The sequence below is a fragment of the Glycine soja genome, chromosome 7, assembly GCF_004193775.1.
Source record: "Glycine soja cultivar W05 chromosome 7, ASM419377v2, whole genome shotgun sequence".
Classification (NCBI taxonomy): Eukaryota; Viridiplantae; Streptophyta; class Magnoliopsida; order Fabales; family Fabaceae; genus Glycine; species Glycine soja.
The window spans coordinates 16,443,459-16,507,112 of record NC_041008.1 but is presented as its reverse complement, the minus strand read 5'-3'; the positions used below and the strand labels follow the sequence as shown (position 1 = coordinate 16,507,112).

The window sequence follows — 63,654 nt, the reverse complement described above, 5'->3', positions numbered from 1 at the left end:
TTTTCAATCAAGTACCTGAAAAAAATTTCAGTTTCATTTTACTACTTGTTGTTAGTCGCCTTCTGTTAAGTGATAACGTGACAGATGGAGTGTCACGTTATCACAGACACCTCATTGTCACGTCATCATCTTCAATGATGTCTCAGTGATTGATTGGACGTGACACTCTCTCTGTCACATCATCACTTAATAGAAGAGAATTAAGGACAGATAGTAAGATGAAATTGAAAAGTTTTTCACGTAGGTATTTGACCAAAATTTTTTAAGTAGTAATCTCAAAACTATTTATGTTTCCAAGTATAAAAACTTTTTAAGTCAATCTAAAAAATAATTTATTAGTTAACAAATGATAAGGAGGGGTTTTTATAAAAATAAATAATTTAATTTAAGATAAAATGATAAATGAAAAATTTTATTTTATTGAAAACAAAAATAAAAATGGTAATTATAAATTTAATTTATATTTAAAATTAAATAAGTCAATAAGAAAAAAATATTTCTCAAACACTTTTATTTGATCAAATATTTATACATTTGTCAAAAATTAAAAATTAATTAAAATAACTTGATGAACATATATGTAATTTACTTTTATATAGACTTAAGAAACTTTATCCTATTTATTTTTTAAAGATAATTTATCATTCAAAATAAGAAATATATTAAATTAATAATTAAGATATTTTTTATTGGTAGGAATAAAAAAAATACTATTTGAAATTTACAATAACTCATCTATTAATCTATCAGGTTTAATCAATTGAACTATATTAATAGGATAATATTGAAGGTGAAATTAACAAGTTAAGATGCATACATTTAATATCTGGAAAAAAAACTATAAGAGAACCCAACAATATCAAATGGTGAGATATATATTTTGGGTCTAGAGAATAGTGAAGGAAGAATGAGAGAAGATATAATATGTTACATGTGTACATTAATCATAGATCGCAAAACACCAATTATATATGATTTAAATAAGCTTTTCATGTCATATATTAAATAAGTTTTTCATACTTGAAAAATATGTAATTTTCAGATTACTACCTAAAAATTCATTTTTTTTTGTCAAATATCTATCTAACAAAATTTTCAATTTTATTTTATTAACTATCGTTAATTCCTTTTCATTAAGTGATGACGTGATAGACGGAGTGTCACGTCATCACGCTTAATCACTAACACGTCATTAAAGGTGATGATATGTCCACCACAAGGCGTGATGACGTGACACTCCAACTGTCACATCATCATTTAATGGAAGACGACTAATGACAAATAGTAAAATGAAAGGAAGATTTTTTCAGGTACTTAGTTGAAAAAAAAATATTAGGTAATAATATGAAAACAGTATATATTACCGGCATGAAAAACTTAATTAAGCCATTAAAAAATACATATAAAATATATTTATAATTTTTTTTGTTTAATTAGTTGGTGACATATTTTTTTTTCATTTACATAGAAAAATATAACAAGAGAAATTAAAATATTTATTATATAAATATTTAATGTACTATTAATCTTATACTACATTTGCTAATAATTTTTCGGATATATGTACTAACTTTAGTTAAAAAATAATAGCAAAGTCCGTCTTGCACTAGAAAAAGGCATTTGCTTAAATGAATAGTAACATTAGCATGAAAAACTATTTATTAAATTTTATGCTCTATATATATCCATCTAAATTGGATGTGGGGCGGATAATTGGCACAGAAGGATAACCACAATATTCTGAATTCCCACTTCCAGTCCAGATAGTCTGGATTTGAGTGGGTGGAAAAGTCATCATGTGTTCATTATATGTCCATATTTAGTTGTTTAGTTTTTGCTATAAATCGATAATTTGTTTGGCTAGAAATTGTGCTTTTATATAGCTCCATTATCTCTTTGGTACGCTAAGGAACAAAAATATACCTCTAGATGTACCAAAAGTGCATGAGAATAATTTTAGCTCAAATCCAGCTTCAATATATATATATATATTGATAATTTGTCGCATTGCCCACGAAAGATCGAGTGTATTTGTCTACTCTACAAAACTAGTTATTTGACTTTTTAAAGGAATTAAAGGATTTCCATCTTGAATTTTATTACACTCACCCTAATTAAAAAGATTGATAAAAAATATTTCAGACAAAGAAATTAAAGAAAATTAGGGTTTAATTCAGAGCTAAAATTAATAATAATAATAATAATAATAATAATAATAATAATAATAAAAATCAGAGCTAAAAAGCAAACAAATGGAAAGCAAGGTAAGGAAGAGACCTGTAATGAGAACCGGCCAAATGAAGGGTGTTCATCACTTGAATACGATTTTGTTGTTGGCAATATCTTTTGATAAGAGCAGTTACCGTAACAAAAAGAATTGATATCTTAAAACTTTTGAAGATTCGCATGATGCTAAATCGTAATGGTTGGATAAATAACCAAATTAGGAAGGTGTACGTAGGATAAAACAATTTGCATATTTGGCTAGAAACACTGAATCATACATATATCAAGTTTCAATCTTTTGTGCCTAACGTACTTAATGGCGACATCAAATTTTGGATATGACACGCTTTTTTCTTGAGATGTGATCACCTTACTCCTAATCGATAACAGTACAAATTTTAAAATTTTGGTTTGGTACAAAGGCAGGTTTGCGTCGCGCTCTGACAACAAAGCATAAAATAAAATTTTACAAAAAGAAAAGTGAAAAAAGCAAAGATACATAATTGTTGAAATATCATGGCCTTTTTGTTTATACAACATTCTTTTTTGCAGATAAACACACAACATTTTTTCTCATCAAGTGTTATGCACTTTTTTTTTTGAGGGAATAAAGACTTTACATATTTGTAGAGAACAAATTAAAATCAATTAATGCTGAGTGTTAAACACAGTAAAATGGCATTTGATAATATTTAATAAAAGTTAAATTTTATCAATATAACTATTGAATTTTGTGAGATTATCTTAATAGCTAGTGTACCTTAATGCCACTCAAATCTTTGTTATTGAAGTTATGATATTGGCCACTTCTCTCACTTTACCAAGGAAGGCCAAATCTTCTCAATTTGCTTTTCCATTTCTATCCTCTTCGAACTCAATCCTCCACAAAGGTATTATGATTAATTACTATTAATCACACTTTAATCATCACACAAATTGCATTGTTTGCCTATATAAGTCAGTACATATCTACATTATCTTTATGCAACATAGTCTAGGTATTAGTTAAATTGATATTTAAAATTCAATCACAAAATAGCAATAAATTCACTTGATTAAGATTTTTTAATTTTCTCATGATTAGACTTAATTAATTTTAAAGATAAGTTATTAGTAAATACAAATAAAGTACAGGCTGTGAGATTGTTGTTAGAGTGAGTGGATGTATATAGGTTTGGAGGTACGATGGTGATTGCAAGCTTGGTGAGTCAATGAAGGTTCAAATGGTGGTTTACCAGTGTGCTTGTTCATATTTTAACATTGGACATTCATTTCCATAATTTGTTGCTATATGCGTTAAATTTCTTTGGTTCTAAGTGTGAATGAGACTGTTGTTCACTGGCTTGAGTAGGTTGGTGCGATGACCCCTCTTTCATCAAACGAGGAATTAATGTTTCTCCAGTAGAATTGCATGTCCATGAACAAATAAGTGCAAAAAATTTGTAGTATGAACTAATGAATAGTGTGTTTGAGTATGCGTTTTAATCGGACATAACGTGAATTTTCCAAAGCAATAAATATTATCTTCTCTATCAATGCGTGACTTTGACGTGGAAAAGAAAACATACAAGCGTCGGTGCAATGTTTTTCCAAGCACAAAGGAGAACATGTATCCGAACCAAAATTAAAGCATTCCACAAACACATCACCAAATTGTTCAACACCATCCCAAGGTAAGAAAAATGTGTGAGGAAATATGGAATCTTCAATGATTTTTCCTCGAGCTGAACTTCAATGTGGTAACCTGGAGGAGCTTTGACGCTAAGACAATGCATGTAAGAAATGATGAAAAAAGTAAAACTAGAATGTTTGTACTTTGAACTTACTAGGTTTATCTGTAGTGCTGTGTTTGAGATCGAAGAGTAGTTTTCCCTACGTGATGCACGGTATATGAAGGATGACTATGTTATTGAATCCCTTGATTCATAATACTCATTCCAATACTTCAACAAGGGCTTTTTACGATGTTTTTTCATCAGTATTTGCAAAAATGATGTAATAACAAGCACTTTAGTGGCATTGTTATAATTTTTTTAAACTTGTCTACATCAGTCAATTACTTTATAACCCATGTAAATATAAATTTTTACACCGATTAATAATATAATTGACAAAGAATACGTAATTTTTACATTGATTATATAAATAATCAATGTAGAAATGTTTTTATTGTTAACTTCCCGTCTTCTTTTGAGCGTCTCATTATCGTGCCTCTGTTTCACAAACTTGCTAATCCTTTGCATTATTGCTCCCACCTTCTTCTTGTACTACCATTGTCCTAAACCGATGTAAAAATGCTAACGAAATTGACATAAAAAGTCAGTTTGTAGTATTATTTCCAATGGTTTGTGATCATAATTCAATGTTTTGCCCCCATAGGCTTATGCATAGTTAAAACAAGTGACAATAATCATTGGACTGAAATCAAGTATGGGACGATTGGGCTTGGTAACTCTTGAGTCTATTATTTACTTTATCATTGAGTCATAGTAGATCTAGTACTACCCTAAAAAATTAATGTAAAACTTTTTTTTTTTTGGAAAAAATGTAAATTATATTAAACCCAAAATGATATAATAATAAACGGAGCATACCTGCAGTTAAAGAAAATCAAAAGTTTCCCTAATACAAGGAAATCTATATCAAGATACTAAAATAAATACAACAAGTGTGTTTATCTATAACTTAATCTTACTAATAATCTCTATCACAAACATTTACATCTAGATATAAATGCTGTGAAGCCTAACAAATACAAATATGTTGAACTGTTGTGGTTGGTTGAGATATAATTTAGGTGCACAATGCAACACTGAAGTGTGGGCCCATGGAAGATAATGGGCATATATGGATATGGTTATTCCTTACAACAATGATGTTACCATATTTCCATTTTCCAAGACCTTTCATTTCAGGTCTTCACCAATTAAAGGAACGCGCGCGTTTCCTTTTAGTGTAACTTCTGTATGTTGCGTCCCCCAATATAAAAAAAAAAAACTTCTGCATTTTGCGAAGAATTTTGGCCTATCACAAATATCACATTGCATGTTAATCCAATTTGGATAAATTAAGTTATTAGATTTTATTTATAAAAATGATTTATTGCTCTCCTATAAATTAATTCAATACTTGAATTTTATTTCAATAAATTTTGTTATCAAATTTATCAGAATAAGTTAGTTGAAATGATATACAGAAATTAAAGTCATACATTTAGGATGAAAATGACATTAAATAATTATACGTCTAAGGACTTATTTGATATTTTAGGAACTTATTTTATATTTTCTTATTTTTAAAGATTAATATAACAACGTTTTTTTTTACTGTAAAAGATCAAAGTGGTTGTTTACTTTATGTAATACACTTTATTTTATTAAGCAAAGATTTAATTAAACACTATACTATATATCTAAATGTACGCGTTGTATAAATGGTGAAAATGGTGTTTTTTTTTTCCTACCAGAAGTTAAGCTTTAATTAGAGGAAATTTTACCATAAATTAAAGAGATTAATATTTTCAAATGACGTAATATAGGTGTACTATTAAAATGTTCGTTCTCTTCTAAAAAGAATAATTAAAATGTTCGTTTAATCTCAATTGATACAAATACCAACATAAAAAGATTAAAGGCCGGTTTTTTTTTTCACACCTTCATTTGTGAGGAAAGAGAAAAATTAGAAGGAAAAAAAAGAGAAAGTGATTTATAAATATATGAGTCTAAGAAATTATGGTGAAAAGAAAATCAAGAATGATATAATTAAAACTTAAAAGATATCTTTATTATGTCAACAACAGAAAAGAAAAAAGGAATAAGTTTTCAAAAAAAGAAATAAAGAAAGAAAGCAAATCCTCCTCTATAAAGAGAGGTCCTGAGGTTAAAGGTTGGTGCGTGTAAATAGATAGACACTAGCAAGAAGCAAGGCTAGAAGGGTTAGTCTTCTCTACTTGCAGTAGAATTAAAGTAGCAATACTGAAGCAACACTGCAAGATGGAGAAGAAGGTTAGTCTTGAAGTGAAACCAGAAGAGGGTGATGAGGTGAAATGGGTTCTTGATTCTTCAGTGGACCACAAAGGCAGGGTTCCACTCAGAGCTTCAACTGGTTCTTGGAAAGCTGCTCTCTTCATTATTGGTAAGGAGTTTAATTAGTTGCTTCAATACAAGTTAATTATTAATATTGCATTCCATATATACTAGCTAGCTAGTTACTGGATTTGGACATGCAGTTTAATTTGGTTTTATGTGTTGTTTTCTTTATGCTCCTTTTGGTTCTCAATAAAGTGTAGGGAAAGCTTCTAGCTCCTATTCTTTCTCAAACTTTCACCTACTACTACTACTACTCTTGAAATATTTCCTTCATGCATCTATTTTTATCACTTCTAGTTAGCTTTAATCAGTTACCAGAGTCCCTCCTTGTGTTTGCTGAAACCCTTGTTCTTGAGCTCTACATAATTTTTTGTCTTCTGCACTATTGTATATATATATAGTAATAACACAAAGATGCCTCTACTAAAATGTTTTATGAAACGAGTTTGCATAGTGTGGCTTCTCGCATGTTACATCTGAATGAAGAATATATTGACCTAAAGTTATTGGCTTAGTGATAGCTGCTAATAATGACAAATAATTGTTAAAGAGGCGCTCCTTGTTTAATGAAGAATATAGTTTTAGACAGTATGGTGTGCTCAGTTAAATAGTTTGATTAAACACTTGTTTGATAAATTTTTAACAAAAAGGATTTTATTCATAAATTTAAAACATCTTATAATAATAAGTTTTTCAGTGAAACTTATTAAAATTATGAGTTAAAAATTAATGTTTATAAAAAAGTTGTAAGTCACCGTACACTCCTTAAACATAGCGAACACAAAATAATAAATTGGGAAAGATTCATATATATATATATATATGTCTATATTTTCTTTCTGTTTTCGCTCCTTAATTATGCCCAACATTAAGCCTTCACAATCTCTTTTCATTTTCATTAGAATAAATTCCTAAAATATGCTGCATTAATCGCCCACACATGCATCTATATCATCACAATATATATTCCCTGACACAAAGCAAACAAATCTCATAAATAAGAAATGCCTCATCCAACTTATACGTACGTACATACACACATATAACATTATCTACATTTTTAATAATCCAAATCATCCGAGGAGAATAACTTTTCTTATGATTCATGAATATAGATAGAATGCATTAAAGGAGTTTATGAAACATCTATTCCATCCGAAGATATAGTCAAATCATACTCTAATACAGAAAACGATATGTTGTGAATAAGGTTCTCAAAAGCTGCATATATGCATGTCGCTTGGTTAGTGGTTTAGACAAGTAGTCGGAATAACAAGCTTCTACACTATGTTTTAGATATGCTCAGACTTATTTATTTATTTGGTTACAAAGCAATTAAGAAAATAAAAAAAATTTATAAGGACTCTAATTTTAAAATCAAACCTCTTGAAAAATGATCTAAGATCTTGTTTTGATATATGATTAAGAGTCCTTTGGAATTGATAGATTTTGAGAGTCTCTTTTCTTGAAAAAAATTCTATATTTTTAGTAGAAAATTTATAAAAATACCTTGTATCCAAACAGAACTTAATTAGAATATCATTTGAGTGGTCATTTATCAAGGTAAGAATCATATCCATATATATATGTTCAAGCGTAAGAAGAATTATTGCTCTGAACAAAAAAGGGGAAATGATTATGGTCAATTTCCCTTGTACTCCACGCTAGTTTAAGTAAAAAACAGTACGACCATGAAAAGCGGTGGATTCTCAGTCCCACATATTAATACCCACTACCCACTAATAGACATTATCATAAGACCATTAAAATTATGATATGATAAACGATATCAACCACATAAAGGCTAATGGATGCTATCACTAAGAATGTTGCTATTAGTAGTGGTGCTTCTTTTTAAGATACTGACCCTGATTTAAATCAATCGTGTTAAGTATTTAAAGGTTGAAAACGTACGTGATTATTGTACATGGACCATTGCATGAAACTTGTATAGTGTATATATAAAGTGCGGCGCTGAAGTGGCCGACCTTATATCCTTTACCACAAACTAATAACAATTTCAGGATTCCAATTGAGAATAAGCAAATTTTTCAGAAACCACGTGAATCGTGATATTCCGCTAGTTCTGAAATTCTACCTGTTGTATGCATAGTAGCATTAATTGAGTTCTAGAACACACAATTTATATATGATCATATTTCATTATAACTTAAAACAAATTCCACATATAATTAAATGCATGTGTTGTTGTTAAACTTTTAAAAGAAGTATGTAGAATAAAAAAATATAAGATTGATTTAGTAATAAATAAAGAAAAGAAAGAGAAATCTTAAGTTTGAATTTTTCTAAACACTAATAAGAAAGAAGAAGAGGAAGGAGACATTATGAGTTTGAATTTTCTCATTAATGAAAATTAACAACTAAAATTTATTGATAAAACAAAAGTTAAATGTATCATAGAATAAAATCATTTTATGTGTTTTGTATTTTTTTTCTAGGAAAGTGTATTATGATCTAGTTAAAAAATATTGAATATATTATTTGTTTTATTGATTTTAAATATACATTGTTAACATTTTTTAAAAAAAATTGCCTCAATTCACACTTAAAATCATTTTTAAAAAAATTAATTTATTTCTCCTAAAATATATTTGCATTAAAAATATGAGAAGTAGTCTAAAATTTTATCTAATTAAACATGAGTTGCAGTCAAGGGGTAATAGGCAGGAAACTAATACACTACAAGAAACCACCTTCATAGAAAAAAAATAGTAGAGGACCAATCCTGAACAAAAGGTAAAACAGCAAAATTAGGAAGAACTAATTAAAACATAGCTTGAACTTATAAGGATAGCTAGCTCATGCTTAATTTATCCGCTATGCTTGTCGGAAGGAATGAAACTAAAGAACTGACTCGAAACTCCAAAGCCAAAATCCACTATCTCCGGTGTGTACCCTGTAAATTAACATGGTTACATGGGTGTCAACATTATAAAAAGCATGTTCAATAATGAACCTTATCGTACTATATTAACTCAATCCGACTCTACAAGTGGCTGTATCTTTAATTTTATTTAAAAAGGCACATATCTTACATTATTTGGTTTAACATTCTTTCTAATATTTATATATCAACTTGTTTAAAAGACTTAATAATAAAAGACATGAGACTGGACCTTGTGTTTCTGATGTAGTGCATACATGTTGATTTGCAAACAATTCTTTGCATTATGTGGTTTTATATATATTAATTTTGTGAGGCCAAAGAGAAGACAGTCCGATTCTAGAGAAGACATTCAACGGATTGGAACCAAAAAGAAAACATCTACTTTCATTAGCAACTCGTGCAGCTCCATTATCCCAAGCTTTAAGAAATTCTTTTGCACCTACCTAGCCATGAACTTGATTTATATATAATAATAACATTTGAAGGCTGGTTTAAATTATTAAAAAAATAAATTTTGCTACCTCCAAATAAACTCAAAGGTGTATATCCAAACATAAGGTCAGATTTTCTTAACTGTATCCTAATCCTTAAACTCATGACTATGATGGCTATCTTCATCTTGGTTATGACACATCACACACTTGATTAGAATGAGACATTAATTTCCTCCTATCATATTTTGTCAGAAGAGCATTTGACATTAAATTTCTATAATAGCAAGCTAATGCGCTGTGGACCCCTCCAAGTCTATATCGTATTAAAAAGAGAGAAATACTTAATTTAAATGAATCAAAACCTGGGACCTATGGGAGTATTTATTTATTTTTTAAAAAATTTCTCCTTTTCATATACAAGACTTTGACTAAACCCATGATTCTCTTCGCGTGTCAAAATGCAAAGAATGGAATCGTACCTGTTTGCTTTCTTGTCCAATTGAGGCTTTCCAAGTACAAGATTAGGGATTTGTGGCTCTAGTAGTTTGTTCTCTTTCAAATAGTTGATCGATCCACGTTTGTACGTGGTCCTTTGAATAATATCTTCCATACACATAAGCATCAAGCAAGTAAATTAAAATCACTATATTAGTTTTATGTATCTATCAAAATGTTAATATTACCACTTGAACTTACAATATTAAATAACAAGAAGCTAACAATTTTCTTACATTTATTTAATCCAAGACTAGCATTTTTTTTTACAAATAGACTAGCAAAATTTTTGTCCGTATTTATCATGTATTCTATACTGTAGCATATCTTAATTTCTTTTTTTCTTCTTAGTTTCATGCGATTTGGGTAGCCCAAGGATCTCAATTAGAGAAGAATTGAAGAATAAATATGGAAATAATAACTTATTTATACCACTTATCTGAAAGAAATTTACTACTTCAAATTAATCTGTTACTTACCAGATGCTCTCAAGATCTTCCAATTTAGAGTACCTAAATATTAAGTAACATGTGTTTATACAATCAATCATGATTGGAGCTTACAAGTTTGAATCAAGTTGTTTATTTTCATCAAGTGCCATCAACCATAAGATTTTAATTTGATCCTTGTTTTCAGCTATTGAGACTAGCGAGAGATTGAGCTACTTCGGAATAGCAACTAGTTTGGTCCTTTACCTCACAAAGGTTATGCATCAAGAACTCAAAACAGCAGCAAGAAATGTGAACTACTGGGCTGGTGTCACAACTTTGATGCCACTGTTTGGTGGATTCATAGCTGATGCATATTTGGGCCGTTACTCCACTGTGCTGGCATCATCCATTGTTTATCTCATTGTAAGCTCAATCACTATTTCATTACAACCTAGCGCTCAAACTGATTTTACTCTCAAACATACTTTTGAACTCTTACACCGAAAATCCAAACATAGCCTTAGTATTACAAATATTATCATTTTTTTTAAAGACATATATTTTCATTATTGATTTGTACATTTCCTCTACATCTTCTAACTAAGAAAACTTGTTCTCATAAATAAAAATAAATAAAATGCAGGGTTTGGTTCTCCTTACTCTGTCTTGGTTCTTACCAAGCTTAAAGCCATGTGATGGCACAGACATGTGCACTGAACCAAGGAGAATTCATGAAGTGGTTTTCTTCCTGGCCATTTACCTTATATCTTTTGGAACTGGAGGGCACAAACCCTCCTTGGAGAGCTTTGGAGCTGACCAATTTGATGAGGATCATGATGGAGAAAGGAGACAAAAAATGTCCTTTTTCAATTGGTGGAATTGTGCTCTATGCAGTGGACTTATTGTTGGAGTGACCCTCATTGTTTACATACAAGACAACATAAACTGGGGAGCTGCTGATATTATCTTCACAGTGGTCATGGCCTTTTCACTGCTCATCTTCATAATTGGAAGGCCATTTTATCGTTATAGGGTACCAACTGGGAGTCCCTTAACTCCAATGTTGCAAGTTCTTGTCGCTGCCATTTCCAAAAGAAAGCTTCCATATCCTTCTAATCCTGATCAATTGTATGAGGTTCCCAAGTATAACAGCAACAATAGAAGATATCTGTGTCACACTAACAAACTCAAGTAAGTAGCATGACTTGCTAGTATTTGGCAAGCAAACACAACAAAATAAAACACTTTCTTTTTCTGTTCTTTTCTCCTTAGTGCAACCAAAATGTATCTCTGTTTTTAACACTGTCTCAGAGATTAATTTTGATACACTATCCATCTAAATAATTTTACAGTGCCAATTAATTAAAAATCACCTTATATATGACTTTTAAAGTAATTATTGCAAAAGTTAACAATCTTATCATATATGACACTGTAAAAACTTTTATACTACCAGTATGTTCTAAACTTCTAATTAAATTCTATGCTTAGAACAGAACTGATTATGATGTTTTGTTCCATTTTAACCTCTCTACCAAATTTATTTTTTAACATGTAATTCATCCTTGGTATAATTTGATTTCAGATTTCTTGACAAGGCAGCAATTCTTGTTGATGATGGAAGTTCAGCAGAGAAGCAGAGTCCATGGAACCTAGCAACTGTAACTAAGGTTGAAGAAATGAAGCTTATTATCAACATTATCCCCATTTGGGTATCCACCATACCATTTGGTATGTGTGTAGCACAAACAGCTACATTCTTCGTCAAACAAGGCACCCAGTTGAACAGAAAGATAGGTGAAGGGTTTGAGATTCCTCCAGCTTCAATCTTCACAGTTGCTGCATTGGGAATGGTAGTTTCTGTGGCCATATATGACAAGATTCTTGTGCCTGCGTTAAGAAGGGTAACACAAAACGAGAGAGGAATCAACATTCTTCAGAGGATTGGCTTTGGAATGCTCTTCTCTATTGCTACAATGATAGTAGCAGCTTTGGTGGAGAAAAAAAGGCTTGAGGCTGTTGAGAGGGACCCCTTGAAGGGTTCACTAACAATGAGTGTGTTCTGGTTGGCACCACAGTTTCTCATTATTGGTTTTGGTGATGGTTTTACTCTTGTGGGTTTGCAAGAGTACTTTTATGATCAAGTTCCTGACTCAATGAGAAGCCTAGGCATAGCATTTTACCTTAGTGTAATTGGTGCAGCGAGTTTCCTAAGTAGTATGCTGATAACAGTTGTTGATCACATCACTAAGAAGAGTGGGAAAAGTTGGTTTGGTAAGGACTTGAATAGTAGTCGATTGGACAAATTCTATTGGCTATTGGCAGCCATAGCCACGGTGAATTTGTTCTTGTTTGTGTTTGTTGCCCGTCGATATTCCTACAAAAATGTGCAAAAGTTAGCAGTGGCTGATTGCTATGAAGGCAAAAGTGACTGTGAGGGGGTGGAAACCAAGGTTTAGGGTCGTTCTAATTTTAATTACTAATGCCATTTAGACAACAGAGGGAAATGCACCAATTAGAACAAATATATTATCACATCTCTTGGTGTCTTATATTTATGCTTCTTATTATTCTCTGTTGTTCTCCCATCCTTAAATATGGTTTTGGGTTAGTTAATATCGAGATCCTATAAATACTAGTAAGTAGCTTAATGCACAATGCATTTTCACATACTCTCTGAAATGGTAAATCCAAACATCTTATGTCAATTTTATAACAAACCATGCCACTTAGCAACACAATGTTATCACTTACCAACCCTATAAACCATAGTCAATTTCAACTTTTTCATGTTTTCCGTCTATACCATCCTCAAATTCTTTCTGAAAATTTCCTCATTGTGTGCCACCTTATCCAACAGTCATTTTTTCTTTATCACCACCTACAAAAACAAAGCGCTGTTCGTTCTAAAATCTATAAGGAAGCACTTCTGCACTCCAATTGAACTATGCTAATTAATGAATTGTAGTTTGATGCTATTGTAATCTCAGAAATCAGAATCTTAGTTTTACCTGAGTAAGAGAAAATGCCAAAAAAACATCAGAAACATTACAACTTCAAGTTAAAAAAACAACTCTCCACTAACAAAATGGTCCTAAAATTAGTTATGCCATGACCAAAAAACAACAAAATAACTATTCCCTAAAAACAGAAACAAGAGAAACAAATAAAATACATTCACAATTCCTATTAGCAGTCTTAAACACATTTACTAACACTCCTCCCTGCTTTAGGAGTTGTAATTCGAATTTGCTAACTGATAATGAAACGGAGTAAATATCTGTTGAATTTCTGTTTTACTGTAAATCAGATAAATATCTCCATGTTTCTCTACTTCTCATAAAAAAAATAAGTTGATGTTGAAATTAATGCTTGGTTTTCCCATGAAAGAAAGGACTAGGAGAAATAGCAATAGCAACTTGGTTTTCAACAAGAATCTCCAGTCTCTTTCTATTCCAAGTTAAGATTAAATAAAATCTTCCTTGGCCACAAAGCTTGATTAACAAAAGTTGTGATTGTAAGATCAGTGAATCCAGCTTCGGTTGTAGATTTCAATTCGGGCTATTAGGCTGAGCTACTACAAGCCAGCACATTTTTGGATTGGGCTAGCTCGATCAAATTTAATGATAGGTTGGAATTTCGCTAGTAAAGTTCAGACTTTGCCTGGCCACATGAACTGGTTCATGGTAAAATGAAATTGTATTTCCGTTATTTATTTATTTTTTCACTCTAATTATATACAATGAAACCGTGATTATGATTCTGTAGTACAAGTGAACGACTCTAACCGTGTTTCCATGGAAAGAGTATTTTTGGAAATTAGTAAAAAGTTACTCACGTGAATGCTGAGAAAAACAATTTTAATTGTGTGAATAGTAGCTCCCATCAATTATTTATCAAACCCAAGCATAAAGATTAGCGTTTCTGCGGCCACCAAGAATGAGCAATGGAGTTACTCATTGATGCTAAGAATCCTAATCTATCAGTAAAAAAAATAAAAAATTCCTAATCTATCATTATTCATTAATACCAAATAAGTTAAGGCACACAAGTGCAAGCAAAAGGTTTGTTTGATTTGCGTAAAAATAAAAGAAAGTTGTACAATATAAAGTTCAGTGTTTGATTTTTGGCAAATTATATTTATATTTCTTTATTTTAGACAAATTTACTCAATACATTTTTTACCTCACATAAATCTTCTTTAATTTATATAACAAAATATCATAGTATACTTTTTCTGTTATAAATGGAGGGAAATTAAAATATTGTAAAAAAAAAACTTTTGAGAGACGTCAGTATAAGCATAAATAGAACAATATAAGTACATAAATTGATAAAAATCCTGTTTCGGCTCCTATAAAATTAAATTTATAAACTGCAATAATTTTATTATAATTTTTAATCGTTGATTTCAATCAATGATATAAGTACATTTTATCCTCTAAATTGTATTTTCTGATTTTAGAGGAATTAAATCCGATGTGATAATATCACATTAAATTTAAGAATTTCAATAAATTTGTTTAAATAACTCTAAAAAAATTAAAACAATTCGTATAATTATCTCAACTTATAAAATCAAAACTTATATACAATTAATTTTTATACAAAATCTATCACACCAATATAATAAAGAATAAATAATGATCAGAAAATAAGATTTGAGTACCATGAGCGTGATTGAGTATCACAAAATAAAAATGTTTTGAATAAATTATATTTTTAATGCTTTTATAGTTTATTTGGTGGATAGAATACGATATAATATGATATAATATCTATCTTATCCATGCTATATATCTATAATTCATTGTTTGTCTCTAAATTTTTTCTAGTTTTTCAATTTCTTTAAATTCACAATTTTTGGTTAAACTTCATCTATTGACCGTACTACACCCGCGAGAACTGCACCGAACTCGTGGAATAAATCACTGCACCGTCCCACTCCGTAAAACCCTAATTCGTTCACACCTAAACCCTTTTCCTTTTGTTGTTTTTCTTCACTTCCAAGGCTTCACTTTCTCAGAATTAAAACAAATGCTTTTCTTTTTTCTTTTTCTTTTTTGTTTTCTTATTCAGCTGTTTATTTATTCTCCTTCATCTTCACGCCCTGTTCCTTGTCGAGGAAAAGACCCATTCCATCACCCATGTATGATGTAACAACAACAATCCATCATCCTCTCCTGGGAACTAGCATTTGAGGTTTCCGAGGTTAATCGGGTACTCCGAGTAAAAAAAAAACAGAGAAGAAGAAGAACAAGGGTCTTTTTATTTATTTATTTTTCTGTTAAAAATTGAATTTTTGGGTGTTGGGTATGGAAGCAGCACGAATGGGTGTGACGGTTGAAGGTGGGCATGGAAACAAATCAAAAACAATGTGAGAATGTTGCAGCAGCAGCAAATGGGAACGGTGTCTCAGCTTCTAGCGGTTGGATTAGCCGGTGCTTTTGCCAAGACCTGCACTGCTCCACTTGCACGCCTCACCATCCTTTTTCAGGTTTCTTTTTGATTTATTTAGAAAAAGTATTTGTTATGAATGTGTTAGAGATTTAGAGATTCCACATCGACTATGGAATGGCCAAATCATGGTTTTAAATAGCGTTCCGCAACCGCAATTGTGGCCGCAATGTCAAGGTATTTTGATTCACCGTCACCGCAATGGCTGCATCAGCCGCATTTTCTTGCAATATAAAGGTTTTCTGACTTATCGCAACGCGACCACGACTGCAATTTAAAACCATGGGCCAAATTAAAGTATATAAGTGGTGCAACCCTCATCATACAAGCTGGTTTTGTAAGGTAAAGTTAGACCCATGACACACATTCTAAGATTTTGAATTTTGGGTTGCCTAGCATGTCATGGATGTGGATTTTGAGGTTTTGGCTTCTGGTTTAGTTAGTTGGTTGGTTGGTTTCAGTGGTAGATTCAATTCGAATCTCATTTGTCAACTAATTGAAATGAAATTCATAGTACATAAGGTTTTCTAGTATGTGTGCCACAGAAAGAAATATCATGGAATATTTTGAGTTTAATTTTTATACAATGTAAGGCAATTTTTATATTCTTGTCTTGTTTACTTAGGGAATGTATTGGATTAAGATTTTAAAATACTATTTTAAAAAACTTTGTAAGGATGGAATAATGACTTTTAAGATTTTTTAAAAAGATTTTTACAATTAGAATTTTGTAATTCGAATTTTAATGGATTTATAAAATATGAAATCATAAGATTTAAAATGACTCCATGAATTTTTTAAAAACATTCAAAATTATTGATAAAGATCCATGAATTTTTCTCACCTAACACTTTATCGCTTTCAACAAAAAGACAAGGGATTATAAACGATGGGGAAGAAATACATGTCAATTGGTAAAAAAGAAAGAAAGCAAGAAAGTCTTATGAAATCTTAAGGGTTTGGGTGAGATTGTTTGATGTGTATTTTCTACTAAATTTTTTTTATTAAATCTATTAAAATTCATCCTGAAAAAAAATTCATCAAATTTTGTATACTTTTGAATGACAAAAGACTTTTTTTAAGTTATAAGCAATATTAATTGAATATCAACGGAGTTTATAGAATTCCTTAAAAAATCCTAGTCTTGATGGAATATTACATTACTTATTTCTATTATTTAAAAATCTTGATTGAATACCTCAAGACTTTTTTACTAAAAGAAAATCATTTAAAATTCTTTGAAATCCTAATTGAATACACCCCCTTAGTTTCATTTGTTGTCTCCATTTCAACTTTAAATTTTCAAGCTTCAAAGTCAAATTGTGATAATTGTTTGATGAATCATTCTTCTGCTGGTAATCATTATTGCATGGTTGTAACTATTTGTTTTTTTACCTTCAATGACATTTAATAATCTCAGAACGTAAGTTAATTGATTTCATTGAAAAGGATAGAGTGTATATCCATCATTCTCCTCGTTAAATTCAAATTCAGTCCTTTCAAGTAATGTTTTTCTGACTATTTTACATGCGTTGGCTTTATCAGGTGCATGGTATGCATTTTGATTTGGCAGCATTGAGCAAGCCTAGCATTTGGGGTGAGGCTTCACGTATTGTCAATGAAGAAGGATTTAGAGCATTTGGTGACCATAGCTCATCGTCTCCCTTATTCTTCAGTCAACTTCTATGCATATGAATGCTACAAGAATGTAACGTCTGATGCTCTTCACATAATATGTATATGGTTCAGAAGTTGCTGTTTATGTTTCTAAAGTTTGAAACAATTTCATTGTCTCTTTATTGTGTTACAGCTATTACGTTTGCTTCTGGGGGAGAAGCATAGAGGAAATACAGGTGCAGATCTCTTTGTACACTTTGTAGCTGGTGGTTTGTCTGGCATAACAGCTGCTGCAGCTACATATCCTTTGGATTTAGTGAGAACACGATTTGCAGCACAGGTATTTACCAATTGTTGTGAGTTGAGAAATTTTCGGAGCTCAGTTTTTGCATTAGTGACTTGATTATATTTTAATTGGCATTTAGTGTTCCATTGAATTTGATCCAATTTGTAATGACTTTATGTTTGAGATTTTATTTTTACTGAGTTGAGACTAACATGCTATGTTTCTTTGCAGAGAAGTTCCACATACTACAGGGGCATCTCACATGCTTTTACTACCATTTGCAGAGACGAAGGGTTCTTGGGTCTCTACAAAGGACTTGGAGCTACATTGTTGGTATGCTCATGATGTATTTTCAATACCTTTTAGCTTCTTTATGTTGATGATCCTGCTATGTTTTACAAATGACATAACTGCTTATCTTGTGCGGTACAGGGTGTTGGTCCCGATATAGCTATAAGCTTTTCAGTTTATGAGAGCCTACGTTCTTTTTGGCAGTCCCGAAGGTGAATATCTGTATTTGCATTGAATTGAGAGTACATTATGAAGGGGGTTACCTCCTCATGATTGGTGTATATATTTGTAAATATTCAGTCTATTTCTTTAAAATTTAGGCCAGATGATTCTACTGTCATGATCAGTCTTGCTTGTGGCAGTCTTTCAGGAGTTGCATCGTCAACAGGTAAGGTGCTTATGGAATGTTGCTATCTCCAATATCATTTTTTTTCAATTCTTGAGTGTTTCTTTTAAATATAATTTTAGATAATAGATTACATATCCTGTTCCAGATATGATACATGCCTTTTTCTTTGAGCAAATAATGTTAATTAATGATATGATTGAATAAATTTGTTTAGGTCTATTGGGTATGATTGTAGTTTTCAGTTTTCAGATTTTTAATGCCAAATATCTTGTGTCAACTGGTGTAAGCTGACTTTCATCTCATGAACGATGAACAAGTGCCCTCGTTTGAAACACACAATGCCTTAGCGCCTTTAAAATGAATCAGTTACGTAGTGTAGTTAACTTATTTTTTTGTAAGAATATATAATTTTGTCAGTTATTGTCAATATAAGCTTTCCCAAGAAGTCATATGATAGAAGCTAGTTATCTTAAGATAGGAGCAATTTTCTCATTTGGGAACTTTTGTGTTTAATTGATGTCTCTTGCAACATGCAGCAACATTCCCCTTGGATCTTGTAAGGCGTAGGAAGCAGTTGGAGGGTGCTGGTGGTCGAGCACGTGTCTACAATACCAGTTTGTTTGGGACATTCAAGCACATAATTTAGAATGAAGGGGTACGAGGCTTGTATAGAGGCATTTTGCCTGAGTACTACAAGGTTGTTCCTAGCGTGGGCATTATCTTTATGACATATGAGACATTGAAGATGCTTCTATCAAGCATTCCAAGAGATTAACATTAGCATAAAGGGTGTTGCTAGGTGCATCCAGTGTTATTGGTGGTGCACCCAGCACCCCTGTGAAAAGACAAAAATATTTCCGTGTATTTTTTAAAAAAAATTTGTGCACAAGGTCATTGAGGTTGATCCGTGTATTGGTTTTGGTTGATTCGCAGAAGAAAAATTTGATCCATATGTGACCTAGATGATCCGCGAGTCATTTGCGGATCAACTTAATCCGCCGCAATATTGCGGATCAAGTTGATCCGTGAGTAGCCTACGGATCAACTTGATCCGCAAGCAAGTTGTGTCTTTGTTTTTTATTTTAGATGAGGATTATATTTTATTTTTGAATACGAATAACATAAAATTTGCACGAATTGAAACGTAAAATCATTCCAAACATAAAATAACATTACATTAGCTTCAAACATTACATTAACTTAAAGAGAGTGGAAAGAAATAAAATTTGCATCAAATACGACAATTGAGCCATGTTAATTTTGCAACAAGGACATAAATATATTATCTTTCATGTCGATTACATGCTTACTAAAAACAGTTAAAATTTCTATTGGCCCGAATTTTTTTCAGTAGTTAGAATGCACTAGCACCTTCATGATGTCATCGTTGGATTTCAGTTCAATAATTTCGAATTTGATAATTTCATGTGAATACTTATAGTGACTTGGTTGTCGAAAAAACAATCGTCTTACCGTTGTGTTTCATGAATACCATAAGGGGGAATCCCATGAGGCGCAACTTGTTTGATCAAATCCTCCAGTTCGTCCATAGTACATTCGAAAGGAATGTCAAACTTTTTGGGATTTTTTCCTGTGAACGAATAACCAACAAACTCATTTTGGCGTGATATGTTTCACCTCCCATTATAGGACATCATGAGTAAGGGTCATAGTGACTTGAAGTATGTTTAATATATCATCTGGTGTTCTACCAATGGTACATAATAACTCAATCAGATCAACACTTGAAAATTGATTATTACACATTAACATTGTGTTAACATCATCATTATTTTTCAGTTGCATACATTAAAAGCAAAGATGGTTACTTGTATCTGTGAATGACTACCGGTAGTAAATTTCATCCAAATATTGTTCGTCAGTTAGTTGAAGGGTATTATATATTCTGGTTTTTAATGTTTGAAAATCACAAGCGTTGGGTACTCGAAAAGGTACTTGAGTAGAGGTTTGAAAATAAACACCACTGTCGTTGTAAACAATGGAATCATTTGGAAAAATAAAACCTAATATGGAGTTCACAATTGTCTGACTGCTTGTTTCTCCAAAAAATGTTATACTTTGTTCAAAGAGTTGAGTTAGGAATGAATGTTTGATTTTTTTACCGTGTTCAACTGTGTGATATATATAGATGAGTTTTAGTACTATTAATTCAATTTTTTAGAATAAATACATACGCATGCACATGGTTTTTGTCTGTGTTGTCAACCACACCAATGACGTGACGTGATAACACGTTTTATGTTAACACACTTGCATTTCCCAATGTGTAGTCAAGTTTTACAGTGTACTGTCACGCTTTATGTTAACACGCTTGCATTTCCCAATATATTGTCAACTCAGACAATGATTTATCATACATGCGTACTTTATTTTAGTTGCAACAATTATTTTTTTTCGAATAAGCAACAAATTTTTATGTTAACATAACAAATAAACAAAGGTATATTGTCAATAATCATTTAAGTCAACATACTCTCTTTTGTACACGTCAAGCTTCAATAATGTTGCATTCTACTAATATATGGAGTTGGCCACTGCTTCGCCTAAGTATGACAATTGGTAGACCATTACAATGCTATCGACGGTAAAGGACGACGATCTTTTAAATAAATCTGTCGTACATGCAAAAATAAATAAGTATTAACTCAATCGTACACAACTAATTGTATAAATATAAAAAAATTTATATCTACAATGTACCTGAACAAAATGATTGCCATAGACGTGACTGATATAAATTATGCGATGCACCAAAGGATCTCCCGGTGGTTGACTTCTAAGAGGAAAAAATGTCATGCTTTATTGGTGAAACAAGGATACAAGGATTACATTATACCTTGATGCAATCACATATCTCATGTCGGTTATATCCATCCACTCATCCACAGTGACCTGAATGAAACAAATATAGATGTCAAAGTCTATTTTAAAGTTAAGTCTTAAAAATCAAAAACACAAATTAAATATCGTGGTTAACCCATCAACATGTAGTGACATCCTTAAATCCTCAAATTTGTCTGTGCCACCAAAGAGCTTCATATAGTCTTCTGTGAATTTGGCAAGTTCTATAAGTAGATAGGTGCAGACCAACGACTAAGAGGCTTCACTCATACCTAATAAACCGGCAATCGCCTGATATCCACAATTTCCATCAGCTCCAACATCAACTATATTATCAATGAAGACATGGATAAATGACTGAAATTGATCCAGCATAGACATCATCCTTCTTGGATTGGGTTGGTCAGAAGATGATGAACTACGCCTCACTGACGAATTGTTATTTTGCTGAGAATGAAAAACATCTACATACTCCCAGTAACTTTGTTGACCTTGGGCTTCTTTTCATCGGTTTCTTCAGTGCACCTTTTGTGTTAACCTTTGCTAGAGGAGAACACATCGAATTTTGATCAGGGTATGCAATTCCTCGAAGCTTTGTCTTCAGAGAAAACTTACCACAAACATCAAGTTCATCAAATCTTTTGGATATTATTTCGATTTTTTCCTTGATGCTCACCTTGGGCTCAAATATCCCTTGATCTGAAAAACTGAGTCTCCTCCAGAACATATGGATTGAATCCAATAGGATACAACCAACAACATATTTGGATAGCTCACAAGCACAAGGAAGATCGTGTGTTGTTCTCATCACACAACCACAACTAGAAGGATTGTTGCCAGCATAGTGAACACGCTCAAATTTAGTAGCAATCTGATTTAAAGCATACCTTGAAACCATTCCAAGAAGATTCTTGTATAAGGTTTTTTTGAAGACATGTCCAACGACATGTGAACTTGTTTCAAATGATGCTCTAATTTCCGTGTGTTATAGTGTCATCATGTTGTTCATGGCATCCCAGACACTGCATAAGTCTGCAAGGCTATTTTGTAACACTTTTTTTAAAGCCCAGTGAGCAGATTCAACCCTACATTTCAAATACACAAATAACAATAAACATATACAACAATAAAAATCCATCAATTCATCAACGTTAATAGAAATAAGTGAACAATTTCATACCTGTTTGTTGTTGTGTTCCCTAAGTGCATCACCTTATTTGTCCACGCGGTAATAAATTTTTCCTTGTGTGAGATTATCCATATATCCTTCACATAATCAACAAACATTGGCCAAGGTGAACAAACCATTTCAAACCTCTTCAGGTACTCATCAAACTACTGCTCCGAAGGACAATCAACAAGAGTTCCCCAGGCATTCATGACATATTCCCAAGCATTTCTTTGACTAATTAATGATTTACATTTGCCCTTCACATTCTTGTTTATGTGAAAGGTACACAACAAATTTGTACACTCAGGAAATACAATTTTCACTGTATTCATCAATACTAGGTTTCTGTCAGTGACAATAACTCCAAGGAGGACATCACGTCTTAAAAATATACCTCGGAACCGTTCTAAAGCCCAAATCACATTATTAAGACGTTCACCCTCCAGATATACAAAATCGGTAGAGAATGTCATCCCAGTTGGTGTCACCTCAACAAAATCGAGCAGTGAGAGTCTGTACATGTTTGTTTTGTAAGTACTGTTTATCAAAAACACCAAATTACATGCGTTGGATAACTTCACTGCATCAGGGTGACACCAAAAAATATCACGAACCACGTCTTCATCCTTTAATCTGTTCTAATGAATATACTGATCCCGTTCAAGAAGCTTCATTAGATGCTGCATTTCATTATCACTTCCTCTTATGGAAGAACGATATGCACTTTTTGCATTGTATATTTGTTTGATGGTCGTACAACTATTCACATTGTGCTCCTTCAAAGTCAACAGAATGTTTCTTAGTTTGACCATTGACTTCGTCATATCAGCAATAAGTGTCTTTTCAATTTTACTCAATCACCCGGCATATGAATGTCCAACTAATGACTTGGCCAATTCATGATTATGAATCCCACAAATCAACTTCGTCATCCACCCTTGTCCTCCCACCACAAGCTTACCACGAAGCTTGAAGGGATACCTATATTTCCTAGTCTCAGTGTCTCTTCTAACAAATTCTTTCTTCCTACACCTATACTCGCCACTCCTTTCACAGTCAATTAACACAAACAAAGTCCTTCCTCTACTACATGTGTTTATGTCAGACCTTACAATCACTGCCACAAATCCATTTTCATAAGCAACGGATTGAGCCCACCACAAAACATCATCTCGGCTGTCAAACACCTACAAACCAATCCTGATAATTTCAGTTTCCTACAACATATTTATTTTATTAAATCACTCAAAATCATGAACATTATTACCTGAGAAATATTGAATGCATCCGAACAATCAACATGTGGTTAATTCACACCACATTCTTCTTCATTTTCATCATCCATATCCACTTATTCAGGCATTATACCTTCATACATCCACTGATCTTCGTCCCTCTTAACAATAAATCAAAAAATTTAACACAAACATACAACACATAACATACAAAACTATACATAATAACTCATCATTACCAAAAAGCCAAAACCCTATTTCATTCTACACGTATAAACAATTCAAATAAAAAATGATAATACAAACAAAGTAATAAATAGAAAAAATAAAACTTTAAAATAAAATTTGTTACGGATCAAGTTGATCCGTAAGTTACTTACGGATCAACTTGATCCTCAAAACACTTTTGGATGAACTTACGGATCAAGTTGATCCGCAAACTTTTTACAAATCAAGTTGATCCGTAAGTTCATACTTGATCTGCGACAATGAAATATACATGCGGATGAAGTTGATCCGTAAATTCCTTACAGATCAACTTGATCCGTGTGAAACGCAGTACACCAGAACGCACCCAACATTGTGTACCTCGTATGCCACCGCTGACGACCACTGCAACATCGAACACCGCCGCTACCTCCACCTTCACCTTCACTGAAACAAACAAAATGAGGAAGCACTGTGCACCAGAGACAGAAAAGAAAGAGAGAATGCACAAATGACAGCATTGTGCCATTTTAAAACTCGAGGTGACACTGTTCACGATGACACTGTTCACCGACGAGACAGACAAAGAGAAAGAGCAGCAAAGACATTTTGGAAATTTTAAAAAGTTGTTGGGTGCACCAGTAATAACGCTGGGTGCACCTAGCAACTCCCTAGCCTAAAATATTTTTCATCATCACTTCTTAATCCTTGGTAGGAAATTTTGTGGTCTTAGCCATGGCTACATTTTTTCTGTGTATATGTAGTCATAATTTAGTGAGTCACCTCAATAATACCTATTCGAAATTTAGGTTAAAGTTATGGATGATTAGCGAAATAATTTTGTTATAGAAATTTTCACGATTGAGGTATTTTATTTGTGCATAAATTTTGTGTAATTTCTGTTATTTAATAAGTAACGTTTATTACTCAACATGTAATTTTTAATTTTATTATTCAATATTTTTTATAAAAAAAAATGATGTTCTCCTTTTTTCGAAAGAGTCCCGAAAGTGAAGTCGAAAAAGTTTTATGCCAAATTACAAGTGTTGGCGTGTTCGGCGTTCATTCCATTCAACTTTGAACAACCATCATTATCTGTGACATGTGAGTTATCCATGTTCTGTTGGGTCCAATCCACCTATCACACCAGAAACTGATTACTATCCAGTATGAGATCATATATTCCACTGAAAAATTCCAGCATCAAATTTTACAAAATTTGGGATTTTGTCTCGTGTGTAATCTGATTTTCATTTAATGCAGAGAAAATTCTTACTAAATTATGATTTTTGTGAAACAAACACCACCACCATGACAATCTCTGCAGTTCTCAAAGAAATGCGGAGAGAATTAAATCCTTAAAACATCTAACTATATGATGAAAATTATAATGAATTCAGGTTGATAAATATGGACAATTTAATGAGGAACTGCATTCTGTGGAAATTGTTTTGAAATGAATGTAGAGGATCCTCAGCACTGCAGCATCATTCATGTTGTTTAGTGATATTTTGATATTGATCAACAAATAAGATAAATAGATTATTAATCTGTGCCTTTTAAAATGTTCACATCATGATGAATGAATATATTAAATATTCATATTTATCAATAAAGTTTATAACAAAAATGTCACTTTAAAATTATACTTTTTCTAATATCTCTCCCCACTCCCCAAAAAGAAAAACAGAAAGAAATAAAAGTGTAATAAAACCTCCATTGGCTTTGGTTTAAATCTAAATTCAATCAAAATTTTCATTCTCTTGCAACCCGGTCTGCATTATGCATAGGTTAATATTGATATAATTTTTTGTGTACAGTGATCACTCTGAAGTATGAACCTAGGATCTCACCCATGCACCACTAGGCCGACTATAGTGGTTTGATTAACATTGATATATAATAGTGGCTGGTTCACTCTTAAATATCATGAATTTTCTTTATTTTGTTGTAAACCGGTAAAATGGAAACAAATTGGTCCACCTATATGGTCACATTATGAACTTGTCCTCAACAAATTGAGATTCTATACCTTTCAAATTAATTTCAAGCATAACACTCAATGGTCCTAAGGTATAGAACATGCTCTAGAAAGTATTAGATTTAGTTAATAAATATAACAGATAACATTCATAACTGGCGGTGGCAATGCAAAACATATCAGGTGGTATCTATTCTTGGTGGAATGAAGTGTTTCGTTTCCATGAAGCTAAGCAATGTTATTAGTTGTGGCATGCAAGGTGATGCAACCCTTCTGGTTCTTCATCCATGTGGTATCAATTAATAGTTAAGAGAATGAAAGTTCAATTAACTAAAACTGAATATGACATGTGATGTTAATTAAGAATACATAAAATTTGTACTCGCATATCAATATGTGTATCTTGTGTAATAGTATCATAGACTCGAAAGTTCGAATATCATGCCCTAAAAATCTATTCCCAAATAATCTAAATTGTATTAATTAAATAATATTGGGGGTTTTATACTTTGGGGATTTGTTGTAATTAGATTCAAGAAAAGAAAACTAAAAACAACAATAGGGTTGAGAAAGATATATGTATGAATAAAGATGTTGGGAAGATTCAAGGGGTACACCTGTGTACCAGGAGCCACCACATAAAAAAATCTGACATCATACTCTAACCCAAAACCTTAAGATTCAGGTTTATGGGTCTTCTCCTCACTTATATGGTGTTCAACCTTTTCACTTCTAACCGATGTAGGACTTCACCTCACACTTGTACTCCAACAACTAAGTCATAATCCAAGTTCTAAGAGGATTAGCTAACCATGGTCATAGAACAACAAAACAACATACAAGATTGTATTAAGAATAAAAGAAATCGAAAACCTTGCATATTAAGACCCTAATTGCCCTCGGTGCAATTTTGTCTCTCAAAAGCCCTTCTTCCTCAAATGTAAAATAATGAATACCTAGACATAGACCCCAATACTTTATTTATAATTCCCTATAGATAATTACTCTATATAGGCGCACTACTACCGTTGTGAAATTTACCATGACTGTGGTTGGAAACATGTGACATTGAAGCTTTGAGGCATTATGAACTCACTATGGATCTCATGAGTTAACCACAATCATGATGGAATTTACCATGACCATTGTTGGAAAGACGATGTTGTTCTAAAGGACAATTATTTTTTTGACATGGTCGTGTTGCTTGTCAAGTAACAAAGTCTTCAAATCTTTAGAAAACATGTAGTTTTCAACTCTATTCCTTAATTGAGCAATTAGGCCTCTGCAATACAAAATTAAAATTCAAACGTGAGTTCTGCCAATGAAATACATGGAAATGACACAAAAATTCACAAAATATCCCTCAAAATATAATTTATCAATACTTATGTTTGATCCATAATACGATTAGGATTTTTAAAAAGGGTTACAACTAAGGATTTTGGAGTTACCAAAACTGCATCGCGATCACAATTGGCCACATTTATCCGTAGTTTCTCATAACATCAAAAATTGTGATTAAACTGCAACTACAATCGAAATTTAAAACTTTGACCGCAACCAGCAATTAATTTTAAAAAAATATATTTTATTTTTACTCACTTAGGTTACAAGTTTTAATCTGTATGAACAAGATACTTATCTGTCCATTTCAGTTCTCAATTGGGACAGAGATCTTTATCTGTATGGCATGTATCCATAAAGATTCTTATTTGCTAATGTTGTATGATCAGCAATCATTTTAGTTTTATTCTCTTTTTTGAACCCTTATAAATTCGTATGAAGCCCCAATGCAATCCACTACAGACAAAACCTTCTTTCCATATATTATTTGCTACGTACTGTTCTTTCTTCTTCTCATTAGTTTAATACCTTTTGGAAGAGCTGTTGAGTGGGAAAAGCTAATCTGCATCCTGAGGTTTAGAGCAATGTTTTTGTTGCATCTAGTCCTTGGGATGCAGATTATCTCTTCCTTAACGACAATGCAGACCGGTTTAATTAATCATTTTAATATCTTCCACTGGTTCAATGCTTCTTTGGGAGAATCACTATTATTGGGTGAGGACAAGGTAATTTGCATCCCAGGTTTAGAGCAACATTTTAGTTGTTTCTAGTCTTTGGGATGCAGATTATGGATTCTTCATCACCAATGCAGAACGATTTAATCAATAAAATGTGGATGTGGTTAATGTTCTTATTTACTGAACAATTACCAATTTATTTTCCCAAATAGAAACAACAATCACTCCCTTCCTTATTTTATGGTAAGGCATTTATTTTTTAAGAATATCATTAAAAAAATTAAATTTTTTTACTATTCTAAATGACAAATAGTGTAAAATAGAGAAATATTTCAAAAGTGACAAATAAAATGAGAGTAGTATAATATTTCTAATTTTACCATTACCAATGGATGTGGATCATACTCAGGTAGGTAGCTGCTATCATACTAGACAGTTGAGATCATTAATTGCATTATCAAATATTGCATCTTGAAATCTTACACACTAAATATAGACCATCCATGTAGAGAAATTCATATAAGAACCCGCAACAATTTATCTATTGGCAATAAGGATGTAGCTAGTTTCAGGAACAGTCTGCAAAGCTAACATAATATAAAATTAGAATTTGAGTTTGAGTTTAGCTCAATCTATAAAGCTAATTTATTGAGTGAGTTGTCTCCACTTGTATAAACTATTTTAACTTTATTACTAGTCAAAGTGAGATTAACAATACACCCTCTCATACCAGAGATTGAATATCTGGAATGCAAAGTTGTAGGAGATAAAGGGTGACCTGAAAGGTCCAATAACAATCACTAGGATAAATTCTGATATTACCTTATTATCTAAGTTTGAGCCTAAACTCTACTACAAATTAAAGCTAGGTTATCTTTGTGTAACTCCAACAAAAAGCTTGGTGACTCTAGACAAATGTTGACCAGTTACGTATGATCATCATCCTTATGTAACTTTTTGTTCGTTGTTTAAGCTTGTATAGGCAGTAAGCAGTATAGCACACATGCCAATTAGGAAATAGGAACAACTACTTGAGGTTTGAATTGGATATCAATCAAATTACATCAATGGCTCAATATCCTGGTTTTTAGACCAGAAGTTCCTTCATCTCTTCACTAACTATACGAAGCTTCTATTTAATGCATGACCATGCATGAACATCAGAATTCTGCACCTCCACATGTTTCTTCAACTTTCTGTCTAACTATTAACTAAGATTGTTTTCTACAAGGAAAATCAATTGTAACTCACGTGCTGCAAAGCACGAGGTTGAACTTAAAAGTGACAAATGCTAACATGAAACAAACTCTTGTCATAAGTACTTATGTTTGTGTATAGTCAGAACATATGTAGCAACATCACCTTGCTGAAATGGCTTAATTTAAATAGCATTTTGTAATTGCAATTGCAGCCGTTATATTGTGGTTGGGCAGTACAAATGCAATTGTAGCCACATCAACATCTGTAGCAGGAAGAAATTTGATGCTACTTGAGCTTTGACTCTTGAGACGAATTGTAACAGGTTTTTGCTATATCTGCTAAATATCTTTGAAGCTGTCTAACTATTAGCAGAAGCTGTCTTAATTAATTCAGTGACAAAGTAGAAAGAAATGGATCTTTTCTATTGTATATGTTCAATACAAAGGAGGAATTTTGCTTTTGTTCCTTCTGTTCATTATGCAAGATATGATAGAATCTATATCTCAATCATGACAATTCCTGTTACTTCTTAAATTAGGGAGTGGGCTTTGTAGAATGACGTAAATATATGATTTCCCTTTTAACAATCTTAATCTTAAGCACATCTATAAGTAACAATAGACTTTTCTGTTACTGAGGCCATTTGGATGTTTATGCATGTTGGTTAATAACTGAGCCTTTTTTCATTTTAAAAAAATGTTAACATGTCAATTATTAATGTAATTTGATATGATTGATATATAATTTTTTTTTAAAATGTCGGCAACAATTGAATCTCTAAACTTTTATGTGTATAAAAAAGTATCCTTTGAGAGAGATTAATGCTTTATATAAATTTCAATATGTCAGTAGATTAATTCTTTAATTTCCCATTGCAGATAGAGAAACCTTGGATTAAAAAAATACCATCTGGTTTTTTGTCTTTTTTTTTTTTGTAGATTCCTTAACCAATAGGATATTTGTTAATCAAAATCCTTTATTAATTAATTTTGTATTCATAATTAAACCTGACATCTGATTCCAAGCAAAATATTAGGATTTTCCCGAATAAAGTGAACTAAAAGATATGTTTTGCCCATTTCTCCTTAAAAGTATTTTTTTTCTTATTGACTGTCCCATCACTCTCTTGCCTTTATCCTGCATAAGAAGAATACAGATACCACTGTCGTTATGATTTGATGATATATGGAAAAAAATATTGTTGTTGCGTGCATAGCCTTTATCAGTCTCCCTCTCACCCCGGATCTTCATACTCTGCCAATTAAACAGTTTGGGATCCAACTTAAGTCTTATGGGCAGTGGCGATCGAAAATCCTAAATAGTGAGTGTAAATTATAAAAAATAAAATTAGAAAGTTGAATTATATAAATATAAATAAAATAAAATAAAATATAAAAATATAAAATTTTATTTATAAATTTGATAAATTTTAGAAAATGAGAGAATGTAAGTGCACATCTTCGGCTGGTTGTAGGTCCGCTATTGTCTATAAGGCAATTGCATTTGTTCATTAAGATATTTTTTATTTTAATATATTTGATAAAAAAATGTATCCCATAAAAAAGTAGATGTTGCTTTCATAATAAGAAATTGTTTTTATAAATATATTTGGTATGAACGGAGAAATAAGAAAGTCATGATTAATTTATATAACTTCTGTTAAAAGTGATAATTAATTTTTGTCGAAGTCTCCGGTACACACAAGGTGGTTATTGTTTTCCAATTGTAATTTCTAGAAACTTAAATAATTTAAAATTTTTTAGCATTGATCGAGATTATTGTTTTGTAAAATCTTAAGTTTCTTTTTTCTCTCGCTACAAAATATTTCTGGATCCCTCCCTGTAATTAAGAGAATAGGAGTATGTTTGGTTTGCTGTCTCACAAATTTCAAAATCAAATTCAATAGTTCAACACAAATGGAACGTAAAGAAAGAATAAAAATGTTTTTGTAATATATGTTTGATTCCAATATCTGATTGTAACGATTATTTAAACATGCACTAAATATATATTAATTTTTCAAAACAACTGAAAACTTTATGCTATCTTTTAATTACGAGCCCTTGAAATAAAAAAGTAATCTAGATCAAAAAATGGTTTATGCATCCTGGAACATGTTTTATGGTCTTGATACCTTGGTGTAATCAGCAATTACATTAAATAAATTTAATGTCAAGTGATTGATGAATGATGAGCCATATCTATAACATGGCCAGCATCTCATTCAACACGGTTTTTACCTAAAAATCCAATAAAATATCTTAAGGAGACATGGAATCACTCCACAAACACGGTAATAGCTTTTGCAAATATAGTGCTTATCGTATCACTGATATGGCACCTCAGATGCAAACCAGAAGGCTGCTCAGTGATGAAAAGTACAATTGAATATTTTATATTTATCATTTTTCTTTTAGCTTTAGTCTAATCAAGGTTTTTTTTTTCTTTCTCGCGCGTTTCTTTCCTACTGCAAATTAAAATGTAACATTCTAAATATTTGGCACACTAAAAAAATTAGTTTTATAACTATAATTAATTTTATATAACTAGTTATATAAAAATAAGTATAAAACTATAACTAATTTTATAATTATGAATATTTCAATTAACTTATTTTTATTTATTATTAATAATTAATTGTGTAATTGATTTTAAATATAACTTGTTATATAATTAATTTTATAACCAATTTATTCATACCTAGTCATATATTCATATTTTAAAAATAATAATTAATTATATCAAATTATATCCATGTTTTAAAATTATTCATAGTTATAGGTATAATATCCACTTATAATCTAGTTATTTATTAGGTATGATTATAATTATATAAATCCCAAAATTTTGAGCACAACGTTACGAAGAAATTATGTTTGCTGAGTGCAGTGATTCTTCCTTTATTTTCAATAAGGTTTGAACTTGAAACTACAAGTTGGATATAGTAACTTGTACATTGAACTGATTGACGTTTAAGAAGTATATTTGTTATTATGATTATAATTCATGATTGATTGTAAGGAGTGATAAAATTTAATGACAAATGATACACAATCATTACATATTCATAATATATAATAACAAATATACAAAGCTTAATTAGAAGAAGTATATCTAAAGAGGATATTAAATTTATACAAGTTACATAAAAATTCAACATGAATTTGTAATAGATGCAGTTAAAAAATAATTTGTAATAGATTACAAAGAAACAAGTTCAAAGAAAAAAATGTTCTTTCTAGAATAATTAATTATTAGATATTGTAATGGATTATATTGTTATTTCTAGTTAGGCTGTCTGGTGAACAAAGTAATCGAATTCAATAGAAGTATCAGAAACAAAAATTAATCAATTACCCTTAATATTATCACTTGGCCTTTGAGCATTTTGTTACATGATTAACAAGTATGTGAAATCGTAGTTTTGATTGTCTTTACAGGGACTTACATAATACTTTGCTAATTTCTACAAAATTCACTATCCTGACGACAATCGGAAACAAATAATTGATTAGAAAAATAAGTATCAAATGCTAAGGATTCAATTAAACAACAATTAAATAAGCAAATAAATAAAACTATTTTTTTGGAAATTTTCTTATGAATAAGATTAGCGTTGTCTCCCTCACTATCATCTTGTAAGAGAGTATTAGACTATTAATATGATAAAATAATTAATTATTTATGTTACAATTTAAATTCAAGTTATAGATATATTTAAATCTAAGTTAATTATAGATAATTTAATAGATAATTTAAATTTTATTAGTATTTTTTATTCTATATATCTCTCTTGTACATTTACAATTAAACTGAATAAAATTTTAATTATTTCGTCTTTTTATACCACAATACTTTCTTCTTTTCTTGTTCAAGTAATTGCAAAAGCCGACACTTCTGCTTAGCAAAAATTAGGTCTCACTAAGCCAAAGTCATCTTGAGGCAAAGGGAGTTTGAAGGACTCCTCACTCAACAAAAAAAATAGGTGTTTTTGAGCAAAATGTGCTTGACACACGTAACTTTAATTAAGACGTACATTCTCGTTGAACAAGATCATCATTTTGCCAAACGTAACGAAACTGAATTGAAGAATAACATAAGTGCTCTCAAAACACCTCTCCATTATGCTTCATTTACCTGCAAAAATTACTAAAAGGTTGAATAAAATTAAGTCCTAAAATAAACCTTTACTCTAAGATACATGGGGATATTTATAACTTGAACCTTTGTTTTCTCTTTGAAAGGTAATTATCTACCAGTATGCCTAACCTTCTTAGGTGGCTTGTTTTCTGATGGGCCCACAACCACATAGCTAGCCATTCAGATTTACCTTATAGATGTACATGATAGATGGAAATAAATAAGCTTAGTCCATATTAACAGTAGGTTATATTGTACTTATACATATTAAAAAAAGTATTTTTTTTGTTAGGTTTATTAATTTTAAGAAAATAGATTTTAAATTATTCAAAAATATTTTTTTTACTTACTCTCACTAATTAGTCAATTTATAATTTTTTTTTACTTATAAAAAAAGTTTAACAAGTCGGTCATTGAAATGAATATAAATAAAACATAATACAATAGTCATAATAACAATTACATTAAATTTTTACTATAATGTTTTAAGATTATATGCATTATATATATATTTAAATCCGTTAGCTTATGTAAGTTAAGGGATTAAGGCTTATTAATTAGTCTAGCTAGTAAGTAGTAGGTTTGTAGACTTATTTTAAAGGTTTTTATTATAAAGTAGGTTTCAAATAGATTTTTAGATTAGCCCATACTTTTAAAGTATTGTATCAGAAAAAAAAACAAATACTCTCGGTTCATTACAGCGTACTTCGGGGATAATTACACCCTATAGACAACACATCCCATGCATGCTTCAATGAATATGTAGTGTAAAGCTAAGGAATACGCGTCCTAATTGTGGAGAGTGGAAACCCGTAATTTGCAGAAAATGGTCCAAGTCTGGCATACAAATTGGTCATGTTTTATGCCCAATATCATTACTAGCTGATACATAATAATTTGGAATCCTATACCTTTTAAATCAACTTCAAGAATAACATTCCTATGGTCCTCAAGTACAGCATATACATGATCTACAAATGATGGACTCGCAGGAGAAAAAGAGATAACATGCGCATATATATCTAGTAGTGGAAGTGTTTCCACTTGCCAAGAAGTTAAACAATTTTATTACTAGTGGCATGCAGGTTGATAGCTTGATACATGTTGCCCTTGTGGCTCTATTTCAATGTTTTAGCATCTATCCTCACATAAGCTAATAACTTACCGAAAGTGCATGCATTAAAGGAAGGATGAGGTTCATAATGAATCGTTTCTTCACCCCTTTTAGTTTTAGATCAGAACTAAAAAGAACATGCATTTGTTTTCTGCCACCGTAGGAATAATTTAATTAATTTCCTTTCCCTTCTCAATTCATACTTTTGTTATCCTTTAAAGCCAACATAAGCTATCTTCTATAATTAGCATTAATTAAGATTTCAGTTTTTCACATCTCACTTCTCTTACATTTTCCCCCCCGTGATTTTCCTCTTTCAGCATCTCTAGTCATATCTTCATTTGATAATTATATGAATAATTCATTTAAAATTGTCTCAACTAACACCTAAATGAAATAATTAAGATCGGAGATTAAATAAGAATATTTTATTAAGTTAATGGACTTTGACATGATCAAATAATGATTTTTAATCTATTACATATTAGCACAAAAAGATAACATATAGTTTTTTCCTTCTATATCAAAAATATTTTCAAATAAAAACAATTCTATTGTAATAAAATATAATCATGACGACAATCATTCTTAACCACACATAATATATAGTTTTATAACGGAGAGAGTACAATTTGTAGATTGTAACAGAAGTTTGAAATCTTTGTTCAGAAGGTGTATAATAAATATTAAAGCACGTGACACAAGATTATTAAAATTCCATGTCGTTCAATATAGTTTCTACGTTCTCATCATCAGCAACGATCATTAGTAATGCCACGCAGGTTAGGCTTGCTTTCATCACTCTACTATTTCTATTTCCTTCTATACATTTTTTAAATTTACAATACACAGGTTAAGAAATATAATTATTGTCATTTTTGTTTATATCAAATTATTTGTATTTTATATATATATATATATATATATATATATATTATCTTTCTTATTAATTTATTGCTCTATATTCTCTACACTAATGTTTCTCTTTCTTTCTTGTGTAGTGATAAACAGAAAAAGTTGTATTTAATAATATTATCCAAAACTCTCAGAACGTTAGATGGATATAGACACAAACTCTCGTCCACAAATAAAAAGAATAAGGAGTATACCGATTTTCTTAATTTTCATATAATTGAACTAGGGGCAATTAAGAGCTTATTGAATCCCCAAATTAACCAATAGATTGTGCTACCGAACGATGGAGACCCTCAAACCAAATACAAATATAAATGGGGCTATCTTTCCTTTTCAATTCATTGTCATATTTTTGAGAGAGGGATCAGCAACACAAGTTCTACACATGGAGTTACATCTTAAAGCTTAAGATTCTTATTTTAGAGCGTAGGAACTAGGAAGCTTCAAGCACACTGAAGCACTTACATATTCGTAACTGCGTTTTCGTAAATCTAGAAAGAATAATTAATCAAAAAGCAGTCAACAAAAAAACATCGTTACCTTTGAAAAGTGAGGACCAACCGTATGATTGGTTAAAGAAGAACATGGATCAGGTGAATTTGATTAGATATTAAAGCCTTTTAGCTTTTCCCGTGGACCCTATGATCACATCACATCTCATAGAATATTAATAACTTTGTGTGTGATTGTAATTTCTGAATCAAACAACTGTTATCACTCCAACCTACTGCAAACAATTTTTTTTTCAGCTAGATTTTGATGTTTTATATATTTATTATTTGATTTATCTCCATTGGTTTAATCCTTCATTGAAAATAATGTTGGTAGGATTTTAAATTGTGATTTTTTGTCTCATTTGCAAGTATACCAAGTTACATAAGTAGTATAAAACAATAAAATTGAGTATCAAATTCTACAAATATTATGCATGTACTCAGAGTTTTATATATATATATATATATATTAAATTAGTGATTCAAATCTAATCTTGTTCATTGATTAACTACAAGTATAAACTAAAATGAATTAACTACAAAGCAAGGAATATGAAGGTTGAGAAAAATAAATGCACGAAGTAGTGAGATGGTGTTGTGGTAATTTTAGGAATGTGTTGGGAGTTTTGCTTGCCAGAATTTCTCTTGATGTAATTTTAATGAATTTTTTTTTTCTTAACATTAATATGGTTATTATCCGCATTTATTAGTTTATTCTAACCAAAATCCTTCAAATGAAAGAACCTAAACCACTTAATATTGCTCTTAATCTCTTGGCGATTGATTACTAAATAATTTACATAAGAGAAGAGATGCATAAACAAACTAAAGAAAAGCATTTTATCCCTATATATGACTCACTTTAGATATTATTTCCAAGTTCTTAGCATACAAACATTTCCCAATATTTATATCCTAAAATAGTACATAAAAATGGATGATCAAATCATAAGTATGTAAATAAGCACATGAATGAATAATAATAACAATATATTATAAGATAGTTTAGAATCATTATATTAGAGAGTTTGGTTTGTAGAACTCCCAACAACGGATGATTTTTAGTCTCTTATTGTCATGAGAAAATTCAAAAATAAAGGTGGTGAAAGGGAAGAAAATGAAAGAAAAATGGATTGAAATGAATCAGCCAGATCTCTGGAAAATGGATTTTCCATGCACCGGCTGGTTGCTTTCCTCTGCTTCTTGCTAGTTTCTTCATGTCTAAGGAAATAAAATATGTTTCCTTTCCTTTTATATGTCTCACCAATCAATTGGCCAATCAGAACTCTCTTGTGCGCTTAGCACAACTCTCGCGCTGAACGTGCATGTTTAGCAAGATCAAGTGGTCACGCACTAAGCACAAGCTGCTCGCTTAACGCGCTTGCTCGTGACAGTTATCTTCCATTCTGACTCCTTGTGCTAAGCGGCTAGCTTGGGTTGAGCGGTTCTGACTCACTGAGCGAGGTCACGCTGAGCACGACACTTCTGTTCATTCATCCTCTTCCATGTCTCTGCTACAACTCAACTTTACACAAAATACAAGAAAAATTACTCTAAAATCATTGACTTTAATATCTTCTAAATAAAAACTCAAAAGAAGTTAAGTCTTATTGTTTTAACACAAAATAAACAATAAAATAAACAATAAAAGATAAGAAAATGAGATAATTACTATGTGATTTCAATATACAAATAACGTATGCATAGCACCTATCATGACTATTACTTTATAGTATTAAATTCCCGCTTAATGGAGGTGCAATATGCCTTGTTGCCTACTACCACTATTAAGACATTATGGTCACGTTGTAAATCGAGCTCTGGTTAATTTTTTTCTCGAAATTAATTTATTATCTCAATTATTTTTCTTTGAATAACTCTCCGTAAAAGAAAGGATTTAGATGGAGTGATGTTGTTCGATATTAGCTTGCCCCAAGATGAATTATGAAACAGATTTATGAAAAAAAAATATACATTCAGAGGATATAAAATTAATTTGATGATAAAGATAGGAGAAATAAATAGATCGTGACTTTGAACCTTAGTTTATTATCTACTATAAAATCTTTAACCTATAGAAAATACCATTTTAGCCTTAACTAAATTGTGTCATCAGTCCAATTGAAGGTCATTTTTGTCAATTCTCTCTTTTTTTTCAACTTTTTGAATTTCAAAATCCTCTCTTTCTCTCTCGTACACCATCTCAGCAAATGGATATTGTTGAAAAGATTTCAACAATTTTAAGCAGAATTTTGCCCTCATTTTGAATTTTGATAATATCCTCCACTCATCTCACAAAAACAGCATTGTCGCACCACCAGCGCCGTTTCGCATCATCTCCGACCAAAACTATCTCCTCCATCCTTCATCCACAGTAACCAAACTCTGACCACCACCAAACAGCATTGTTGCACCACCACCGTTGCGTTGCACTAACAGGTATTTCAATGTGACAGATCAAGTTTGAAATATTTGTCTTTTGTTGCTTCTTTCTTCTCATTAGATATAGACTTTTTATTTGATATACGTTCCAAATTTTTGTTGGTGTTTTTTAGTCTTGCTTTTGCTTCTTATATCATAAAAACAAATTCTACTTAAAATTGTTGAAATCTATTTTTCTTATGAGGTGTTTGACAAAATGTCTCACCCAAATTCTATTATGATTCCTAGCAAGTCTTAGGTTACAAAAATGCCTCACCCAAATGCCATTAAAATTGTTGACATATGCTTTTTAATCTTCTATATATACATGTGAATTCCCACCTCTTTTTTTAAAAAAATTCTCAAGACCTACTATTAAAGAAAGTTCAAAAATTTAACTCAAATTAAATGTGTTTTAATTCCTATGAAAAACTGCATCAACAATGGCACTAGAAAAGCATACATTTTGACACAGTACATCTCTTTGAAAGTCATGGGTTAGTTCCTTAGCAAGTTTTAATTTTTATTTTTTCTTTATTGTTGTTTTTTATTTCTACTTATTCAACAATTTTTTTTACTATGCATTGTCCAATGTTGATATAAGATAAATGGTACTAAATTGGAAATCAGTTGCTTCTCATGAGACTAAATAATTATTCTTGAAGGTTTATGTTACACACAATGGATAGTTTATATATACATATAACATTGGGTAGCTTATGAAAGATTTTTCTTTTCTAGATATGAGTAAGAGGTAGGTACGCATCGCTGTAATTAAGTTCAATTTTGTAATGTATTATGGGCATATTTGTTTTAAATTGTGTGATTTTTTTATTTTGTTTAATTATTGTTATTATTATATTATAGGCCCTAACGGAAGGTCCTTTAATTCAGCCGTGAAACTTTGCTGTGATGATGGGGTGAACACTGAGATTTTTAGTCTAGGTGAGTTTTATGCTTCAAATGATACAATTGTATCGTCGGATGAGTTTTGAAAATTTTTTACCTTTTTTTTCTTTCTAAATTCAAGTTTTTACCTTTTCTTTAGAAGATCAAAAAAATTTCATTTTCCTTTTTGGGTTATAAAAGAGGTTCGGGAAGTAGTGTGGCAAGGGAGGCCTAAGTGCAGACAGTGTAGCTTGGTTGCTGCTAGGATTTGAACCTAGGATCAATTGATCATGTAGTCTCTATCTCTAAGAGTCTTGGTATCACTTAGCAATAGTCATGAAAATGTAGTAGTGCCTTGGTGTAATTCCTGAACTAATCTATAGGTTCAGTTGGGGTCATTATATCAATAAGACCAACCAATTTAAATAAGCCTAGATTACATATCAGCGACAAATTATGGATATAATGTAACTAATGATTTATTATTCTTTGAATCCATTGCATTCACTATATTTAGTCAATATATGTCCTCTATTAAATGATAGGTGTTGTCAAGCAAAACAAAGATTTACATTGTTTTGGAGTTTGTTGATGGGGGAGAACTATTTGACAAAATATTAAGTCTGATTTACCTTTCTATTACACACATAAAATATATTCATGTTACACCACATATTAGTATTTTTATTTAGTTTTATCAATATTCTATACAGACAATCTTGCATCTGAGTACATACAATTCTTGGATTGTTTCTTTGATTTATAGGCTGCAAATGGGAGACTTAAAGAAGATGAAGCAATAAATCATTTCCAACAACTTATCAATGTTGTTGATTACTGCCATAGTAGAGGTGTGTATCACAGAGATTTGAAGGTCTTTCAACTTCCTTAATCTTTTCTCCCTAGCACCATAACTTTTAAATTTGATTGATAGCACTAATCAGGTTTTAATTATTTATAGTCATCTTCAATGTATTTTGTAGCCTGAGAATCTTCTAGACTAAAGTGGTGTCCTTAAAGTTTCAGATTTTGGTTTGAGTACACACTCATAGAAAGTAAGATGATTTCAGCCATACTGGATTGATATAGGTTTCATGTTATTTGATTTTTGATTTATACATTGTAGTTGCCTAAGGTTAAAATTTAGTTGATATAAAAAAATCTTTAATCATTATAGCATCTCACTAAAATTATTCAAGAGTATCAAACAACTCATAAATGATAGTTTATTTCTCTTTGAATATACATACATCTCATGATTTGTTTTAGATCATATTTGCTTGTAGCTAATTAACTTAACATAATGTTACAAGGTTAATTTCATAGTCATCTAGACTTGATTTTGGATAGTATCTTAGATGATATTTCATTTTTAGGTTTTCTAGTTTTGATATTAAGACAACCATTTTTGTTAGAAAGCTCTTGGTGCTATGGAAATGTTTGATCTTACTTTTCACTTGAGTTATCTACTTTAAGGGCAATTCATTTGCATATAGCTTTGGGAATCACATTCTTCAAATTCTTACATAATGCAGGAGGATGAACTACTCCACACTTGAAGGAGCTTAAGGATTTGCAGAAGGATCCTCTCACGTCATGTAGGTTAGCTTCTCGATCCCTTCCTCAATTACATGTGTTTATAAATGTGCCAAAAAAGGTATTTGACTTATCAATATATATTATAGATGTTATAGTTTACAGATGCAAACAATACATGCTCTTCATTCTGTTACATGTTTCTTTTTTCACTTTCTCAACTGAGTGTGGCAACACTTTGTGTTTGTATTTTGTTCTTTAGAAATTCTCCATACATGGTCTTCATTTATTTTGTTCAATATATATTTCTACATGTGTATCTGTTTGGTATGAAGATTAAATTGGATTGAGCTTATGCAGTGTTTGTCTAAGTTGGGTATTCCCAACTTCCACTTTCTTAATATTTTAAAAATTAGTACTAAGTTTTTCCTATTTCTTTTTCCAAGTTTATCTTTCTCTTCCCATTTCTTTTCGGAATCTGTTTTTGTATTTGGTAATAAAGGAAGATGAGAAAACACGATTTATTCAACAAAATGTTGGTATCAATTTGAAGTACGATGATGACAACTTAAGAGTTCTCTACTTTTGGTAAGTCTTTCCATTTCTTTTTACAACTATTTGCTAGTATAGAATAAATTTATATATAAATATGGATATCCTTTTCTCTATATACATGGTTCATTCCTCTTCTCTCCCTTTTTCCTCTTTTTTTTCATCTATTTTTTTCTTTTAATATTTCATTCATATGATTTTATTTGTTTTTGTTGTTCCATTGATTTTTGGTGTGGCTTGATTGATGGATTATGGAGAAATAACTAAATATTTATTTGATTTTATTTTGTATTACTTTGTGGGATGAAAGCTACGTGTTTGGTTAAATGCCCAAATGTACATTGAGATTTACTTTGGCTATGCAGAAAAGATTTCTACTCATTTGTTCTTTTAATGTTTTATCTGGATAATGTTATACGAGTCTTTGTACATTTTGTTTGAATGATATTGTTTTTTTTATTAATTTTAAACTGATTTATGAGTTACAAGTTATGTGTTTGATCTAATGCCCAAATGAACTTTGAAATTTTCATTGGCAAGCTTTATTGGTTGGTTTTTTTAAATACTGACGTTACATTTGGTGCATACTCACTATCACACTACATTCAAAATATGGTCATTTAAAATGTGTCTGATTTTTTTGTGCTTAATATCTATATCTTTTTGCTTTGCAGGTTTTTCTGGAAAAAAAGAATGGAAGAAGAAAGGAAGTGTCTGAGTATCTTTTGGCTTTGTTTAGTTAACTTCTTTCTTTCATGGTATTTCATTTCTCTTATTTTTATGATTTTTTTTCATATGAAAATAAGGACTTGGACTGCTATACTACAATATGATAAAAGAAACATATATATAATTTGTTTTTTAATGGATAATTTGGTTTTTGTTAATTAGAAATCTAATTATTTTTTGTATGTTTTGTAATTATTATATTTCAGGTAGTAACGGTTTGAAGTTTCTTGGTTTGGTCTAAGATAAACAAACTATTGCTCTAGAAACCCATCAACTCAATTTTTTCTTTCACGGTATTTCAGTTCTATTATTTTTATGATTTTTTTTCATATGAAAATAGGGACTTGGACTGCTATATTACAATATGATAACAGAAACATATATATAATTTGTATTTGTTTGGTCATGTTATATTTTTTGAATGCACAATTTGGTTTTTCTTAATTAGAAATCTAATTATTTTTTGTATGTTTTAATTACTATATCTGAGGTAGTAAGGGTTTGAAGTTTCTTGATTTGGTCTAAGATAAATAGACTATTTCTCTACAAACCCATTAGCTCAATTCTACTAAATATCCAAATGTTGATACATATGGTTTAACTTTTTTTAGTGGACAAGTTTAGAATGATATATGATTTTTGGACTCTATTATCTGTGTTTTATTTCTCAGTTATTTTGTTTTCTTTTCTTTAAAGCTTAGGTATGGAAGAGGTTGTAGAAGTTTAGATTAATTTTTTTTACAGCCCCACGACAGAAAACTGGAGAGCAAGATATGAAGGCAGAGTAATTAGAGAAACTAACAAAACTAGAAGATTGGTGTAAACAAATTCTTATTATTACTTTCTTGATAAGGGTATGCATTTTGCCGGTATTTTTAAGTACATATCTTTTTTTATTGAAGAAAAAATTAAAATTGTAAAGTACTGATTTCTTTATATTTGTAACTGTGGGTCAAAGACCAAGTCAGAATTAAGAACAAACATGAGCTTTAGCTTCATTTGACATGTTACATTAGAAAAATATTTATCAATCCACTACCCAAATTAGAGGATTGACTCGAAAAATTGGGTGGATACATGCAACCAATTATCTAGCCTTCACAGCTAATATGGTAATTTTCTTGATTTGTTTTTACATGGATATTTATCCGTGTTTGTTTTCGTGGATTGATGAGATAACATCATTATCCTAGGCAAAACAACCGCATCTAATGATGTTATTACTATAATTTTTCTAATTGAAATGGGATATTTTTTTATTGGAGGTCTCTCAATAGGTGACTTCATTATTCTTTAATGCTAGAAGATAGTTTTAGTTGTCTTTTGGGGAGTTATTTGGAAATAATCAAGTGATTGAGTGGTTGAAAGGATTTACAATATGGTATAAGAAGCAAACTTGGTGTGTATTTTTCCATCCTATATTGTTGTATATTTTAAAGAAACATGATCAATCTGTAGCATTTTGCAGATTAAGTATTCTATTCTTGTATGTAGATCTTCATGATGAACCTTTCTGCTCCTTTTATCTATGAGTTCTTCAAGGGTGCACTGGACAATGTTCTGCCGCAAGGATCCTTCTCTGTTAAATTCAAAGAAAGAAAATTTTACATATTGATCTTAATAATGTTCATTTTAGGATTCAAATATATGGACTACGTTTTTGGAAATGAGACTGAAGTAAGAACATTTTCTAAAGCTCAAGGTTGGGAGGTAATCATTAATTAGCAGGTCTGAAGACTTAGAGTTTTGTTTAAGTTTTAATTTGTTATGTATTTTGACTTTTTTTCCTATTGTTCTATTGAGCAGATGGATAATGTTGAGGAAATAACTTTTAAGATTTCTTAGTTGTCAAAAGCATCTGAAAAACATAAAAGGATTACCATTATCACCCAAGGTGCAAATCTTGTTTGTGTTGCAGAGGATGGGAAAATGAAATCATACCCTGTGATACTATTACCTAAAAACAAATTAGTTGATACAAATGGAGCAAGTACAAACTTATTGCTTTTAGTATTTAAATGTTAAAGTTATGTGTGCAATTAAGTTTATGGGCAATTGGTGTGCTCATAAAATGCTTTGAATAGTAAATCATAGTCATGCAACCAATACATAGATATTGCATCTTGATGATAGTGCCAAGCTAGATTTTGATTTTGTATATTCTAAATGTTTGTTGAAACTTAAAAAATTGATAATGTTATGTACTTATATTCTTTTGTTTTTGGAGGAGATGCTTTTGTGGGAGGATTTCTTTCACAATTGGTTAAGCAAAAGCCCATTGAAGAATGTGTGAGAGTTAAGCACTCAATGTTATCATCCAAAGGTCGGGTTGCACATACCCAGAAAAGCCTGATTTTCATTAAGTGATTCCTCCTTTATTGTTACTGCTATGAATTATTATTATTATTTTATTATCATTGAGACGGATTTTAATAGACACACTTTAACTGGTGTTGGGGTTTTTTAATCCCCGACTAGGGAAAACAGTGTGAAAAAGTTGAGGTTGATTTGTCACACTCAATTAGGACGGGAATTTGTCAAAATTGGAGTACTCCACAAGATTGATTTGTTTCTTTTATACATTGCTAAGTTTTTGGAATTGAGGGTTGATCCTTAGTTAATTTGAATGCAATCCATTCTTATGCGTTTATTTATTGTACTTTTATTTATTCATATTTTATTTATTCTAAAAATATATATTGTCCACTGGAGTTTAGAATAACAATTTATTATAATATAGATGACCTAAGATTATAATTTTATGACATTCAATTTAATTACATTTATAATTAGTTTTAAATTTAAAATTAGACAAAAAATATGTAAAAACATATTATTACGAACTAACCACCATTTCAGTAGGCTAAAATAGTGTTCTTTTACTACCACCGAGGTTTAAAAAATATAAATACAAATATTGTACATCAATAATACTATTTTATATTATCCTTAATATCTGATTGATAACTTTAACTAATTTATTTTACTATTGGTTGAGTCTATTGAGCTAAAGTTTATCATCACATGCATATCACCAATGTCTTAATTGGTATTTTCATGATTAAGTTATGCAACTCCTACTGCACTTTTAATTATATATTACAACGTTATAAATAATAAAATATAATAATAACTATATTTAAATTATATATTTACGTTCAACTTATTGTCATTCCTATATCTATTAAAACTTTAATACACCCCAACTAAGGTCTATTTTGTATTATTAATTTCTATTATTAATTTATCTCAAATTGTAATTTTTCTAATATTAAAAAAAAAGTTTACTTCTTAATCTAATCACGATTTCACTACTAAAATAAAAAAATATATATATAGCAGAGCCTAACGGAGCAACTCGTGCGCACGGACGGGTTACTCACCAGTTATTTCTCTAAATCAATTGTCATTAGCTATTAATATTAATACCTTCAGTCGCTAAATGCCATTGTTAACATTAACATAGGCTATATTTATGGGATGCTCGGGATGGGCTTTATCGAGTGACATATGGCCCAGGGCCTCCGAAAAGTAATGTTATCCTATTCTAAAATAAAACACTATAAATTTACTCCAAGCCGAAGTTGTTTTTCTATATCACAGCTATAAAAAAGTGGTTTTCATATATCTAAGTACATTGTAATAATCTTGTCTTAAGTTAGACAGTGTCGGGACATGCTAGGTGCACCCAGCAACATTGCTGGTGCACCCAGCAATTAGGTGAATGGGCAAAATTGCATTTGCGTTAAAAAAAATAATTTCTTCTTTCGGAAGAAGGTTCTTTCGAAAATCTTCCGGAAGAAGAATTTGTGTTCTACCGGAAGAACCTTTTTTCGGAAGCTTTCCGGAAGAACCTTCTTTCGGAAGAAGGTTCTTCCGGATGAACAATTTGTTCTACCGGAAGAACCTTCTTTCGAAAATTTTCCGGAAAAAGGTTCTTCCGGATGAACAATTTGTTCTACCGAAAGAACCTTCTTCCGGTAGCTTCTCCGGAAGAAGGTTCTTTCGGTAGAACAAATTTTTCATCCGAAAGAACCTTCTTCCGGAAAAGTTACCGGAAGAACTTCTTCCGGTAACTTCTTCAGAAGAAGGTTCTTCTGATAGAATAAATTATTTTACCGGAAGAACCTTCTTCTGAAAGAAGGAATTATTTTTTTAATACAAGGGCAATTTTGCCCATTCACCTAATTGCTGGGTGCACCTAGCATGTCCTGACAGTGTCAACTTTGTCAACGCTTCAACTTAGCAATTTTGGATTGGCCTCCATCTATTGGGCTAGCTTGATTGAAACATGGCTATTGTATTGTATAACCTATTATTACATCATGCACCTTTCATTACATTTCAAAAAAAACTTATTGTAGAATGCAAATTTGTATTTCAAAATGTAACGGGAAGTGTTTGATGTAATAATGAAAGTTTAGGATATAAATGCCTTGAAATATTGGACCTCAGTCCATTTCACATAAGAAATAATATAGTAATATGTACCCAAGGAACGAATGACATTTTTGTAAAAAAATAACATAAACAATATGCGCATAATAACTTCAAAAACCCTTACGTTAAAAGTTATCAAATTAAGATAAATATTATCGAGCTAGTTGATGGAATTCAGATTCCATACAGTTAAAATCAGTGTATTTGGTGCATTTAAGTAAATCAGAATGATAAAATGGAAAACAGACAGCTTAACTTTTCATCTCATGAAATCAGATTAAAAAGCAAATTTAGAATCTAATCTATCGTATCTTTTTTATCAAATGTTCCCAGTACTGACCACACGAATTACATGTACCTTTTGTTAATTGCACCTTTCACTGACCACACGAATTATATTTTAGTTGATGCCAAACCAAGGTATCTTTCATTGATTTTTTTACACAATTGCACCTTTTCATTATTTTTATACACCAGAGTATCCCTCTTTCACAATTATATACACAATTATTCGTTTTTAACTGTAGTCACTGTGAATTCGAGAATGGGGGATTCGAATTCACACTTGTTTTTCCAAATGACTTTTTGCATCCCTTCAGAATTCGGTAATACCAAACCCAAATTCTAAACGCATTATTTTTTTATTTTTCTTTTTTTAACTCTTTCTTTATATATTTTGTTTAAATTTTTTAATAGTATTAATAAAATAATAGTAATTAGTAATATTACTAAATATTATATTTAATAATATATATAAATATAATAATTGTTAAATATTAACCTATAATGTAACTAATTGAATTAATAATTAGTAATATTTTTTAAAAATTATTTTATTACAACATTCAAATAATATCATGAGTAGAGACAAATACCTTTGAGTCCCTAATTCACACCTTGTTTTTTACTTTTTGCAGACTTCCGTTTAGAATTTGATATTTCCAAACTCAAATTCTAAACAAGTTTTTTTTTTTGATTATTTTTATTTTCTAATTTTTTTAATTAATTAGTAATATATTTAATTATTCTATTTAATAATATAATTTTTAATATATAATGTAACTAATTAACTAATTGTAAGAATAATTATGAATAATTACTTATATTTAAAAAAAATTGACAATAGATAGGTAAATAATATTATGAGTAGATATAAACACTGACAAAATAAATAATTAGCATTTGTGATAATTTGTAGACACAAACAAGAACAACATAAGTTATTAAACATTTCAACAACAATTTAATGGGTACGTTGACGACTTTGACTTGTGTTTCTCCGATTATTTGGACATTTGTTTTTGGAAGGACCAACAGTTCTGCACAATGAATAACGCTTTAGTTGCTCCCTTTCTCTTTGGTCCATTCCAATGTGTATACGGGTTGATCTTGGGCGACCCTTTTTTTCCTCTGCATTTCTCGATCATGACGCATAATTGGTCCTTCATATTTTGGCCAATATGATGCATGTTTCATTTGGTCAAATGATCCATTGGAAACATTGGACACATAATTGAGCTTGAAAACATCATTGATTAATTATTTGTAATCAATATGAACATACATACATGCTACAATTGTATCTGAATATGGCATGTGTACATCAATTTTTTTCTAGAAGATGTCGTTGTCTTGGATTTAGCGATTCTTCCACTATGAAAATATTACTTTGCCTATTGAACTCAATTACACGCATGGAGTTAGCCTTTTTTTTCTTCGGGCTCAATGATGTTGTCAACATTGTCTACCAATTCTTTATCTGGTGCCATCATTGTTATGGCTTCCCTGCCCCTCTTGACAAAGTATTTGTTGCATCTTTCATAAGTACTATTGACCAACACAAAGATTGGGAGACTCATTGTTTCTTTCAACATTGAATTCATGGCCTCAACAAGATTGGTTGTCATGTGACTCCATTGTCGCCCACTGTCCCAACCAGTAGTCCATTTTTCTTTTGGGATCTTCTCTAGTCATTCAATCGCTTGCTTATTTTCTTTCATTACATTGTTGAAGTAATAAGAAAATTTGGGCTCAATCATGGTGTACCCTAACAAAGCTAGCTTTGCTCAAGTAGCAAAGCTTAGGCACTTCAAGATTGATTAGCATTTTGTAACCGAGCTCGCAGAAAGATGAATACCTAAGACACATTTTCCACCTTCTAGTGGGAGAATGCACAATAATGTTAAAAGACGTGGCACTTCAACTAGGACTACGTGTCGATGGAAAACAAGTGATTGGACCAACTTATTTAGGCTAGGAAGACATGTGTCATTCTTATCTAGGTGTTTTTCCACTAAGGCAATGCGATAGTAGGGTTGGTGATCAAACTAAAATAGTTGCGTGACAATGTCACCTTTACCATAACAACAATTAGAAACCCATCACAGATCATACATTCTTGGATTGATTGGGTGAAAGGATATTCATGCTTGATAAAACAAATAACAAAGTTCACCTAATGTATTTAACTCTATTAAAAAATCTTAGGCATGCAGGTAGATATAGTTGGGGCTCCGCTTGTTTAGCTGCACTCTATAGATAAATGTGTCTGACAACAAAAGTTGATGCTAGATTCATAGGTGGGTGTACATCATTGTTATAGTTTTGAGGATGATATCGTATTTCATTCGTTGCACCATAATGCAATAGACAACCAATGTATCCACTAGTACTTAAGTGGAGCGAGCATGAGTTACATTTTGCTTGAACTTCTCACGCTGATGTTATTGATTTCAAAGAAAGAAATAATTACATGAGCCATGGTTAGGTATAATTTATGACAATTATGTATAAATTAATATTACAGAACTTAATGATGTTTCATACATTGTAATAATATTATTTAATATTACAGTTTCTTGGGATGTCATATCTTCCTTATGTCCAAACAATGTCACCGCAAGCATTTAATGATTCACACATGGATTGCATGCACTGCATTTGTTTACTATGTAGTGGTTGTCTGGCAACAAACAGGCCAAGTGAAGCTCCAATTCGATTTATGCCAGGATGTATTGAAACCACTGAAAAACTTAAGTAAATTACACAAGGTGGACATGTGGAAACATTGACGAGAACGGGAAAAAAACTTGCTAAGTGAATAAGGTTCTAGAATGAAATACAAGAAAAAGTCTTGTAGGGCAACCTATGCAGGGACTTGTAAATCACACCCCTGAATACCTTCAATGGTACCGTATTAATTTGGTACAACCAAGGAACATAAATCCACAACCCAACAACAATGATCCAGATGACATGTTGAACGAAGACCTTGAAGCACATCATCATCATCAACAGTGTGCACGAATGTGTAATGCACCTCCACAACAAAATACATCTGTTACTGACACCATGCCCAATTATGACATGGAGCCACCTTTTCAATTTTTTGCATTGTCTCCGTCCGAATAACAATCATATGCAACATTTGAAAATGATCCACAATTGTTTACATCCAAAGCTACAAAATTTTACAACAATTTGTTTGGTGCAAATCTAGGAACCCTAGAGTCAGTTGTTGTATATATGTAAACATTGTATCCCCGAAACAAGGGTGATAGTTTGTCATTGAATGAGAGACATGTGAGTTTTACTCCACCATCATTTAGTTTATATATCACTCAGGATTTTGATCAACCACATAATGAACTTGTTGACAATGGACAAGAACAAGAACAAGAACAAGAACAATCTTGCCAAAATCTATGTTGCATGAGGAAGCCTAAATGTTGTGCTACTGGATCCTACTTTGGCGATTAATTGTTTATTTTGCTTTTGTTTTTAGCAACTAGGGGATTGAAAAATCATTGTTAGTATTTTTTGTTTATGTAATTTACTTATGTTAATATGTTAATTTGTTGCTATTCAAAATTTATTGGCAAAGTTTCTCAACACCTATTTGAATCATTTTTAGGGGAAAAAATCACCTTTGCTTCAGGCAACTTTTGACACTTATATATGGTAATGTGTATTAGTTATTTTAGTCCAAATAAAGATTTTTTCCCATAGCTTTCATATTGATGAAGCCGATGATAAAACTCTAAGAACTCCAATCAACCTAAAAATACATAATAAAGTATCCAAAACAAGAAAAATTGCCTTTGCTTCAAAATTTCATTCCATGGGGGAAACTTTTGACCCTTGTGTGGTTATGTGTATCCATTATTTTGGTTCAAATAATAATTCATTCCCATAATTTTCATGTTAATGAAGTTGATAATTCAACTTTCAAGACTCCAATCAATCTATAAATGCATAAAAAAATGCTCAAAAATAAGAAAAAATCACCTTTACTTCAAAATTTCATTCCATGAGGATAACTTTTTGCACCTATATGATTATATATATTAGTTATTTTTGTTCAAATAATGATTCATTCCTATAATTTTCATGTCAATGAAGTCAATAATACAACTTTCAAGTAAAAATGCATAAAAAAGTGCCCAAAAACATAAAATAATCTCATCTCAACACTAATATTTGTTTTCATGTTTCACGATGTTACTATTAACCTGTTATAAATCCTCTAGAGTTTCATCTTTTGTGGCAGAAACGTAGTAGTTGAGATAACACAGATAACAATCAACAACCCAAAACGCATTGACGTTAACGATGTTACTATTTACCCGTCACAAATCCTGCATAGTTTCATTTTTTTTTTGTGACAGAAAGTAGTGGCAAAAATAATACAGACAACAATCAATGACTCATAATGCATTAATATGAATGAGGTTACTATTCATCTGTTAGGAATCCTGCACAGCTTCATCTTTTGTAACAAATAAGGTATAATTAAGATAACATCGACGACAACCAACGACCCATAATGCATTGTTAATTTTATTAGTGTTTGTCTCTACTCATAATATTATTTATTTGTTGGGATACACTATTTTTAAAAAAATATTACTAATTATCAATAATTATTATTTCAATTAGTTATATTATATGTTAATATTTAACAATTATTTTATTTATTTATATTATTAAAATATAATATTTAAAATATTACTAATTATTATTTTATTTGTATTATTAAAAAAATTAAACAAAATATACAAAGAAAGAATTCAAAATAAAAAAGCAAAATAAAAAAAAAAAAACACGTTCAGAATTAGTTTTGGTATTAACGAATTCTGAAGGGGATGCAAAAAGTAATTTGGAAAAACAAGTGTGAATTCGGGTACCTCATTCCCGAATTCACAGTGACTACACTAAAGAGGGATAGTTATGTATATAATTGTGAGAGAGATACTTTGATGTATAAAAAAGTGAAAAAGTATAATTGTGTAATAAAAATCTCTTTTCTTTCTTTTATTCTTTTCTGGCTGGGATGGAACCTACTGGCTACAAGGCTACATGTCTTTATTCGTTTGAAATAAGCATAAAATAATTTCAGAATAAAAAAAAAACATAATATAACTCATGCACTAGACAACAGGTTTTTGAGCAGAGTTTGGGTGTGCAGAGTGCTGGAATACTTTCATCACTAATTAGGTGTTATATATATTCAATGAAATTCTATCAGCAAAGTTAATTTTCATTAAATACATAAATTAGATATATTAATATTTCCAATCTTTTCAACAATGTTTTTTAAAAATAAAAAAGATAATAAAATAAAAATTACTATGAATAATTTAAAAAAGAAACTTCAACTAGCCTCTAATAATACACCAGATAACATTTAAAGGCAGCAATTGAAAAATATATATAATATTCATCTCAGAATCCAACAGTTATGCTCAAGGAAAAGATCTATATTTTGATTAAAAAAAAATATGTAAATGATTCTTTTACTGATCAAAAAATGATTCTTAGTTAGAGGCTGCTGCAATTAATATTTTTTGTAATCAATATTAAATTTAGAAAGAATAGTTTCATAACTTTAAGAACAACTATAAATTTCTGAAACAAAACAGGCCTCTCAACTCAATCCACCCAACATTCTTCTATGTACTGTCATTGGTTCAAACCTTCTTGGAAGAGTCAGTATTGGTTTAGGATCAGGTAATCTGCATCCTGAGGTTTAGAAACAATATGTTTATATATCGGGGGTAATCCTTGGGATGTAGATTACCACTTCCTTATGTAATGACCAATATCAATTAAGAGCATTAGAACATCAGTTCAACAAAATCAATATCCTCCTTTACTTCAAGAGTTTAGTTTATTCTCTAGTGTTTATTCTATTTGATTATACAGCTATTGGAGTTCCTTAATTTATCGGATAGCTCGTTTACCCGATGAAACCAGAGTTTCTACTGTGTTCCTATGAATAATGAACCACTACATGCTTAACAGGTAAAAGATGCTCTATATTTATAAGAGTGATACGGGTGAATTTTAACCATAAAATTATATATATATATATATATATATATATATATATATATATATATATATATATATATATATATATATATAAAAGATCAAGATTAGAAATTTATCAGTGATTCTTCTTTTAAGATATCCTTTAAATAATTTCTAATGCTAACCACTTATGTGAAATCCAATGTTTAAGATTTGATTATCTTATCTCTCATTATAAATAAAAAAATGTATAGAGAGAGAGAGCTAATAAATAGTATAGTGTAAAAAACTTTAAATTATATATAGATAATTAAGACTTAATGTAATATACTATTTAAAAAAATTATGTAACTTTAATTCAAAAATTCACATTTTAATATTAACCATTTATGTAAGATCTAATAGTAAATATTCATTTTTCTTACTCTTGTATAAAAAAGACTCTCACGTACAATATACATTTTCTATTTACATATAAAGGATGACACATTAAGGGATGAGTATGTGAAAGAGTTAAATTTGACAATGCAACCATCCATAAATGGTTAGAGTATTGATATTTAGAAATTCCAATAATGCTAACACTTCATTGATATTTCTTCTTTCTTTTTATTTCTCTTTTTAACACATCATATTATTAATAAAAATCAATAATTTTTTTTCTCTTCCTATCTTTCTCAAGGTGTTTGCATAATAACCAAATATATTTTTTTAAAATGGTTAAAATTATGTGTGTAGTGACTGATCTTTCGTGAGAGCGAGAGTAGTCATGGTCCCTCCAAAAAAATTTCTCCATTGAACAAGTGTATATAAGAAAAAAATTATATATAACTTTGTAAATCATTTTAAATTTATTTATTTAATTATTTGCTCCCCTCAGAATAATTTGCCGATCAAGATCTGCCACTGAATCATGTGTGTTTAGTTTTATCAAAATATGAGTAGTAAAGTGACCAAATATGTACTTTGTTCGTTAGTGTCATCAAACTGCTTACAAGTAACTAGAAACAGAAGTACGTCGACAATATTTTATTCTTCATATGTGATAACCAGAGATAATTGGGAAGCACCATTTTTGCTTTTTATGTCGTAAGCTATTTTTATAACTTTTTTAAAAAGGTAATTTGAACATGTTTAGCTTAGATTAATTAGGAATATTAAAGAGTTTAGGTTGTTCTATAACAACTAAAAATTTTGGAATTTACTAATCACAATTTCTAGCCTTCTGCAGCACTCCAATAGCTTCTTCCCTGCTTTCTGTGAAATTCTTCCCATCTTTGAAGATCAGAAATTCCATCATCTCCACACGAAAGAATATGAAACTTCCACATAAATGTGTGATGCAAGATCCAAAGTCTTTTCCAACCACGGAATTCCAAGCAGGTCCATATGCTTCATCAAGTTTCTGTCCATCAACTTAATTAACTGAGATAGTTTTCTACATGAAAAATTAAATACACCTAATATGTTGCAAACCACTAGGGTTTCATTCTAATTAGTTTTTGATTACATATTTACATGTATTAACTCAGTTAGAATTTTCCAGACATTCAAAGTGCTAAAGATTTTACATTCTCAATCAACTTAATTTTCAAATAATAATTATAAAAATCAACTATCCTATTATACATGCATGATGATAATGTAAAATCTTTACCGTGCCAATCTATTCCAAGTGTAGTAAATACTCTTGGCTCATAAACTAGCTGAAGTTGTAACTAGCTGGACAACTTACAGTTCAAGAATGTACAGTAAATTTTTAGTCTTGTTAAAAAAATGTACATATATTCTCAAGTGATTTACTGTTACTGTATTTACTGATACAATCAAGTGACTGTTATTAAAAAAAATTGATGCAATCTTTTATTAATTTTTGGTTTAAATATGTTTTTAATCTTTTAAATTTGAGTCTTTTTTTAATCCACAAAATTTAAAGTTACTTTTTTTAGTCTTTCAATATATTTTAAAGTGTGCTTTTAAAGGTTGGTTAAAATGATTATAATCAAGTAAATAAAAAATTAAAAACTTATTAATCGCATTTAAAATTGTTTTAATTTTTTTATTGACTTACTCTAGTAGTTTAAAACTCCATAAAATCGTATTTTAAAATATAAAATAAAAAAAATCTAATTTTGATGGTAAAAAACTACAAAAACCGTAAATCTTTTATTTCTTATTTGACTCACTTTACAAAAGGACTAAAAATATCATTTATAAATTTTATGGACTAAAAAAGTAATTTTAAATTTAAAGGATTAAAAAATATGATTTGAGAGATTAAAAACATATTTAAGTCTTAATTTTTTTTAAAAATATGGAATTGAACACTTGGTGAGTCATTATTTTAATAATAAATGATAAAAAAAAAAAACGAGACGTTCCAATGAGAAAAGTGGATGAAGTGAAATAGTTCGATAAAATGAGGAAGACTAAAGGAAACTTTACAGCAAACCCATAAGAGAAAAGACCTTTATCTGTGGTTTCTTTGAAACTTTGTATTTTGATTATTATTTTTTGTGAATGAAAATATGTATTTTGATAGAGCATGACATATTTCATTCATGTATAGTTAATTACCCAACGAGACAACCTTTGGCTGTTGTTGTTATGGTGTAACTATATCAAGGAATAAAGTGGAGCCTATTTAATTATAATATTTCTGAATGATAAAAAGAAAAAGAAAAAAAAAAAGTGGAGCCTATACTATATTACGTTTTAATTTGAAGGTCCCATATATATCCTATAGCTAGAACACTTCATTATAGCTGTCTAACTAAAAATGGAAAATAATGGAATATCATAAGGCTTTATGTACTAGTCGGTGATTCTATGTTTTTGTTGATTCTAGTATGTGTGTCCTCCTGTGATTTTAATTTTTTTTTCCTTCTAAAAGTTTCACAGATTGAAATTCTTCGAATGCTAAATAGTAGCAGTTATATATTGTGAGATTGCTTTGCAATATTTTTAAGAGAATGTTAAATAGGATATAAGAATAATTTATGTGAAATTTACTTAATAGAAGAGAATATGTAAAAGAAAGAAAAAATAGAATCAAAACTTTTGTTGCTAGTATTTACTTATCATTTTAAAAACAATAGTAGGATTTTGAAATTTAATTTGTTTTACCTGTCAATTAACTTTTTGTCTAAGTGCGACAAAGGATCTAAACCAAATCATGAGGATTCTTGCTTATAGGAAGTCTTAAGGGGATGATGCCATATATTCTATATACCTTCTTTATTTAAGTCATATTTAGTCTTCATAATTGATGCAGACATGTTATTTTAGGGAAATTAATTATTTTGAAATTGTTCTGAACATACTTTTTTTTTGGAACTTTTGCCTTTACTTATTTTGTAGAAATGGGTAACATTCGTTTTTTCTTTTTCTTTGTCTCGCACTCGCACCCCAGTCTCATGGCCACCATTAGTGGAAAACATATATACTAATTCACTGCGGACGAGAACCAAATCTAACAAGTGTTCTTTCTTTCTTCTTTTTTTCTTCTTTTTTTTAAGCAAAGTGTATAGCACCAACGCAGAGGTTTGGTCATGGTTCTAATTTTTGTGAACGTAGGCACCCATATTTAATGTCTAAACATTTCTTTAGCAGGATTCTCTCGTACAGATATAATTTATATGAAAAACCAACAAAGGAACGTATACAAAGAGGTGTCTTATGACATTGGATAATGTTTGGTGGAGACCCAAATGTCCATCACCATCATAACCTAGAGAGAGATAGAGATAATAGGATGTCGAATAGATATTTGTTAAGAAAAATGATGTCTAAATGTCATTATCCTATGATATTTTATAAGGTCATCCCAATATCAAACTTTTGCGAGAAAATTGGTAGAAGCAAGAATCGTACCTATATAATTTTATAATATGTCTTTATCATATTTTTTATGACTCATTTTTCTGTATCACTTTACATTAAAAGTGAAATTGAGAGAGGAGAGAAAAAAATAATTAAGAATGGAAATAAAAAAATGAAGTAAAAAAATATTTATTGTTTCAATAAATAAAAATGAAAGAATTAGAAAATTTTCTATCCATTTATTTAGATGATTAAAAAAACTAAAAATTTAATAAAATAAATTATATTAAGAATAAATTTTATATTAATTAAAAATTAGTTTAATCCAAAATAAATAAATTTTTCACTCAATATTTTTTTCTTAATATAAATTGATTTAATTTTAAGAAGCTAAAACAAGGGGGGGGGGGAGAAAGAGAGATTATTTACCCCTAATTTTATGTCAATTTACTAAGAAGTCCTTCTTGTGAATTTCATGGATATTTTTTTCTTTTTATTTTTGTTTTCAAACAAATTGTAAAAATATAATATTTTTATTAGAGGTGACAAAATAAGTCAAATTAATCTGACATTCTCAAACTCATCCAATAAAATGTAGTGTTCGTGTTTAATATTTTGATTCCAATATTTTGATTTCAAGTTAAAACATTCGTCGTTTCCTCCAAATATGATTATGTCTCAATTTGGGCTTTGAAGGAAAAAAATTGATTAAGATAGTAAAAAATAAAAGACTGATTGAATGAACATGAACTTTTTAGTTTAGAGACACAAATTGAATATAATTTAGATTTTGTGACTTAACATTCTATAAGTCACAAATTGGATTGGATTGAATAACTGATTCTGTGACTTCCAATTTTTATCATGTTTCTTTAATTTAATTTTGTGACTTCCAATTTTTATCATGTTTCTTTAATTTTATTTTATTTTATTCGTAAGAATTAAACTCATATATTAGAAAATTTACAATAATAACTTATACTATGTTTAATTAGACCCCCTTAATCACATTACATTTGCATCCTCACTATTTTCATAGAAACAAAAAATGGATTCATTCAATATTTATTTCTCTTCTCTTCCTGTCTGTTTTCTCATTGTAGAAAAATTTGCAGAAAACATGAATAAAATTTCTCTAACATTAATATTCGTGAGTACACATACGTGCAAGTTAAAGCATATTTCATAAAATAAGAATTCTTTAGGTTTCCTTATGATAACATTTTATAAGAACATACTACTCATTATACACACATGATTATGCACACAACCAGAAAAAAATAAAGTTAAATGGGTGAGATATTTTAAGATTGACCTGTTTGATGAAATGAGCAATGGACTGACAATCAGAAACTTCATGTGCATCGAGAGCTTGGTGTGCTAATTCCATAACATAGCTCTGCATTCCCTCTGGCATGTCTGTCTCTCTCACCACAGCTTTTCCTTCCAACATCTTAAGCAACTGAGGGAAGAACACTTCACTCTCTAATGATAGCACAAACACAACAAAGGGTTATGGTAACCCACTGACTGCCTCTTATATAGCCTGTTAAGTACAAACCATAAGAAGTACAATGCTTGTGACAACAAAATCTTCAGTGGTCGAGATTTTGAGATTGATAAAATCTTCCCATTTGGTTTGTTCTTTTCTTTTCTTTTTTTCTATTGGCCTAAAAAAAAGTCCTTTCACTTTTCTTTCATCATAGAAAATGAGGTTTGTACTCATTTGGTGATGTTGCAATCCAAACAGTTGTAAATTGTAATGAAAATATCCCCTTTTGACTGGCAACCATTTCCACTAATAATTTTGTGCTCACTGTTTCAATCACAAGTTATCATAAACCTCTTAGCTGGCCTATTTCTATTAAGTATTAACATTTGAACTGGTTGAATTTTAACATTGAGTAACATAACATGTTCACACACACCAAATAATTGCAGTGGCGATTACTTTGCAGTTGTATTTGCATTTTGAACTAATGTGGGCCAATATGTGGTCCTCAATCATAGACTACATCACGTGATGCGGTTTGCATTTTAAAACACTAGCACTGAGCATTGAAGTAACCCCAATTTTGGCATGCTTCAAATGTATATATATATAAGTTCTTATATAACCTGATACTAACTCACACCTAGCTGGAACTGTCAATGAACTTAGCTGAACGAAGCATCATTGTTGTGCTGGAACTGCGTCAATGATTGCCAAAGTCCCCCCCCCCCCCCCAAAAAAAAAAGAAAAATTCCTAAAAAGGACTGGTCCCCTGTTGCATAAAAATAGAATAGCATTGAGATCTTTAAAATGTTAAAAGGAAGTTTATACTCAAAAAGTGATTTGTGGACACCAACACTAGTGTGCCACCATCTCCAAATCAAGGGTACACCGAAAAAGAATGGTTCGACCCCCATCTAGCACACCTAATTGTAAAAGCTTAGCCGGTATTCTATCATTACATTATACACACTACTAGTATAGTAAAGTAATAGAAATTTGGGATGACTCAACAAACCAAGTTATACCATAAGATAAACAAAAGGGAAAAGATATTCAACTTGTCCTCAAAAAGATTGACATATAAGTAATTTACACGGTTTTATAATGACCAGTAACCTCAAATATTCCAAATTCTGAAAATCAAAGTAGGGAAATTAAAAATGTTACATTTTGAGTGAGATACCATACCAAACAAGTAATGAATCTATCGGAAAAGCTCCAAGACCACAGATTTATATAGTAATGGAAATCAATTCAAAAATTCCAAAGCATAAATGAAATAGCAAAGATTCCTAGGCCATCCCCTGTTTAATCCTGTTACATTATTATTATAGACAAATGCGAGAAAAAAAAAAAGTATACAGTCTTGGAGATGAGATTAGTCCTAGAAAAACCCATCAACTTTACACAGAACTCACATGGGCAACAATTACAACACAGTCACCCTTTTAAAGAAAAATCATTTTTTTTTACAAGACACGGATCTCAGAAGTAAAAAGAAAAAATGAAAATCGAAATACATTCAAAATGTGATATAATGACAAGTAACCTTCATCCTTAAGTACATATTTCGTCTCGACTCTCGGGGCCGCGAAATATCTGGGTTTACCCCAAAAATCAAGAAAACCAACAATTTTCTGTTTTGCCCCTGAAAAAAGAAAATATTATATTTCATGGAAGGACTTCTTTCTTTTTCTGTACCGGAAAATAAATATAAAAAGATGAACTTTGAATCGGTGTGAACTCAGCGAGTGGCACCAAGTCTGGATCGGAGAAGGAACACACTGAGTTCCTGGCCGGGGCACTCGTCGGGGTTGATGAGATGAAACGATTCGGAATCGGCGTTGCCCACCACGTGTTCGAAGTTGGCGCGCATGTACATGAGTTCCTCGGAGGCTGCGGCGGCGGAGGAGGCGAAGCCGGAGGGGATGACGCCGGCGCCGACGGAGACGCACTGCATGGTGCGGAGGATGTTGCGGACGCGGTCTCCGGCGCGGCGGCGGGCGGCGAAGCCGGTCTTCTTGCCGTTACAGAAGGCGGTCCAGAGGGGGACGGAGCGGAGGGGGCAGGCGTTGGCGGCGGCGGAGCATTCGAGGGCGATGCGGACGATGCCGTTCCGCATTTCGCGGACAAGGTGGTCGGTGGAGAGCGGCAGCTCAAGAAGAAGGGAAGGCTTTGAAGAAAGACGGTCGTGCTGGATGCAGAACCACACGTGGCCGCGGCGGTTACCGAAGATGGTTCCGATCACCATCGACTTCGAGGGACGCGGCGGAGCCGCCGAAGCAGCGGTGGAAGACGACGTCGAAGAAGCCGGCGAGGAAGGCCGGTTCTTTGTGGGTGGGTGGTGGTGATCGGAGAAAGGAACGGTGGGTTGAGGCTTGGAAGGGAAGAAACATGGAAGAAAGAATCGACGGAGGGTGCCGATGGTCATTTTGGCGGGTGGTGATGAGTATGAATTATGAAACAGTGAAATGTTTGGGTTTGAGGGTTTAATTTTCTTGAAGAATGGGTGTGGAACGTTGAGGAAGTGAAGAGTGAAGGGGTGAACTTGTTGATCATGTAAGTGCATGATGGTACGGTCCGTGCATGTGTCCATTTATATTATAATAATGATGTTATGATGATGATAGGGATTCATTATTATAGTGGTGGCTCGGATTTGCATGAACATAAAACATTTAACCCTCCTTCCTTCTCTTCTGTAGTCGCTTTACGTTTAACCCTTTCTAATGTGGCGTCGCTTTACATGTTTTAAAGGATCGAGTTTAGGATAATTAACTTTATTCATGTGCTCTAGAATAAACTCATGACTGAAAGTGATCAATCATTCGAGATGTAGGTGCAAAGTACTCCCCAAATTCAGGTTGAAGTATTATATAGAGAGATGTGTTATCATCTAAAAGGGGATAGTAAACAAGTTTATGATCATGGATGTTTGTTTGCAATTTGAGTTTATGCAATATGTTTTTTTAATTGGATCTTTCTAGGTAGAGTCATCAAAATGGGTTCCGGCTCATGGACCAGTCCGTAAGGTGGGCCGGGCTTAATTTAAAAAAAAAACCAGTACCAGTAACTTTTCAGCCCGGCCCATTTAGTCCGTGGGTTAAGTGGGCTCAACCCGTGGGTTGGTGGATTAGTTCGCTAATGCACAAAATTTAAATAATATATTATTTTATTTTATTATTATTATAAATTTATAATGGTTAAGAAATTAAATTTTTATTTTGTAGCTAACAACCCAATCGGCAATTCACATTCAGTAATAGAGCAAGCCCAAATAATAGCAAAGCCCAATTGAATTAGCAATTGTTAATTTGTTAATGGTCCGCAACGCAACTAAGTAAAGCCTGCACCTTTCTTAATTTTTTTTTTGCAACCTAAAGCAACACCAATACATTTGACATTACGCTTACGCACAAACAAAAAAGAAAAAAAGAAGAAGAGAGAAAAGTAGAAAACCTAAACGGTAACAAGCCAACAAGTTACGAAACCTAGATCCCTAATAGTGCGAATTGCGAAAATTGATCTGGTGGCACCTCCACCACACGAGCCACCAACGGTGACGGTGACCTCCGAACGCTCGATTGCCCGTCACCACGGCATCGACCTTCCTCTTTCACCTCTCGTTTCAGTCGTTTGTGCGTCGTTGTGGTCGACCTCCAAAATAGTAATTTCTCTCCTATTTTCATGCTTTTAATTTCTTTCCTTTTCTTTTTTAAATGTTAATTATTCTTGATGTATTGAATCTGAGTTGAATGGCTTCTAACCGTGAACCGAGTTGAATCTGAGTTTAATTTCTTTCCTTTTCTTTGTTAACTACAGGTGCATTAGATTGATGGAAATGGCTTCTGAAACTGTAAATCGAGTTGACTCTGTTGACGATATTGAGTTTATGGAAGATGAGGAAGAAGCCAGGGTTGAACCTAAACCAAATGCAAAGGAGAACAGAAGTGACAATGATGAAAAAGAGAGTAAAAAAGTTAAGGTTTGCACTTCTATAGCTTGGAAATATTTTACTAAAATTGGTGTGGTAGATGGTAAAGAAAAGGTAGAATGTAATACATGTGGGCAACAATATGTAATTGGTGGGAGTAAAGTAGGCACTTCACATTTATTGCGTCATGTTAAGCTCTTGTGTAAAAAGAAAGCTAAATTTCATGATGTGGGTGGAATGATAATTGATCATGCTGGAAAGTTAAGATCTAGGGAAGTTGACCAAAAGCGTGTTCTTGAGCTTCTAACAATGTGTATTGTTCGACATGGTTTGCCATTTAACTTTGTTGAATATAAATGAGTTAGGGAATTACTTTCATATATAAATTCTGATGTTAAGCATATGTGAGTAGGAACACATTGGTGTCTAGTTTGCTGAAACTTCACGGTGAGAAGAAAGAAAAATTAAAATATGCAATTCATAAATGTCATAATAGAATTTGTTTAACATCTGATTGTTGGACTGCTTGTACTCAAGAGGGGTATATCTGTTTAACAACACATTTTGTTGATAATAATTGGAAATTGAATAGTAAGATTTTTGCTTTTTGTAAATTGGAGCCTCCTGTCTTGACTGAATGGGAAATTGATAGGAAAATATTTTCCATTACTTTAGACAATGCTAGTGCTAATGATCATATGCAAGAACTTTTGGGTGAGCAATTAAGATTGCAAAATAGCTTGTTGTGTCATGGTGAATTTTTGCATGTGAGGTGTTGTGCCCATGTGTTGAATCTTATAGTTCAAGATGGATTAAAAGTGGATGAAGTTGCTTTACAAAAAATTAGAGACAACATTAAATATGTGAGAGCATCAGAGTCAAGAAAAATAGTATTTACCGAATGTATTGCTCAAGTGAGAGGTATTGATACTAAAGTGGGCTTGAGGTTGGATGTGCCTACTTGGTGGAATTCTACTTATATCATGCTTGAGAGTGCTCTTAGGTATCGTCGTGCTTTTGCAAGTTTCACTATTCGTGATAGAAAATACAAATGTTGTCCATCTAATGAGGAATGGAAAAGAGCTGAAAAATTGTGTGAATTTTTGAAGCCATTTTATAAGATTACTAATTTGATTTCAGGTATATTTTTTCAAACTTCATAATTATAATAAATAGTTTCAGATTTATATTTATAGTTTAATTATCTTATTTGAATTTTTTTTAGGTACATCTTATCCAACTTCCAATGAATACTTCATGCAAGTATGGAAAATTGAATGGTTGTTGCGAGAAACACTTAAGTGTGATGATCCAGTATTGCAAAATATGGCAGTGTTGGTGATGGAAAAGTTTGGCAAGTATTGGAGTGACTATAATGTCATTATTTCAATTGCTATGATTCTTGACCCACGGATGAAGCTTGAAGCACTTCGGTTTTACTATTCAAAGCTTGATGCTTCTACTTGTGATGAAAAGATTAATAACATAAAAGAGAATATGTACAAGCTCTTTGATGAATATGTGAGTGTAAAGTCAAGTTCATCTACTACATCAAGTTCTCAACAACCTACTGTTGAAGAAGATTTCAATGTAGAAGAAAATC

General features: G+C 31.1%; 4 protein-coding genes and 2 pseudogenes across 4 annotated transcripts in view; 4 read left to right on the top strand and 2 right to left on the bottom strand.

Moving 5' to 3' along the window:
- The first annotated feature begins 6,102 nt into the window (after positions 1-6,102).
- On the top strand, positions 6,103-13,250 carry LOC114418976 (protein NRT1/ PTR FAMILY 5.6-like). The gene is made up of 4 exons (XM_028384548.1): positions 6,103-6,360; positions 10,788-11,005; positions 11,226-11,773; positions 12,168-13,250. The coding sequence occupies exons 1-4, from the start codon at positions 6,219-6,221 to the stop codon at positions 13,039-13,041; spliced, it is 1,782 nt and encodes a 593-aa protein (XP_028240349.1). The 5' UTR covers positions 6,103-6,218; the 3' UTR covers positions 13,042-13,250.
- A 2,224-nt stretch (positions 13,251-15,474) lies between these two features.
- On the top strand, positions 15,475-19,468 carry LOC114419017 (annotated as a pseudogene).
- A 24,116-nt stretch (positions 19,469-43,584) lies between these two features.
- Positions 43,585-44,411, top strand: LOC114417857 (annotated as a pseudogene).
- A 9,391-nt stretch (positions 44,412-53,802) lies between these two features.
- On the bottom strand, positions 53,803-58,154 carry LOC114418975 (dynein light chain 1, cytoplasmic-like). Its single transcript, XM_028384547.1, has 2 exons — positions 57,938-58,154; positions 53,803-54,205 (listed from the first exon to the last, which is right to left on the bottom strand). The coding sequence occupies exons 1-2, from the start codon at positions 58,073-58,075 to the stop codon at positions 54,005-54,007; spliced, it is 339 nt and encodes a 112-aa protein (XP_028240348.1). The 5' UTR covers positions 58,076-58,154; the 3' UTR covers positions 53,803-54,004.
- Positions 58,155-59,499: 1,345 nt separating this feature from the next.
- Positions 59,500-60,777, bottom strand: LOC114419016 (protein MIZU-KUSSEI 1-like). The gene has a single exon (XM_028384589.1). The coding sequence runs from the start codon at positions 60,711-60,713 to the stop codon at positions 59,862-59,864; it is 852 nt and encodes a 283-aa protein (XP_028240390.1). The 5' UTR covers positions 60,714-60,777; the 3' UTR covers positions 59,500-59,861.
- A 1,181-nt stretch (positions 60,778-61,958) lies between these two features.
- The window catches only part of LOC114420423 (zinc finger BED domain-containing protein DAYSLEEPER-like), a 4,674-nt gene continuing 2,978 nt past the window's right edge, over positions 61,959-63,654 (top strand). The window contains exons 1-3 of the mRNA XM_028386322.1: positions 61,959-62,379; positions 62,853-63,191; positions 63,277-63,654. The exon at positions 63,277-63,654 is cut by the window's right edge and continues 23 nt beyond it. Coding sequence (XP_028242123.1) covers positions 61,959-62,379; positions 62,853-63,191; positions 63,277-63,654 — 1,138 coding nt within the window. The remainder of the gene's footprint in view (positions 62,380-62,852; positions 63,192-63,276) is intronic.

Bases quoted from the DNA above. Each gene is read 5' to 3' on its own strand.
- LOC114418976 (XM_028384548.1), top strand. From the start codon at position 6,219: ATGGAGAAGAAGGTTAGTCTTGAAGTGAAACCAGAAGAGGGTGATGAG. The intron at 11,006-11,225 runs GTAAGCTCAATC...AATAAAATGCAG, and splicing joins CATCCATTGTTTATCTCATT to GGTTTGGTTCTCCTTACTCT. The intron at 11,774-12,167 runs GTAAGTAGCATG...ATTTGATTTCAG, and splicing joins TGTCACACTAACAAACTCAA to ATTTCTTGACAAGGCAGCAA.
- LOC114418975 (XM_028384547.1), bottom strand. From the start codon at position 58,075: ATGTTGGAAGGAAAAGCTGTGGTGAGAGAGACAGACATGCCAGAGGGA. The intron at 54,206-57,937 runs GTCAATCTTAAA...GTTGATGGACAG, and splicing joins TTGCTCATTTCATCAAACAG to AAACTTGATGAAGCATATGG.
- LOC114419016 (XM_028384589.1), bottom strand. From the start codon at position 60,713: ATGGACACATGCACGGACCGTACCATCATGCACTTACATGATCAACAA.